The 71,296-nt window shown below is 39.5% G+C and overlaps 4 protein-coding genes and 1 non-coding gene across 8 annotated transcripts; 2 read left to right on the top strand and 3 right to left on the bottom strand.

Moving 5' to 3' along the window:
• Window positions 1–108: 108 nt before the first annotated feature.
• LOC122646942 lies at window positions 109–215 on the top strand. The gene has a single exon (XR_006330743.1). It is a non-coding gene; the product is annotated as a small nucleolar RNA R71 (small nucleolar RNA).
• Window positions 216–26,353: 26,138 nt separating this feature from the next.
• On the top strand, window positions 26,354–43,473 carry LOC122645923. The gene is made up of 2 exons (XM_043839335.1): window positions 26,354–26,632; window positions 43,008–43,473. Exons 1-2 carry the CDS (start codon window positions 26,408–26,410, stop codon window positions 43,239–43,241), a joined length of 459 nt encoding a protein of 152 aa, XP_043695270.1. The 5' UTR covers window positions 26,354–26,407; the 3' UTR covers window positions 43,242–43,473.
• LOC122645922 (late embryogenesis abundant protein 18-like) lies at window positions 38,132–48,792 on the bottom strand. 2 transcript variants are annotated; one of them, XM_043839333.1, is made up of 3 exons: window positions 48,510–48,792; window positions 48,119–48,412; window positions 38,132–38,288 (listed from the first exon to the last, which is right to left on the bottom strand). In XM_043839333.1, the coding sequence occupies exons 1-3, from the start codon at window positions 48,594–48,596 to the stop codon at window positions 38,169–38,171; spliced, it is 501 nt and encodes a 166-aa protein (XP_043695268.1). In that variant the 5' UTR covers window positions 48,597–48,792; the 3' UTR covers window positions 38,132–38,168. The 2 variants fall into 2 exon arrangements, with proteins under 2 accessions (XP_043695268.1, XP_043695269.1); XM_043839334.1 differs by lacking the exon at window positions 38,132–38,288 and having other exon boundaries at window positions 48,044–48,412.
• Window positions 48,793–51,445: 2,653 nt separating this feature from the next.
• Window positions 51,446–52,641, bottom strand: LOC122645924 (late embryogenesis abundant protein 6-like). The gene is made up of 2 exons (XM_043839336.1): window positions 52,495–52,641; window positions 51,446–51,862 (listed from the first exon to the last, which is right to left on the bottom strand). Exons 1-2 carry the CDS (start codon window positions 52,570–52,572, stop codon window positions 51,560–51,562), a joined length of 381 nt encoding a protein of 126 aa, XP_043695271.1. The 5' UTR covers window positions 52,573–52,641; the 3' UTR covers window positions 51,446–51,559.
• Window positions 52,642–57,218: 4,577 nt separating this feature from the next.
• LOC122645921 (mannose-1-phosphate guanylyltransferase 1-like) lies at window positions 57,219–60,372 on the bottom strand. 3 transcript variants are annotated; one of them, XM_043839331.1, is made up of 5 exons: window positions 60,301–60,372; window positions 58,770–58,897; window positions 58,540–58,602; window positions 58,227–58,463; window positions 57,219–58,050 (listed from the first exon to the last, which is right to left on the bottom strand). In XM_043839331.1, exons 2-5 carry the CDS (start codon window positions 58,878–58,880, stop codon window positions 57,379–57,381), a joined length of 1,083 nt encoding a protein of 360 aa, XP_043695266.1. In that variant the 5' UTR covers window positions 58,881–58,897; window positions 60,301–60,372; the 3' UTR covers window positions 57,219–57,378. The 3 variants fall into 3 exon arrangements, with proteins under 3 accessions (XP_043695266.1, XP_043695265.1, XP_043695267.1); XM_043839330.1 differs by lacking the exon at window positions 60,301–60,372 and adding an exon at window positions 58,971–59,082; XM_043839332.1 differs by lacking the exons at window positions 58,770–58,897; window positions 60,301–60,372 and having other exon boundaries at window positions 58,227–58,473.
• Between the last annotated feature and the right edge of the window lie 10,924 nt (window positions 60,373–71,296).

Below are 71,296 nucleotides of genomic sequence, written 5' to 3'. Positions count from 1 at the left end.
TTTTCCTCAGAAAAAGAAGTAAAGCCTGTAGGACACATGGACTCTACAAGTTGCTTAGTCTGAAAGTAAATACTCTCATAAATAATTTGACATAGCTGCCACAAGTCAAAACCATGGTGAGGGCATTCTAAGAGGATGTCCTTGAATCTTTCCATAAATTTAGAAAAGGACTCTTGTGGTTTTTGCCTAAACTGGAGTATGTCACTCTTGAGTTTATTGGTCTTGTAAAGAGGAAAAATTTTTCTCAAGAAGGCAAAGGTGAACTCATCCCATGTATTAATAAAATTTATTGGCAGTCTATAGAGCCACTTCTTGGCCTAGTCTTTCAGGGCAAATGGTATAAACCTAGGACTAACTACATCATCAATCAAATTCTGGACCTTAATTAGAACACAGACCTCTTCAAATTCCCTAAGAAAGAGATATGCATCTTCATTGGCTATCCCATGGAAGTGGGGTAGCATGCTAATGAAGTTGGTCTTGAGTTCATAATTATTTTCTGTAACAGGTGGTAAGTTGATGCAAGAAGACTGTGCAACCCTAGTAGGGTAAAACCTATCCTTAAGAGTCTTGGATTATTGGTCACCCATGGTCAAAGGTGGGATCAAGGATAGTAGAGAAGGTGGTATTCTAATAAGATGGTTACTTGAATCATGAGTCCACACCGAAGCCACCTAAATAGATATAAGGTCTCCTTTAGAAAATTAAAGAAAAATAAAAGACTTAGAAAGAATCACCAAAAACAAGAGGGAGTCCAAGGTGTTGGGTAACCTAGAGGGGGGTGAATAGGTTACCACTAGTGGATTTTGCCTCTTTTTCGATTGGTTGCACACTTATATTAAATATAAAAAGCAGAAGTAAATGAGGCACAAGATTTATAGTGGTTCGGCTAACTTAGCCTACATCCACTCCTCTCAACCTTGAGAGAATTCCACTAGTATTTCCCTTTCAATACAATAGGTGGGGAAATGACACATTTACAACTCTTTTTAACAGGATAAGAGGATCCTTACAATCTTAGTTCCAGGACAAGAGTATCCTTTCAATCTCTTAAGGATGAGAGGGTCCTTGTACTAATCTAAGTACAGTCTAGATTAATACAACAATGCTTTATCAAATCAAAAGCATAAACAAGTAAATACAATAGAAGTTTGGTATAAATACCTATCAAAGAGTAGTGACACTTTTACCCTTTGAGTGATGGTGCTCAATGATATGAATGAGAGTGATGCACCTTGAGTCTCCTAGATGACTCTCCTTGATGGCATGAGTTGGAGAGAGTGGAGAGTTAAGAGCTTGGTAATATCTTTTTGAAGAGCTTAAATTGAATAATTTAGCTCAATGATAAATTCTCACTTTTGTACTTTCTCAAATGTACTATGCACTTTTTCTATCAAAAGATGTATTTTGTTCCTTGTTTGGATGTGTTTTATAAAGCCAAAAGTTGGAGTTTGTTTGTTCTCCAACGGATATAAAACTGTCATATTTTTAGACTGTCGGTCGACCGATAGATCTGTCGGTTGCAACCGACAGGCTACTGGAAACAGGTCTGTATTTTTTATATTTTGTAGGTCGACCGACAGTTTTCTGTAGGTCGACCGACAGACAGTTATCCTAATTTTTGATTGTCTGTCAAGGGGATTTTTGGTCCAGCTTGCTTGGGGACTTCATAGGTTTTTGTCTAACACTTTAATGGCCATGTTTCTTGAGTCTAGGGCATGGGAATGAGTTCCTCCTAGGGTCTCTTACATGTGAATGCAATGTGTGTGTAATGTGATATGTACATGTAATGAAATGTGTTCTAATGCACTTGAATCTTCTTGGAGAGTCTTTGTCTTGTTAATTCTTGGCTTCCTTTAGAAGATGTTCCTCAATCTTCAAATTTCTTCTTTTCCTTAACTCTTCTGTTGTGAGCTCCGTTGATCAAGTCTTTCCTGGATGCTTGATGCTCCCAACGTCTGACTATGAAGTTTGCTTAAAGATTGGAATATTAGTATTAATCTTAATGTTTGTTATCATCAAAATTAGTTTATGGAGGAATGTGTTTTCCAACAATCTCCCCCTTTTTGATGATGACAAACATGTGATTCAAAATATGCATTACTCATGTATGTATGCAATTCAAGATAAATATGTATTATCATACATCATATGATTATTTGAATCATAATTCAAGGTAAAGATAAATATGCATTATCACATAATATGTAGATAAATATGCATTATCACATAATATGAATATTTGAATCATAATAACGTCTCCCCCTTTTGTCAACACAAAAAGGAGGTGTAGAGCATGAACAAGCACAAACAATCTTAGGGTGGCTCCCCCTAAGCCAGTGCTGGTAACCATGAACAAGCAAAAACAATCTTAGGGTGGCTCCCCCTAAGAAAATGACTTCCTGCATGGTTAGAAGAACAGAGAGAAAATAATATGAAGCCCAATAAAGTGTTAATTTTAAAAGCATCACATGCTTCAAAATAGAAGTTCCATGTTTTAAAAGTATGCCATAAAAGTACAGATCAAGAGTTCTAATATAAAGTCGAGTGATGTCAACTATCTCTCTTGGGGAGGAGGAGGAAAGAAATGCAGATTGAGACGTTGTAAGATCACTTGGTTCTCTGTTGGATGCGAAGAATCTCTTCTTGATCTTTGTGGAGAGAGGTGAAGTGATCATCAAATCCCTTCAGCGGGTGTCAAGTTGTTGGCGAAAACTTGAAAATTCTTCTCTGGTGACATAGTCCCCGAGGGTTCACCAACATAGTCTTCATCCTCACTGCCGTCCTCTTCTTGTGACTCGCTGTCGTCACGTGACATGTTGGGTAGCTCGCTTCCTTCGGGCTTGGTGTGAGGGAGGAGCCGCAACAAATCCCAGCTTCATCTTCTTGATGGTGGATGAGTCGATGTCAATCATCTTTGGGTCAATGAATTCCCCGAGAGATCCACTTCATGGAACTTAAGGATGGCGTTATGAGTCCGCCATATGGAAGGTTTCCCCTATAATGAGGTATGCACGAGTATTCCATGGTCTTCATAATCACATATGGAAGATTGATAGGATTGGCGGTGACAAGACACCAAGTAATGTAGGCTTGAAAGGGATTGACTTGGTCTCTATGGCCTCCTTTGGGCAAGATGTTGTAGCCGACAATGAAGTGATCATCCTGGGTAGTTCATGAAGTTTTATAGCTTTAACAGTTGGTTCAAACCCAACATAGTCTTTCATGATGGCACCATAAATTTCATCAACATTCATAAAGGTTTTGGCATCCCCTTTGGGAGGAAGATAGCTCATATCTCCTAATGTGGGAATTCCCATGATCTCTCCTAGATCTTCATAAGTGAACATGATGGGAACACCCTTTACTAGGGATGTGATGGCAAGCCTACCATCCACTATTTGGGTTCTCGGTTTACGATAAAAGTGTACGGCAAGGTCGGGATAGCAGGGATCAACATAAACTAAGGTATTTTCCCAACCCAAATATTTGAAATATTCTTCAATGTCATAGTCAAGAAATTGAGAAACTCTTACAGTTCTTTCCTTGTCAACCTTTCTCTTCTCAAATCTTCCCCAGAGAATGGAGGCTTCTTCTGAGATGAAGAGAGACTTGTCATATGCTGCGAGCTCTCTCCAACTTTGGCTTTCTTCTTTGGTTGCTTGCCCTTGCTTTGCTTTGGAGCCATTTGAAACCTAGGGCTTTAGAGAATAGAGAGAAATAGAGATTTTTGGGTTGGAAGTGGGTAGATTGTGTAGGAAGAGTGATTTGGGGCTTGGATTTGGTGAAATCTCAAGGGATTTTGCAGGGTTTTGCCTTGGAGTTCAGAGAAAAAAGGGTTTTGGAGAGGAGGGGTCTCGAACAAAAGAGGAGGGAAGTGAAAAAAATCCTCTTGGTTCTTGTTTAAAAACGAAATTTTTTCGTGTCGGTCGACCTACACGAGTCTGTGGTCGACCGACGGTCAAAACAGGATTAATGGGATTTTAGCCCGAATTCTCTAACAACCTGATTTTTGGGCTTTTTGAGGATTTCACTTTACTCAAAAGGGTTGCAAATCCGAGTTCTCTCCTCAAATAGCAGAATCTCTCTTCACTTAATGGCTTGGTGAGTATGTCCAAGTTGTTTTTCGGTTTCAATGTATTTTAGAACAATTTCCCCTTTTTGAACTGTGTCTCTAAGAAAGTGATCCCTAATATCAATATGTTTGGCTCTTGAATGGAGAATGGGATTTTTGCTTAAATTGATTGCACTTGTATTGTCGCAATTAATTGGAGATGAACTAAAATGTATCCCATAGTCCATGAGAGTTTGCCTCATCCAAAGGACTTGGGCACAACACCTACCGCCACAATGTACTCGGCTTGATGAGTGGAAAGAGCAACGAGTTTTGTTTCTTGCTAAATCATGAAACCAAGCAAGATCCTAAGAAGTGACATGTGCCACTTGTACTCTTGCGATCAAGATGGCACCCTGCAAAGTCGGCATCCGAAAAGCTTATTAAATCAAAATTTTGGTTCATTGGGTACCATAATCCTACATTTGTAGTACCTTTAAGATATTTAAAGATCCTTTTAACGGCACTAAAGTGGGATTGCATTGGGTTGGCTTGGAATCTAGCACAAGCACACACGCTAAACATGATGTCTGGCCTACTAGCGGTGAGATATAGAAGGCTGCCAATTATGCCTCTATAGCGTGTAGGGTCTATGGGAGTACCTTCCTCATCTTTAGATAGCTTTAGAGAGGTGCTCATGGGGGTGCTAGATGACTTTTGACCATCGAAATCAAATTTCTTGAGAAGTTCTTTAGTGTATTTAGTTTGACATATAAAGATTCCATTTTTGGTTTGCTTAATTTGAAGTCCTAAGAAAAAATTAAGTTCACCCATCAAACTCATTTCAAATTCATCACTCATGCATTTGCTAAATTCAACACAAAGATTTTCATTAGTGGATCCAAATATAATATCATCAACATATATTTGCACGATAATAGAGTCTTTTCCTTTATGTTTCACAAACAAGGTTGTATCAACCTTACCCATTTGAAATCCACTTTGGATTAGGAATTCACTCAATCTCTCATACCAAGCTCTAAGAGCTTGTTTGAGTCCATAGAGAGCTTTGTTAAGTTTGAAGACATGATCCGGATATTGTGTATCCTCAAATCCGGGAGGTTGTGCAACATATACTTCCTCCATGATAAAGCCATTTAAAAAAGCACTTTTGACATCCATTTGACATAGCTTAAAATTTTTATGACATGCAAAAGTAAGTAGCATTCTAATAGATTCCAGTCTTGCTACCGGTGCATAGGTTTCATCAAAATCTATCCCTTCTTGTTGATTATATCCTTTGGCAACTAATCTAGCCTTGTTTCTAATGATTGATCCATCTTCATCAAGTTTGTTTCTAAACACCCATTTGGCTCCTATAATAGAATGATTCTTGGATTTTGGGACAAGCTCCCAAACATTGTTTCTTTCAAATTGATGGAGCTCTTCTTGCATAGCTACTATCCAATCACTATCTTTCAATGCTTCTTTTATGTTTTTAGGTTCAATTTTGGATATGAAAGCAACATTGTTGCAAATGTCTTGAGTTTTAGATCTAGTTTGGATTCCTTTGTCTAAGTCTCCAATGACATGATCCAAGGGATGGTCTTTCCAAGGTCTAACCTCTTTGGGTAGATCCTTTGGTTGGTTTTCGGGTTCTCTTAGAGAGAGATTTTCTATGTTCTCCCTAATCTCAACAAGTGTATCATCATCATCAACCAATGGCTTGTTTCTATCTTTAGGAAGAGATTCATCAAATTTTATATTCATTGATTCTTCAATAATCAAGCTTTTCTTATTGAAGACTCTATAGGCTCGACTATTTGAAGAGTATCCAAGGAAAATGCCATCATCGACTTTAGCATCAAATTTTCCTAAGTTATCCTTAGTATTCAATATATAGCATATACACCCAAACACTTTAAAGTAATCAACTTTAGGTAGTTTATTATGATAGAGTTCATACGGTGTTTTGAGTAATATAGGTCTAATTAATACACGATTTAACACATAGCAAGCCGTATTGACCGCTTCGGCCCAAAAATATTTTGGAAGAGAGTATTCATTTATCATTGTTCTAGCGGTCTCTTGGAGTGATCTATTCTTTCTTTCAACCACCCCATTGGATTGAGGTGTTCTAGGAGCGGAGAAGTTGTGGGTTATGCCTTGTTTACTGCAATAACTCCCAAATTGATTGAGATTGTCAAATTCTCCTCCATGATCACTTCTAATGGTTGTTATGAGATATCCCTTTTGGTTTTGTATTATCTTACATAGAGATGCAAATTCATCAAAGGCTTCATCTTTATGTTTTAAAAATAGTGTCCATGTGAAGCGAGAGAAATCATCAACTATTACAAAAGTGTATCTTGAACCGCCTAGGCTAGGTGTAGTAATAGGTCCAAACAAGTCCAAGTGTAGTAGTTCTAAGGGTCTAGTGGTAGACACTTCATTTTTTTGATTTATGAGATACCTTGGTTTGTTTTCCTCTTTGACAAGCATCACATACATGGTCTTTTCCAAATTTGAGTTTGGGTAAGTTTCTAACTAAATTCTTAGATGCAATGGTCTTAATCACTTTTACATTAACATGTCCTAGTTTTCTATGCCATAGGTTGGGATCAACATCATTTGTCACAAGACATGTATTACTAGAATTTGCTTCATCCAATAAGCAGATATAGATATTATTTTTCCTAATTCCCTTCAAGATAGTCTTATCATTTGAATTTTTTACTAAGCAATGAGAGGTTTTGAAAATGACACTATATCCTATATTACATAGTTGACTCACACTAAGCAAATTATACTTTAAATTGTCAACTAGGCATACATTGGATATGATTGTACCTCCAATGGTGATTTCACCGATGCCAATGATTTTTCCTTTGCTATTGTCCCCAAATGTCACCATTCCTCCATTGTACTTGTTTAGCTTGGTGAATAGATTGGGGTTGGCCGTCATATGCTTGGAGCATCCACTATCAATATACCATTCAATTGCTTCATTGCTCTTCAAGCATACCTATAAAAGCAATCAATTATATGTTGGTCCCCATAATCTCATGGGTCCATTGAGGTTAGGATCGATCATACCCTTAGGTATCCAAGCTCTTCTAGAATTTTGACTTTGTATTGTAGGTGTGATAGATGTAGGTTTTCGATGTCCATATGATCTTTGGGTTCTTCTTGGCCCTTGAAATTCATAGTGTCTATATGGAACATAGTAATTTTGTGATGTGTAAGACTTATTGTTGATGTAAGCCCTTTGGTGATCATAGGGCCTAGTGTATGTGTTTGGTCTATAGTGATTTTGAGGTCTTTGGGGTGCATATGGCATATATGAAGCATTTTGCCTATATAGTTGAAATGGCTTAGGCTTTGGATATTGTCTTTGTGGCCGTTGGGGCACAAATTCTCTTTGAGGTTTGTTGGTCCTCTTTTGAGAAGTATAGTAGAATGCATGATGCTTCCTTTTTGTATCCGGTTCTTTATATATCACCTTACCATCAATATAAGCATCGATGCAAGTTTCATGTCCGGGTAAATGACATTTTTCACATACAATGGGATGTGAGGTTTGGCCTTGGTTTGATTTTCTCCATCTTGGAGTTCTCATCTTTCCCTTTCCTTTGGCTTGATGTGGTCTTTTACCATCATAGCCTAGACCTTCTTTATTTTGAGGTCCCTTTTGTGGATTTCCTAATAATGTATCTAAGGTCTTTTGACCCTTAGTAAAGGTGTGCAATGTGGAAGTTAGATTCTTATTTTCTTCTTCTAGGTTGTGTGCATGTGAAGTCAACTCATCAATTTTGTGTAGAAGATTGGCTACTTCTTTTTCTAAGGCTTTTTTAGAAGCTTCCTCTTGGAGACTTACATTATAAAGTTCTTCAAAGGCCTCTTGAAGTTCTTCATATTCTAAATCATCATTGCAAATTGACACTGAGCTATGATAGGGAGAGTTTACCTCGTCATCATCATTGTTGTGAGCCATTAGTGCCAAGTTGACGGTCTCTTCATCGGATTCATTATTTTCTTCTCCACTATCACTTGAATCCCATGATATCTCGGCGGTGCAAGCCTTTTTCTTTCTGCTTTTCTTTCCTTTTAGCTTGGGACACTCGGTTTTGAAGTGTCCGGGCTTTCTACATTCATAACACACAATGTCCTTGTTAGTATTGGAGGGTTTTTCCTTTATGTATGTTTTACCTTTGTTTTCTTTTGATGGTTGTCCTTTGTAGAATCTTCCTCCTCTCTTTCTTAGGAATTTTTGGAACTTCCTTGTGATTAGAGAGATTTCTTTCTCTATATCCTCTTCATCGCTTTCTTCTTCTTCGGATTCGCAAGAGGTCTTGAGTGCGATGGACTTTCTCCTTGGTTCTTTTACTTCTATGACTTTATCATCTTCAAGGAGTTCAACTTCATGGGTTTGTAGAGTACCCATCAATTCATCCATGTGTAGAACCTCTAGATCTTTTGCTTGTTTGATGGCGGTCACCATTGGTCTCCACTTGGAGGGTAGTGATCTCAAGATCTTCCTTACATTCTCCGCTTTGGTGTATTCCTTTCCTAAGCTTTTCAACTTATTAACAATGTTAGTAAACCTAGTAAACATGTTAGAAATACTTTCATCATCAAGCATTTTAAACAATTCATATTCATGAACAAGTTTGTCAATCTTGAGTTGTTTAACTTGTGATGTTCCTTCATAGGTAACCACAAGAGTATCAAACATCTCCTTAGCTGTGTTACACATATTAGTTCTATTGAATTCTTTTTCACTAAGAGCACATTGTAGGAATGCAATAGCTTTGTAGTTTTGTTGTATGTGTGTTTTATCCGATGGTGTCCATTCGGATTTCTCCTTAGGTACAATTCTTCCTCCAACTTCTTTTGTGATTTGGAAGGGACCTTCCTCAATCACAGTCCATACATCAATATCATGAGCACACACATAATTTTTGAACCTACACTTCCAGTAGGCAAATCCTTCACCATCAAAGTATGGTGGCCTAGAAGTGTTGAGCCCCTGTGTGTAGATGATGATGATGCCATGGATCGTTTTTAGCATAATATAAAGACAATATGGTCTTAGTTTTGAGCTCCCGCTCTGATACCAATTGTTGGGTAACCTAGAGGGGGGTGAATAGGTTACCACTAGTGGATTTTGCCTCTTTTTCAATTGGTTGCACACTTATATTAAATATAAAAAGCAGAAGTAAATGAGGCACAAGATTTATAGTGGTTCGGCTAACTTAGCCTACATCCACTCCTCTCAACCTTGAGAGAATTCCACTAGTATTTCCCTTTCAATACAATAGGTGGGGAAATGACACATTTACAACTCTTTTTAACAGGATAAGAGGATCCTTACAATCTTAGTTCCAGGACAAGAGTATCCTTTCAATCTCTTAAGGATGAGAGGGTCCTTGTACTAATCTAAGTACAGTCTAGATTAATACAACAATGCTTTATCAAATCAAAAGCATAAACAAGTAAATACAATAGAAATTTGGTATAAATACCTATCAAAGAGTAGTGACACTTTTACCCTTTGAGTGATGGTGCTCAATGATATGAATGAGAGTGATGCACTTTGAGTCTCCTAGATGACTCTCCTTGATGGCATGAGTTGGAGAGAGTGGAGAGTTAAGAGCTTGGTAATATCTTTTTGAAGAGCTTAAATTGAATAATTTAGCTCAATGACAAATTCTCACTTTTGTACTTTCTCAAATGTACTATGCACTTTTTCTATCAAAAGATGTATTTTGTTCCTTGTTTGGATGTGTTTTATAAAGCCAAAAGTTGGAGTTTGTTTGTTCTCCAACGGATATAAAACTGTCATATTTTTAGACTGTCGGTCGACTGATAGATCTGTCGGTTGCAACCGACAGGCTACTGGAAACAGGTCTGTATTTTTTATATTTTGTAGGTCGACCGACAGTTTTCTGTAGGTCGACCGACAGACAGTTATCCTAATTTTTGATTGTCTGTTAAGGGGATTTTTGGTCCAGCTTGCTTGGGGACTTCATAGGTTTTTGTCTAACACTTTAATGGCCATGTTTCTTGAGTCTAGGGCATGGGAATGAGTTCCTCCTAGGGTCTCTTACATGTGAATGCAATGTGTGTGTAATGTGATATGTACATGTAATGAAATGTGTTCTAATGCACTTGAATCTTCTTGGAGAGTCTTTGTCTTGTTAATTCTTGGCTTCCTTTAGAAGATGTTCCTCAATCTTCAAATTTCTTCTTTTCCTTAACTCTTCTGTTGTGAGCTCCGTTGATTAAGTCTTTCCTGGATGCTTGATGCTCCCAACGTCTGACTATGAAGTTTGCTTAAAGATTGGAATATTAGTATTAATCTTAATGTTTGTTATCATCAAAATTAGTTTATGGAGGAATGTGTTTTCCAACACAAGGTAGATAGTGCATCTATCCCTAAAAAAATGAAACAATGGTTCCAAAGCTGTAAGGATGCCATATAGGTTGACAACAAGGGAACCCGTATAGTCTTCTATAGCCACTTACGTGTGACTCCAAGTGGATTCTAATTAGGGTGGAGGACTACTATACGTTTTTGTCTCCAAACTCACTCATTATGTCGCTTTCCTGTTATCAAGAGTGGTCACCTCCAAAGATAAGTCACATGCCAATCTACCCAACCAAGTCAAGATGTAGCGTCATAGGTAATTTAATCCTATGAGGGACACCAAAAGATGGAGGGTTGGAGCATATGAAGGACTTTAGATTAGACGCACACTATTTGAAACAAAAGGGAAACAAGAAAAGGTTTTCAAAAACTGATTTTTTTTTTTTTAGAAGAAAAGGTAAAATAAAATAAAGCACTTCGAATTACTTAAAAATCAGAAAAATAAAGTGGACAATAATCTCACCAGCAACGGCGCCAAAAACTTGTTTGAGTTAAAATAATACCGCAAGCGTATGGGTCAATCGTAGCTACGGGTCGAACACGATGAGATATACGTCCCTTTATTTAACTAACTTAAAAGTAATGCAAACTGAACCAAATTAAAGTGTTAAATTAAACTAATTAAACTAATGAAAATTAATGCATCCTAACTCATAAGCATCTAACAAAACTAAGGGATTAATTGGCGTCCTAACACATGAGCATCTAACCTATCAAACTAACGCAAATTGAAAGGAATAAAAAATACAGCCACACATAATAACCACATAAAAAGGAATAAGGGAATAAAAGTGCATCCACAAACCACAACCATATATAAAAAAAAATAAAAGAAATAGAGGGAGAAGAAGAAGAAGATAGAGAGAGATAGAGGAGAAGGAGAATGAGATTAAAGGTTTAGAGAATGAGATACCTTGGTGTGCTTGAACCAAATTCAACTTGCTTGCATGAATACTTGAATAAACTTACCATGGTTTCCTCTTCTAAATCTCCAAGTCTTGTCATCAACATAGGAACTTAGACTAGGAAGCTTTAAACTAAAGCTATTACAACCATTAAACTAGACTTATGAAATCAAAACTAAGAACTTGAAAGAACTAATCTTATGAAATCAAAACTAAAAATTTGAAATAACTAATCTTATGAAATCAAAACTAAAAACTAGAAAGTCAAAAATCACAATTTAGAAGGAAAAGAAGAGAAGAAATTTCACTAAGTGAATGAGCAACATTACAAAGGAGAGGGTAGGGGTATTTATGGGGGGAAGAGAGGAGAAGAGAGAAGAGGGAAGTGTAGGAGAAATATTTTCTAAGAAAAGAGAATATTCTCTTCTCCTTTCTCCTTTACATTGCCTTGAATCTCAAGAAAAAAGAAAAAAAATAGAAAGAGGGAGAGAAAAGAATCCTAGATACATAAACCTTCTATTTATTAAAAAATAACTTTCTAATTTTAACTTGTGCTTCTTTTTCTTTGTAGATATCTTCTCCAAGCAATGAGATCAAGGCATCTTTGACCTTTCAACCTTCCATAGATGAGAGAATATCTTTCAAAAGAAAACTATCCCAAGTAGAATTCTAAAAGTGCCCTTTAAAAGTTGGAAGAGAGAGAGAGCAAGGGTGATGGCTAGTATTCCACTCACAATTAATGAAATGTCAAATCTGTCCTTCAAAAAACGTGGAGCATGAGATGCTTATATGGGCCTCACTGTTGTATTCCTTACGAAAAATCACCCAAAATAGACCCAATTTTCGTCCAATTTGGAATTCAGGAGCCCAAGATATCTCAAGTTGAAGTTGGACTGCTCCAGAGCCTTCCAAATGGAATCTTTCGGTTGACAGAAAGATAACTTCTGATAATTGTGTTAAGGTCCCTAGAATCTGAACTTCTGCTTTATTTTGTCCCTGGTCGATTATCAATAATTACAAATAAACTCCTATCCACGGAAACGGCCGTAACTTCTTCGTTTCAACTCAGAATCAAGTGTCGTTTGAACCGTTGAGAAGCTGAGTCGATGGGCTACGCATCCATACTATTAACACCTCAAAATTATGCTAAGGGCCCCACTATAATCATATTCAAATTTGATTGATTGGCGTGATTCTTTCAGTGCTCAATCCAAACTTGATTTTCTCGACTCCTGGGCGCTTCCGGCTATTCTTAGCAGCTTTTGCTCCATTTTCACAAGAATTCACCTAAAACCTAAAAAGCACAAGAAAGGACCGAAGTAACTCTGTCCAATGTGGTAAAATGTATGCTTTATGCCCTAAGATTTCACACATAAATGTGCTCATCAACGTACACCATTGAGATCTGTACCTGAGTCGGGATTATGCCGAACATCATTTCAACCAACCCCCCAAAGTCGATATCTGGTGAGTGGATGGGGCCACTGTTGTCCATATTGTCAACTCTTGGGTTGGCATCCGTCACTGTGCTTCCGAAGACTTTAGGGTCACTGTCCTCGGTCTTGTAGTCTGACACCTCTGGCTCCAGAGCTCCTTCTCCCCCTACGGCATAGTTTGGGTCTTTTGCCCCTGATGCCCTTTTGATCACCTGGCTCTGTTCCCCGGAGCTTATGCCCTTTTTGACCTGGACCTGGGGGAATCCCCTGGCATAGCCCTCATTGATTTGGGCCTGCTGGTGCCGTCTTTGGGCTGCCCTCTTCCTCTGTCGTCATCTTTTTTGTGCTCTGGACAGGCGAGCTGGATCAGGGCTGGCCGGGAACTTTGGATGCCTTGCAACCTTCCATTGTTCTCCATCTATCTTAGGAATAATCGTCCTCGGCCTGTGGCCCTCCTGGTGCTGAGCGGCCTCCCATCCAGAGTATTCTGAGTGCGAGTAGCCAAGCCCGCACTGTTCATACGTCAAACGCCTCCTTACTGAAGCCCTCCCAAGCCGGTCTTTGGCGGACGGCCTGGAAGTGTGTGATGCTTGATGAGGAATCGACTTCCTGTCTGCTAGATTAATCTCCTCTCGGACCCCAAGGGAAGGCCGTGTGCCCTGATCAGACGGCGCTTGGCCTGACCAAGCTGTGCTTCTGTTCCGTCATCCCTTGATTGGGCGACTACAACTAGGACAGACTTCCTGGTGGATCCTTGGTGCTTCACTCAGCCTGGGTGTGCCAGTCCCAAGTTCTTCTGGTCCCCTTGCTTCCCCTTGCAGACTAAACTCATAGCAGGGATTCACTGTGGGTCGTTTGCCCCTCCTTCGCCGTCTCTGGACCTTGACCTGCTCTTCAGACTAAGCTGGCACATTACTGGACTGGCCCATGACAGGTGCCCTGGGTAGCTTCGGTGGGGCCAGGCACCCCTGAGCCATTTTGCCCGTTGCATCCCCCTGATTGCTAGCTGCCCGACCATTATTGGCCTGGGTGCGGAAAGGAGTGGCCCATGGGCTCAAACGGGATCTTGGCGACCGTGCCGTTGAATTTGGCCTGTGTGGATGGCTCCCCTGCCCGATCCTCACAGTCGGTACTACACCCTCTCTTGGTCCGGCCATCCTTGAAAAGTCAACGCTGACCATGTTGACTGGGAAAGGGTCTTCATCGACCATCATGACCCCCTTTTCCTTTCCAGGGAACTGCAATCGTCCAGCTGTAATTGCTTTTTGCAAGGCATTACGTAAAACCACACAGTTAGTAGTAGCATGGGTGTGAGTGTTATGCCACTTACAGTATTTTTGGTCTTTTAGTTCATGACTGGGCGGTATCTGGTGCCATGGCGGCAACTTAATCTGCTTATCCTTAAGCAACTAGTCAAAGATCTATTCGGCCTTTGAAATGTCAAAGGATTATGTCACCTTCGAATCAAAGGTCCTCTGAGGATCGGCCTTGGATGGCTTGGTCTGCTTGGCTTGATCATTCGGCCTGGCCAGAGCCTTATATACATAGGGTTTTCCTTCTGCGATTTTTGTAGCGTCTACCTCAAACTCAACGTAGTCAACCTATTTTTGCTCACTGTTCCCTAACAGCGGGAAGGCGTGGCTAGCTGCATCTTTATAATATGTTCCAATAGAGGCCACTTTTCGCTGACCCTCCTCTTTTAAAAGCTGCTCATAGGGCGCGGCCTGCAACACCAGCTAACCGAGGTCAACAAAGTACTGACTAGCAAACCTTTTTCAGAGCTCAAAACTAAGTCCCCCCAAGGCCATCTTCACAAATTCAGCCTCGGGCAAAGTGGTTGGACATTTGTATTTGGTCATCTTGAACCGGGTAACGAACCTCTCGACAGCCTCACCCGGCTCCTGGGTCATTTTGGCCAGGTCCCCTATGATGATCTCTAGCTCAGTCTGGTAGAACTGAGTGTGAAAGAGGTCCTCCATTTCCTGCCAACTCTGGACTGAATTGAAGGGTAAATTGAAGTACCAAGTGAAGGCCGATCCTGTAAGGTAGTTGGGGAACAGCCTGAGCTTGGCCGGTTCCAGTCCATCCAAATTACCACACTGGACCGTAAAGTGGGCTATGTGTTCAATAGTTAACACCTTGTCCTCGCCGGAGAACTTGGTGAACTTTGGGATCTTAGGATTCCTCCCGAGGTCCACTGCATCAAAATACTCGGGGTAGGGCTTCCTATATGCAGGACGTGGGGTCATCCTATAGAAAGGGTTAATGCTGTCCTGGATGATCTTGGCCAGTTCTCCCCTGTCAACTATCAATGGTGCCCCTTGAGCGGCCGGATACCCTATCGCGTTTGGTGGCCATGGGTTATCAGAGTAGGCTAGGCCGGGCTGAGCGTTTGGGAACGCCTTCGGCCTTGGTTCAATTTTGGGCACACTTTCCCTAATGCTTGCCCCTATAGGTCTATACCCAGGCACTTCGGTGATCGCACTACCACGTTCTGGAGGGGGGTATCCCCCTAAGGGAACAACGTTTGGCCCTGTGGCGGCCGTGTTACTAGACCCAAGGATGGGCCTAGTGCCCCCTATTTGGGCAACACTTACAGCCGCTGGGCACTGCAGCACCATCGGAATAGCCACTATGGGCGCATGGCCTGCCCCTAAGGCTGTTGCCTGATTAGCGCCTCCTGGGACGCCTGTGGGAGGGCTGTTGAACGCATAGCTCCCAATCGGGTTAGGGATACTGGGTGAGGCGGCCTGATACAGGGGATTGATGAAAGTCGCCGCTGGCAGATTGACCCTAGGGCAGTCCCCAACGATGGGATTTTAGCTTGAACTGCCGCCATACGCTGCCTGAGCCGACAAGCCTAATCGGCCTACTTCGAGTCCTCTACCTTCGGCCCCTACTACAGTCCCATCAGGTGGCGTGACCATGGTGTTTGGTCTTGCCCCTGACGTGGTTTGCTGCCTCAAGGCAACAAGGGTTTCACGAAACTCCTCGAACTGACTTTGTTGATTGGCTACAGACTTATCAACCGCAGCCATCATGTGGTGTAAATCGTCGAAAATGGGTCTAAAGACGTCCACAAGCTACTGTATACTGCCAGCGAGGGGGTCTACCGCGTCATGCACCATAACCACTAGCTGATGTGTTGAGTCATGGCTAGCATTACTGCCATGTGAACCGCATGGTTAGTCCTCGGTTTGGTTTACGAATTCAGCTGCCGTGGGATTCTCCATTTCTTCATCCACCATATTTTCCTTTTGGATACGAGAGCATCCTGATCCTCTCTTTTGCTTGACCATAGCAGTCGTTGGCTTATGAGGGTCCCACTGGGCGTGCCAAAATGTGTTGGTGATAGAAATCCCAAACACTCGCATGCGGGGATACACAAGTGGTGCGAATAGTGTGGGCATGCCAGAACCTTTGCGTAGGTTCAAACGGGGTCGAGAACAGCCTAATCTGACTCCTTACCAAGCTAGTAGGTTTCCCTCCTGCCTGAGTAGCTTTAAGGTCTTTTGGGTTAAGCCAACAATTACGGACTACAGGCCAAACTGCTACTGCTCAAATAGAAAGGAAAGAACTTTGAGACACAAACAATAATAAACGGAAATAGTAAATGCATTGATCAATCATACCAAATACAAGTGTGAGCCTCGTGCGTACACCCCTGTTGCCTTTAGTATGTGACCGTACATTCCCTTCAGCCTCAAATGACAACAGGAAAAGTAATAAAGAATGCAGAACGAAACAAGTAAAGGCAAAACGTAAAGAGAATAAAACAAATGCTGGTTGTCAGGTATGTTTGTGTGTCCCCCAATGGATAAGCTTTCTCCCTTATATAAGATAGGCCTTGGTAGTTATCAGTCCGTGCAACTGCTCCCTCTAAGGCCAGCCTCTTCGGTCCATGTCTCCTAAACTCCAATCAGGCGTTGCCACGAAAGCCGTCAACCCTGCTCTTCCTCCAACTGTTGCAGCAATGGTGGAACCTACTAGCGTTGTCCTCATTCTCGTTCCTTGCGAGACGCGGCCCTGCGTTTGGTACTGCCTGTGCCTCTGACACATGGGGCAGCCCCTAACCATCAGGGTGCAACCACGTTCCAGTGTCCTCCTTCGACCTAGGCCCATCGACAAGTGTCCAGCCTTGATTCTCTCCTGGCCCAACCTGGCCAGAACCGGGTGGTTTAGGCTGTAAACAGGTTTATATTAAATTCAGTACATAATAAAGCTCTCCTAATTAGGCTAGGATGGAGACTGCTCACAATTCCCACTTCCTTATGGAGTAGGGTTTTAAAAGCAAAATATTTTTCTAGAGTTAATATTTTGGTTATAGATTTTAAATGCAAAAGGGGTTCGTGGGTTTATAATAGCATGAGCCACATCATTCCTACTTTAAGAACTCTTATCTGTTGGAAGTAGGGCTGCAATAGGTTTGGGTTGGGACGGGCTTTATAGAACCCTAGTCTAACCCTAAGTCCCCTTAGCTGGGCCCAGGCCCAGGCCCGACCCAACCCTGACTCAGGGCTAGAAAAATCCAACCCTGACCGCCCTCAGGGTCGGGCCGGGTTGACCCTGATTGGCTCTGATCATGGGGAGGGGGAAAGAAATGCATGGGCTACAATGGGCTGGGGAGAACATTATCAATTTTACATAAAATAAAAATATGGGAGGAAGTTCTCTATGCAGTAGTGCAGGCTGCGCCCAAACACATGGGCTGCCCATTCAGGGGGGCAGGATGGTCATTTTGCCTACCCTCATGTGTCTGGGTACAGCCTGCGCTGCTGCACAGAGAACATTTGGCCTAAAATTATAATAAAATGTATTATATCACTTATTGTCTTCATATATAATATATTATATAAAAAAATGTGGGTAACGTTTAAAGTTTATAATGTGTATATTATATCAATATATATTTTTTAGTATAACTTAAATCAGGGTCAGGCCGGGCCAGGCCAAGCTTAGCCCGAGGCCTGAACCCTAATCCAACCCGACCCTGACTCAGGGCCAGAAATTTCCAGCCCTAACCCACCCTCAGGGCCAAATATCTCAGCCCAGGCCCTGTTCGGGCTCAGGATAGGCCAGGGTGGGTTCGGAGTAATAGGGCCAAACTTGCACCCCTAGTTAGAAGGTGGAATCAGGCAATTCAATCAATATTTGAAAGGATGCATGGTTACCGACCTGGCCACAAATCTATATTGGATTTGGGGATCCAATCAGTCTCCCTATGTTAGTAGGGTAGGACTTAGGAGTTGGAAAGTCCCTTATTAAACTCTCTTCTCAATATCTATTGTGTCAAAAATCTTGACCGTTCTTATGGTGGGCCCAAACCAATGTATCAAATCTAAGTGTTCTCCCAATGCAACGAGTATTATGGAAAAGATTAGCAATTGGGTGAATAATAAAAAGTCTCCATTACCCCCTTCTAAGCATCATGAGTAATTCTTATCCTTATCTTGCATTATAATTTGTGATTGAGAGCTTTTCAGAGTGCACCGGGGAAGTAGGTTGGGTCTCAATGGGTTATTTCATAGAGGCCCATGACCATACCCCCCCTCCCCCCTATTTTTGCTAGGCTGGATCCTCTAGCTCACGCCACGGTTGGAGGAAACCCAGGTCCCTCTATGATTGTGTTTGACAAGAGGTTTATGTCAAGAATATAATGGTGGAAAGCAATCTGCCTTAGCTTGATTGATATTATTCAATGATATCAATATAAATATAGTCCTACAACGAATGAAGAATGCACAATATATGGAGAGAAATATACAAGGAAAGAATATGGGAATATGGGGGGAGAATAATGGAATGTACAACCAAGCGGGCCTTATACCTCTCGACAGTCCAATCAGACTTGCACTTGATCTTATAAACCCATTTCGATCCAATGGCCTTCTTGCCTTGTGGGAGAGGTACAAGAGACCAAGTGTAATTTTGAGTAAGGGCTTGTCTTTCTGCCTGCATCACATCACGCCATTCCCTGTGTTTCATCGCCTCGGTAAAGGTGGTAGGTTCTTGAATACTAGACAAGGAGGTTAGAAATGCCAAATGGGGAGAATTGAAATGAGAATAATTCAAAAAATTGGTCAAGGAATGAGGATTACCTGAACCCATCGAGGGAGAAAACTGCAACAAGTTAAGCGAGCATTCATAGTCCTTCAGGTGACCTGGAGGGCGGCGCGTTCGTTGGGGACGGTTGGGTGGTGGTGGTGGTGGGCTTGGTTCAGCCGGCAGCGTGGTTGGCTCGGCCATGGGTAATGTTGAAGAGATGTCGAGTGTAGGGATTGGAGGGGTGTCGATGATCGGCATTGCAGAGGGATCGAGGGTGGTGCGGTCTATTATAGGTAAGGGTAACACAGGTGATCCTGGCAAAATGGTGGGTGGAGAAATTGAAAATGGGAAGATGTGTTCGTGAAAAACCACATCTTGTGTCACATATATGCGTTTAGTGAGAAGATCAAAGAGCATGTACCCCTTCTGGCCATGGGGGTACCCAACAAAAATTCCCGGGGATGCACGCTTATCAAACTTGTGGTGAATTTGATTATTTCTACCAAAGCACAGGCAACCAAAAACACGGAGATGGGATAAATTGGGGACGTTTCCATGGAGAATTTCAAAAGGGGTTTTCCCATTGTGCAGGGAAGCGGGTAATCGGTTTATTAAATATGCAGTGGGAGGACGCATTCGCCCCAAAATTCAATTGGTAAATTGGATTGAAAGCGAAGGGCACGTGCAATATTCAATAAATGTCTATGCTTGCGTTCTACAACCCCATTTTGTTGAGGGGTGGGGACGCAGCTAGATTGGTGAAGTATCCCTTTGCTTTGAAAAAAAGTCATGGTGGAGTCATTAAAAAATTCATTGCCATTGTCCGAACGAATACACTGAATAGTAGAGTGAAATTGTGTGTGAACCATGACATAAAAGTGCACAATAAATTGGCAAACATCACTTTTAGAGGACATTAAATATAGCCAGGTACTACGAGAAAAATCATCCACCACAGTTAAGAAATAAAGTGCACCCGATAAAGAGTTGGTCCGATAGGGACCCCAAACATCCAAATGTAATAATTGAAAATAAGAAGTAGTACTAATTGTGCTTGTAGGAAAAAGTAAACGAGACTGTTTTGCTAAAGGAGTAAAGGACAAACTGTGCAAGAGCACTTATTTGAAAAGGAAATGCCAGAATTTAAAAGATGAAAAATGGGAAGAGGAAATATGACTAGGATGGCCCAGTCTCCAATGCCAGAGATAAGTGAGCACCAGGGGAGGCCGTAGAGACAAAAGGAGTAGGGTTGCCGACCTCCAGGTAATAAAGTCCACCATGACGCCTACCCGTCGCAATAATCTTCTTTGATTACGGGTCCTAGAATACACAAGAATGGGAATTAAAAATAATTAAAAGATTAGTAGACGATGTCAATTTGCTAATGGAAATGAGATTGAAACGAAGTGATGGAGCACATAAAACATTGTCAAGAATTAATTCAGGGAATAATGAGATACGACCTTTTTGGGTGACTGGTATTTGGGAACCATCAGGCAATGTGATAGGGAGGGAAGGAGGGTTTGGATCCATATCAAAAAGGAGTCAAAGGTGATATGATCGGTAGCGCCGAAATCTAAAATCCAGGCGTTACCGATAGAGAAACAGAGTGGATTACCTGCCAAATTTACCAAGGGATGATCACTACTGGGTACCAGTGTGAGAAGATACTGTATCTGGGCAGTAGTATGAGAGGGAACCGATGATGGTTCAGTGGTGACAGCAGCAGCAAGGGGGCGTGGGCCCGAAGACCAAGAACCAGAGGCCAAAGGAGGGTTGCGTTGTGAACCAGTACGGCCAACCCACCAATCGAGGTAACCATTTTTTTTGAAACACCTGGACTCGGAGTGTCCATCCTTATGACAAAAATCACAGTGATATAAGGGCTTATTGGATGTAGAACCAGAATGAGGCGGGCGGGAATTATGCACAGCAGCCATGGCCGCCTGTTCGGAATGGTCTGACAGGAATCACACAAAGATCTTTGGCGTTCTTCCTACAACAAGAGGGAATAAGCCTTATTGACTGAAGGGAGGGGATCCATTAGTAAGATCAGGCTGCGAACAGCAGCATACGAGTCATTAAGGCCTTACAAAAAATTGAGTAGTGCATCGGTGTCAAGAAACTGTTGGAGAGTGGAATTGGTTCCACAAGAACACTGTGGTAGGACGCGATACGAAAGAAGTTCGTCACTGTCATGCCCCTATCCCAAGCTTATACCATAAGCACAGTCAAGAGGGTGATTAGGATGACACACATCACCCCAATACCTACTAGGATCAATGACACAGTATCCGAGTGCATAGTCACCACCCAAGGGCCCACCCAAATAGTTACATTTGAGCAAAGAAATAAATATTTGCATTAATTGTTAGAGTTATCAGAAGCAGAAACAATATTTACATAAGCAGTTACAATATATTTAGCTGTTTAGGTGATAATATAATAGTTAGTGGTTATCATCAGTTGTCCATGGCATAACTACTCAAAATAATAGTAAGTTATTATAGAAAGTGTTTATAACGGGCGCAACGCCCCAAAAGAATCAAAAGATAGGGGAAATCCCCAAGTAACATCAGTGCCCATAAGCACAATCATCACAGGGGCAACCTTCGCTGTGTTGCTCTGACACGTACCCGGGCTCCTCTGTACCAATGCCATCATACTCTGCCGACTGTACATCTAGGCCGACCAAATATCCATCACCTGCATCAAAATCTAAAAGTTGTGTACACAGGGGGATTAGCTCCACTGAGCCAGTGAGGGGAAAAGGGAGTGCACATACACACAATCACATATAGTCCATGATACATGAAATGTTAAATATATATTTTCCACCTAACAAACAGTCTAAGTCATGGTATATGCTACTGTGATAACTCGGGAGACACTGAGGGTCACTTATCCTATCACCCCAATGAAACCTCAATTATCACAAGGGACCTACGCTGGTAGAAGCTATAGGCCACCTAGTGGCAAACCCCATATAGCCATTACTACCCCTGACCTGGCCTCTCCCACCTCCACAGACATCAGGTGCTCCGACTATCCACACGTAAATCCCTGTTGGCAAGGATCGTAGCATAAGGGAGTATAAATCATAACCACAGATATACTACATGCAGTTCTATCGTCTCGAGAGGTATTCCGGGTGCATCAACGTCCCATTCCATCTAACACCTAGGTACCAACACGGCACGATGCATTCAGACCAGGATGGCAAGCAATGAATATAATAATAAGAACTTCGGGGTTCCGGTACCATAACTCGATATAATAATGTAAAGCATCATATCAACATCCCATCAAATCATATCCAGCATAGTTTTATATATAAAATGCAACATGGCAAGAGTGAATGCAAGCACATAAACCATTCTATATTCCATATGATTGTATCTATATATGTCAAGCCTAAACATCACCCAAAACCCACTCACAGTTCATTTGTTTATCGTTCGGTGAGGTTTTCTCTAGTGTACGCACTCCCATACAGATTTTAAAGTCTGAGAATGCGTGGAAGTAGTGTTAGAAGTGTATAGGTGGATCCCACAAAGGGTCCCAATAATTCAAATAAAGTTTGGGCCAAGATAACAGTGGCGGATGATGGAACGGAGTTAGCTAGGTGAGTCCGGTCGTGGATCCGTCCAGGCTATACCCAGAAAATATATGTAACAGACTCACGGGCCGACGTGAAACATGGATCTGCTGGTGCATCCGTCCAAACCCTGAGACACACCCGAGAGCAACCTGAGCTAGGTTAGGGGTAGTGGGTCGCCCCAATTAAACAGCCAGGTTAGGTTGAACGGACTAACGGGCGGATACACGACTGTGAGTCCGGTCTTTCGTCCATTGCCATTACTTTAAAAGCTATGAAGATTATCACCTCTAGCCCTTCATTCATGGATCCACAGAGGTCCTAGGGTTGAGGAGGTGAACTCAAACCTTCGTTGGAGGTCCAATACACATGGTCCTTTAAGGAGGTAAGGGGATTTAAGGGATTTGGATCCATCTCCAAGGTTTTTCCCAAACCTAAGCTAGGTTTCAAATGCCTGAACAACATTTGGGTCATCCAAGCCATGAATTCATTAAGGAAAGGGAATGTGAGTCTCAAAGGAGCATTCAATAGGGATTATTGGGTTTCCAAGGGAAACCCTAAGCTTGAAATCGATCCCAAGGGGATCCCCCAAACCAAAAATGGAAAAGAGAGGGAGGAAGGTGAAGATGCCTACCTCAAGGATGGATTATTTAATGCTTTCCACCTCCACAACCTCTCCAAATCCTTCTTCTCCAAGTCTTCAATGCTCCCACAGCTCCAACGTTTTGGGTAGGTGAATGAAGTAAATGAGACTTGAGGGCTAAGTCTTGGTTTTTAAGACTAATCTCCCACTTAGGGTCTGTTTGGCTTGGACATAATGAGTCAAAACTCATCACGAGGTCTATCGAGCTAATGGGTCCACCAAAATGGTAAACCCACAAGTCAAGGAGATCAAGGATGAGGCCAACCTCGTCTAAAAGACTAAAATAGGGTGCCCGAGGCACGAGGTGTGGGTCCCACATAAGGAAATCACACAGAGTCCTAAAACAGCATGGGCGGACTAACTGGTGGATCCAGTCTTGGTGAGTCCGTTGTTGCTGTAAGGGCAAAAACTTAGGGAAATTGATCGGGCTTTGGCCCACACTTCAAGGTCAACTAGGGGAGGGTACAATAACATTCACAAGGTCAGTATCTTACCTTTCGACCATTAAGATGTGTCCTTCGTGATCCCGAATAGTTTCCCAATTGCGATACTAAGCTCATCACCAAAGGAGGTGTCTAGCTGTGGGGACACATGGAACGCCTTCCGGTACTCCTCTTTTCATGGATTCGTGCTAAGAGGATGATCGACGAAGTCATCATCGATAAATCTTCCCCACTGTCCGTTAAGGAACCTCTCCTCCACAGGCAGGCCCATGAACTGGTCAATGATCTTGTGGCTAGGTTTGACCACAAGTGAAAACAACTCACCAGCATACACGGCAACAGAATCTACACGTCACAGGAGTGAGAAATTATAATTAATAGTAAATCCGGGCGCGGATGTAACAGTCGTGGTATCCCTTAATGATTGTATAATATGTAGAGATCGAATCAGTCCCTTGAACATGCGTGGAAAGGGCACGACAAATCTCTAAGATTTGTGGTGCATTCTTTGGGGAGAACCGTTCACGTAAATCCTCCCAAACGGCATGAGCACTGTCCAGCCAAAGAATACTGTGAGAAATGGAAGCCACCGTGGAGTGCACCAGCCATGACCGGACCATACTGTTGCAGCGTATCCATGCAGCAAAGTCCGGAGAAGACGGATCCGACTTAGGTAAAGAGCCATCGACGAAGCCAAGTTTGTTCTTGGCCTCAAGGGCCATGAGGACAACATGATGCCACGTTGGGTAGTTGTCTCCGTCGAGGGGAGGTGTGACAAGAGAGCTGCCCGGTTGATCACTTGAATGAAGGAAATATGGAGAGCCCACAGAAATCGTGGTGGAGGAAATGGCCTCCATCGAACCGGTAGAGGATGAAGCCGAAGTCATGACTGAGAAACCCAAGGATTGTTGGAGGATGATACCATGTCAAGAATATAATGGTGGAAAGCAATCTGCCTTAGCTTGATTGATATTATTCAATGATATCAATATAAATACAGTCCTACAACGAATGAGGAATGCACAATATATGGAGAGAAATATACAAGAAAAGAATATGGGAATATGGAATGTACAAGTCATGCATGCGTGGAAGAGATAATAGTTTATGATTGTAACTTTGAAATTTGGTTACATAGGGACTGCTTAGGAATCAAAGGTAAGGGGAGTGTTTGAAGGATTTCAAAAAGCCAAGCAATTAGGGATCACCCCCGTAACTGTTTGGACTAACTACCAGATTATAGTGGATCTACTGCACCAAGGCATGGAATAGTGGCCAAGGGAGCTTTTTACTTGCCTTCTTGATATTATGTACGTAATTTTTGTGTTTGATTCTGTAAATGTTTTGAAGAAAGACAAGTGTTGTGTATTAGTGGCCCATCAGTTAGCTAAAAAGGCTTGTTTTGAAAAACTTTGTAGCCATGTAAATGATGATGTTCTCTCCTTTTTTGTTTTTTTTTTTTTGGTAAAAAACTTTATTATCGATGGAACATTGTTCCAGCATAGTCAAAATACAAAAGAAGATTCACATAGGAGAGGGGTATGGAGCCAAACATAATGATCGTGAACAGAAGCCCCTAGGGAAGCTAAACAGTCTACGACAACACTGCTTTCTCTTAATGTATGTTTAAATTGGATGTCTTCAAAGAGTCTCTCATTTTTTTTGTGTTAATGCTATTTTGTTGTTGTTGTGGTCAAATAAAGTATATCCTCTCACTGTGTAGTATATACTTTCCCTTTTTTGGAAAAAAAAAACACAACAACAACAAAATAGCATTAGCTCTCTTTTTTTTGTTAATGCATTTTGTTGTTGTTGTTGTTGTGTTTTTATTTTTTCATAAAAGGGCAAATTCTACACTACACTGTGAGAGAGCATACTTCATTTCACCACTCACCTCCCCCACCTCCAAATAAAAGAAAAAAAAAGGACCCCGGGAGGGCCATTAATCATTATCCTTTCATCTATATAATGTCTTTTTTACTTTATGTAATTAATTGACCCAATCAACTAAATAATTAATGGAAAAGCGTTCTCTTTGGGGTTGTACTTGTGCTGGGGTCACGCACATGCGACAGCCAATGAGTGTGTGCGTTGATATTTCGGGGGTAGAATTTTCGTCTTTCATGGGGGTGGGGCAGTCATTTCGCCTCCATTGTCTAGGTGTGGCCTGCGCCCACATAGAGAACCTTTTCCCATAATTTATCAATGGGAAAAAGAACTCTTTGGGAGTGTACGCTTGGTGCCTAAACACATTGAGGGACAAAATGACCACTCCACCCCAATAAAATGTTTAAATGACCCCCCAGTTGATGCCGTCACGCTCTCCCATTAGCCCGCACATAGGAGCCTGATTTTTATCCTTTCAAGTGTGATACACCTTTGAATTGAATCGGATGATAGCCATCATACTTGAAATATAAAAATCTAATGTACAAGTGAGATGCATCATTCGATGCATGGATGATACATCACACTTGAGAAGATAAAAAGTTTGAGGAACCACGCACCCGGATAGAGAACACCTCCCCTTTAAATCAATTTATCTCTCCTCCAATTTTCAAGCTTTTCCATTTTCTTATTCGCAAAAGCATCAAAATTTTGCTCACATTAAGGAAGTTTTTGTTTTGAAACTCACAAGTCACAAGCAACAACACAAGCACAATCCCAATCACAAACGTTTCCTTACCTGAAGAACTACAGCTCTCCCTCCGATCCCTTCCTCTCTCTGTTTTTGGCTCTCAATCCTGCTCGACGACCGCCTCGAAATCAGGCACCAGGTCTTACCCATTAAAGCTCTCACACAGCCACAACTCTTCAACTCTCTCTGTTTTTGTGTTTTCAGTTACGTTCGAAATGAGATTTTTTAGAAGGATAGCGGGAATACTTGGGTTTCTAAAAGACGATGCTCACGATGTGAACGATGAAGACGCAGATGTAGATAAGCATCATAATCGTGAAGGTAAGGCAGAAACTCGTCGACCCACCAAAGGTTTTAGTGTTCAGGCTTCAGTTGCCGTCGATAGAGCTTACTTGGGTCCTGTTCTTACCCCCTGTGATCTCAGCGATGGCGGAGTTCAGGTTTTCATTCCCTCTAATCCCTCTTTCTATTTGTCATAGAATTCTTCATTTCTTCTTCGAATTTGTTGGTAATTTTAGTGGTTGCAGTTAATTTTTATGTTTCGTAAGTTGGGGAGAAACGGGTAAGGGGCTAAGGGTATGCTAGTCTCTCTTTCATGTGTGTTTTCGAAGCTCTAATTATTGACTGAATTGAATAACTGGGTGAGTTTTGAAAGTCTAACTATCGATTACTTTGATTTGGAGTCGTTTGATGACTAACCTCTAAAAATTACTACTGCAAGACAAACTAACCTTTGTTGACTTCATACGGGAATCAACTTTAATTTGTTCTGATTCGTCCAAGCTTCCTGTTACTGAAGCATCTCTAATGGTCAAATCAATGGACGCTCATTTTTTTACTACAGCTAAAGAGGAAGAATTATAAAAGATGAAAATGATTCGCAACTGTTTGGATCGGCAATAATAGCTTGGATTCCTCGCTCCAATTAGTAAACTTAGCAGATGTAATTATTATCTTGGACAATTATTCTACCATTGAAGTGCGTATTTTGGGTAGATACGCTAGAAAATGGGAAATAACTTGATTTCAGGTGATGGGGTTTATAATCTCCGATAAGATTTTGATTATTATTGATTTCAGGATTGCAGGAGTAAGGACAAGAACCAGAATTATGGAAATTTTACTTACTTGACCAGAACAGTTCCGATGGGCCTGAAACTGTAAACGAAGGGCCACTCCAGCAGGTAGAGTGTTGGCAGGGACGATCCTGAATCAAATTTTTGCAACCATAAATCATTCCTTTCATGCATTAGGGCTTTTGAAATAAAACAAAACGCGTAACAAAAAAAAAAACTAGGGTTTAGTATTATTACTTCCCAGTACCACAAGTGCAGTCCCAAGGTTTAGTGTTACCTCTTAATACCCTAAGTACAGTACCTCCAAAGGAATCCAACACTTGATCACGTGTCTCCTCTCAGTCGAAAGGGTTCCTTCGATCAATGCTTGAATGAGAGCTCAAGCTGAGGTTCAAAATCCTAATTTCCTAGAGAAAAAGATAATGTAGGAGAAAAATTATTATTGTTAGCTAATATTATTGAGGCCATATTAGGAGTTGTCAATTCCAGTGCTGTTTTTGGTCTGATTTCTTTGTTATTTCAGAGTCCAAACACAAAAAATTAGAGATACCTTGATTTCTTTGTGACATTGTGCACTGCAAAGAAAACCATGATCATTCCTTTGTAAATAAGCTTTAAATACATGGTCACCCTTAATTTGTAATGGGGATCATAATTGTATTACCAAAAGCATGAGATACCCTTAATGCCTTAAAAGTTGGTTTGTTCTTCTTGGATAACAGTTCCAGGAGTTCATTCGGGTTAGGAAGATTTCAGTTGTGTAACATTGTCTTCTTGGATAACAGCTCCAGGAGTTCATTCGGGTTAGGAATATTTCAGTTGTGTAACATTGTCGAGATTCCATGCTTGATTAAACCTTTTTGCAGGTAAAGAATGAACAAGAAGACCCAGTTCTCCATATGATGCTATATCTTTGGTTGGGTAGGAATCACCATCCTTGATGTCATGGAGCCTTGTAAGAAAAGAAAGAAAAGGGTCGGCATCATTTTTAGTTCCAGCTATTTAGAGGATCCTTGGTGGTTTTTTTTCTTCTGATTCTCTATGATTACTACAAATTTCCCGTAGTAACATACTAACATGTGTGTCTTGAACATCACCATTTTTATTCGTTTCTAATTTCGTTTGTTATAGAATCTGGAGGTAGTTTAGCACCCGCAAAGTGAAGGCTGTGCTATGGTTGCTATTAAAGATTATTCTTCAGGAATTTTACCTTAATATATGGTGTTGGTTCTTCTAAACCAAAATTTGGTGTCCGTTCCAGCCATGATGGAACTATTTCCATTTTCTCTTCTTTTGGCTGATTTATATATATATATTATTAATACTACTCTGGTTTTTCCTAGTATATGCTTCTACTAGTATCGGAGCGAGCTTTTTCCTCTTGTGAAATGGTTGATCTGATTAATGTGATCGTAACACCTTACTAGAGTGCATAGTTATCAAGGTGGCAAGGCGACCAAGGCGTTGGAGAGGATCCAAATTCCAGGTGGACCAAGGTGTCCAAGGCGCCCGCCTAGGCGCCCATGGCGACCAAAGAGCCTGGACGCTTGGGCAACGCCTTGATAACTATGCTAGATTATTTTTTCCCATATCCCGATCAGATATTTGTGCATTAGGATCTTCAACAGGGGTTTCTCCATTTAATCCCTGACCTTTTTGCTGCGAGTTTGCTTCCCTCTATTTTTTTTTTCATTATAGGAGACCCCTTAACATTTTCTGGCCATGAGCTTAATTCTTCTTACATGCCCAATTCTTCTTGTGCTTCCTTTTCTTGTCTTTTCTTAATAAAAGATTTCTCATTATGCATCAGAAGAAAAATGTTTCACTAGGGTAGCAATTCAATTGATGAACTTTGCAATGGATTAGTGGAAATCGATGATTGAAAATACAGGGATGGATTGGTTTCCCAGTTCTAACAAGTAATGGTGGCTGTATCCTGGTTCGAAACTCATCTCGACCAGGTTGAGATTCCCGAGATCTCGGGAGACAATGCATTTTTTTTTGGGTTTCGGAATGATGTTTCAGTGGGCAGTTGGCCATAGTTGGGTTCGAAACTTTAAGGGAAGCTTGTTTTAGGCTTAATAAACATATTTAAATCTTCAAATTGAAAAAAAAAAACCCAATTTGGTGTTTTGGATTTGCACCTGTGGTTAGCAGTAAAGGCCGAACCCTTAATGTAATAGTGCCTATTCTACACATTGTTTGAATGATATGAGATATAATTGGCAAGTAAAACAAGTAAATTATGCAATAATGGATGAAGACACATAATATTGAATAATTATTTAAGAAATAGTTAAAAAGACTTAAAGTTTCTTCTACAAACCACAAGAAACAGTGAAGTGTTCACAATGCATATTACATAGACACCCAACCCAAGTACAATACATAAGTCATAGACACCTTACTACCCTAGTCTTCCACTTCTCAACTCCCAAGTCCCAACAATACAATACTATGAGTACTAAGGAGGTCGAATTCTCAACATATTTGAGATTTCTCCGAGATTCTCAAAATATTCAAAACTTCGGTCGAGTTATTCGAAACTGTGTATATTTTGTGTCTCGTATGTCATCTCATCTCGAGAAGCTCGAGATTCTCAAGATATTAGAGATCTCGCGGAGTTTTTGAACTATGGGCTGTATACATGTGGACTTTAGAAGAAAATCAGGTCAATGATCTTTAAATTGGTATACTGCAGTGCATGCCATCGTTGTCAAGGCGACTAGGTGACTTAGGCATGCATTATATGTATTATAGAAATGATATAATTATGTTTATATGCCACATCAAGAATCGACATAGAAGCCACATCAATGCAATATGAAGTAATTATACTAGTAATAACATAATATGAGAAAACCAACATATAATAAACAAAGCATAAGATATAATTTAAGGATATTCATCAAAAAACCAAAAGAGGGTTAGAATTAAAATCAATTTCATATAATATAAATATAAAAAGTAGATAATATACTAAGGCATCCGCCCAGGTCATGAGGTGTGTCAATTTGTCCAAGACGACATCTAGGCGACGCCCAGGTGACCAAGGGGACACCTTTCCTGCAACCAATAAGACATGTTATTGCCTTGGAACCCTCAATTTTGCCTGGACGCTTAGGCGACACGTTAACAACAATGGTGCATCCAATACGTGGTTAGACTGAGGATGGTTGTCACGGCGTCTAGGGCACCCAAGTTGTTAGAGGGGGGGCTGGACGTCAAGGAGACACCAACTAGGTGCCCTTTTCCCTTCCAGCAAAGGACGCCTAGACGCCTAGGTTATGCCTTGACAACTATACTGAGGAGGGTCATGATATACCCTGTAACAGCACTAGAACCTTAGAGAACCAAGAGAATGAGTGAGAGGAATAGATAGAATGAGAGAGAATCAATGGGAGAAAGAAAGAGCTGTGTGATAGATTGATTATACAGATCTATCGACCACCAGTTTATTTATAACAAGTCTGAACATTGCAATAATCAAAATAGGACTCTAAAGTCTACTTAACTCAGCTGTGCCTGACAACCTAGTTATAATAGGAAAGTAAAGAAACAACTAAAACCAACTACTTAATAAACAAAATCCCACGGTATGGAAGTCTATGGACACCCATGGACCCCCAACCGAGATCTACATGCAAACACTCCCCCTCAAGCTGGTGTATATATGTCATCCATACCCAGCTTGGAACAAGAATCAAGAAATGCTGGTCAAAACAGTGCCTTTGTGAACATATCACCAAGTTGACTGCTAGAGTTGACAAACGGAGTGGAAATCAGTTTTTGCATAACATTTCTCAGAAAATGACAATCTACCTTAATATGCTTAGTCCTCTCATGAAAAACTGGATTGCTAGCAATATAAATGGTGGCTTGATTGTCACAATACATCTTCATTGGTTTGGGAGTTGAGAATCCCAATTCTTGTAGGAGAGATTTCAACCACATCAATTCTGTTGCAGTATGAATATAGCTCTATACTCAGTCTCTACAATCGATCGAGCCACGGTAGTTTGCTTCTTACTCCAAGATACAAAGTTACCTCCAATAAAGGTACAATATCCAGTAGTCGATCGACGGTCGTTGGCAGCTCCAGCCCAATCAGCATCAGAATAACCCACAATATTAGTGTGATCATAACGACGATAAATAAGACCTTTACTAGGTGCACCCTTAAGATACCTCTGAATACGACAAGCAACATCCCATTGAGCAAGTTTAGGGCTCTCCATAAATTGACTGATGACTCCAACAACAAAGGAAATATGTAGACAAGTGACAGTCAAATAAATAAGCTTCCCAATTAGCCTTCTGTACTGATGTTTATCGTCAAAATCTTCACCATCACTCACCTCAAGCTTCAGATCGGATCCATAGGGGTATCGACAGGCTTATAGCCGAGCATGGCAGTCTCAGATAGAAGATTAAGAACGTATTTCCTTTGAGTAAGCTAACACCTTTCTTGTAGCGAACAACTTCAATCCCCAAATAGTACTGAGAACATGGAGATATGTCTTGACCTCTTGAATACCCGAACAGTCATTTCCTGAGATGAGCAGTAAAGCCCCAGAAAACTGGGTTGATGTACTGGTTAGATCAGAATCAAATACAGAAGTCGATCTCAATAAAAAACCCCCAAAACAGAGTATCACAGGTATTGTTTAGGGTTTTTAAGTGGCACCGCAGGCAGTGGTTCAAAACTCCCAAACTAGAAGTTGAGTGTACCTTCAAGAGGGTTAAACAAACGCCCAAAACTTCAGATAAAGCTGCTGGTTAGATATGAAACAATAGCCAATCTTCATATCCCTCAGAACAGAGCCTGCCCCCGTCAGTAGTATCAGTTGCAATAGATCGACTCCAGTAGATTTAAACTTCATGTAATCAATAATGATGGCAGTAGAAACCTTAGTTTATCTTGTAATAGATCGACTCCAGTAGATTTAAACTTCATGTAATCAGTAATGATGGCAGTAGAAACCTTAGTTTATCATATTATTTCCATAACTGTGGTCTAGAACAAGATATCAAGCAGCTTAGGTTGCTGCAACCCTCAATCTAGATCTACAGGGAACTTCAAACCAGAATCTTGCGATGAAACTAGGTTTCAGAAGTGCTTCGATACCATGTAACAGCACTAGAACCTTAGAGAGAGAGAGAGAGAGAGAGAGAGAGAGAGAGAGAGAGAGATTAAACAGATCTATCGCCCATCAGTTTATTTATAAAGAGTCTGAACATTACAATAATCAAAATAGGACTCTAAAATATAAGCATAAAAGGATAAAGGAAACTACTTAGCTGTTCCTAAGAACCTAGTTACAATAGGAAAGTAAAGAAACAACTAAAACCAACTACTTTGTAAACAAAGTCCCATGGTATGGTAGTCTATAGACACCTATGGACCCCCAACTGAGGTCTACATTCTAACATTTCCAACATGGAAAATCTCAAGAAACGAACAGTTATCACAAACATCTATTATGAAGGGGAAGTTTGCATGCGATTATTGGTAGTAGCAGTAGCTTCAACATTAAAAAAAGGGCGTACCCAGTGCACGATGCTCCAGCCACTGTGGGATTTGGGAAGGGTCATAATGTACGCAGCCTTGCTCCCACTTCATGGAGAGGCTATTTCCAAAGACTTGAACCCGTGACCACTTGGTCACAATGGAGCAACCTTACCGTTGCACCAAGGTCCACCCTCTAGTAGTTTCAACATTATATCAATGGAAATGGCTTCTCTCTGGACTTATCTTAAAATGGTGGATTCTTGGATTGCTAGATAAATTAAAGTACAATATTCTACTGTAGGAGTTCTAGACAGAATTTGTATGGACTGCACCTAGATGATTGGGTGGACTTTAGTTCAGCTGGTCTTAAGTCTTGGTTGGGTATTTTCACAAGATAAACTTTTGGCTTAGTGCTCCCACTCCCTTGGATATTAAATATGATAACAAGAAACACCTGTTGAGAATGTGCTTGTGTGGTTCGCGCACAATGTGGACATATATGTTCTTTTGTGAATAAACTGAAGTGGCTGCACCATCCTCAAACCTCAACATGTTTCAGTGCAAAAAACAAACTGATGATGTGGATTCCATGCACAAAATTGTGTGCGGGACTGCACTTGTGACCAATTGTATACATTTATACAGGGTATGGGTATAGAAGCACATAAAAAAAGTGGTGAGAGAGCATTTAACATAATTTAGCCTTTCTCCCGTCAGATAACAAAAAGAACTTGTGCCCTGTAGAGAACATTTATGATGGGTAATATAGCACAGTAGTATACAAAAACAAAAAAAGAGAATCAAGGGCGTACCCAGTGCACGAGGCTCCTGCCACTACGGGGTCTGGGTTGGGTCATAATGTGCGGAGCCTTACACCCGCTTTGCAAAGGGGCTGTTTCCCGATTTGAACCCACGACCACTAGGTGCAATGGAGCAACCTTACCATTGTGCTGAGGTCCACCCAAAACAATAAAAGAGAATATTACATACATATTCTTGACTTTCGCTTAGGCGAGCACCTTTTTGGTCCTCTACCTTGGTTTCAAATTCATAGTTTTCTATTGGTGGTGGCTCTATTACTTGTTGGTTTGGAACTAAACCACATAAATGTAACAACTGTCAGTTCAACATCCCCCCTTTTCCTTTCATCCCTTCCCCTGTCCATTCTATTTACGTAATTCAATTCATTAATTTCATTACAATCTGAATTTTCCTTTGACAATTAACAAAGTTTTATTGAAGAGATGGCAAGAAAGTATGACAACAACAACAACATTAGATGGTCAAATAGACCAGTTGATACAAAATTCAATAAGTAAATAATTATTATAAGAACCCAAATACAGGTTCTATCTATATACTGCAGATCTCATCATTTCATCTTCTATGCTATTAGCAGACCTGATGCAGGTGCACTACCTTGGACCAACCCAAACCCGTTTGGGTATCCAGATTCCAGATGGAGATGAACTGGGTCCAGTTTGAGTTTTTGGATCTAGTAGGATTTTAGGAATTTATGTTATTTGGGGAAATAGTGTCTTTTAGTTTATTTTATTTTGGTTATTTTAGAAGTTAGCTTGGTAGGATATTTGGTTTCCCAATTGTTCTTAGTTTCCTTATTTGAATAAGTTTCCTAGTTAGAGAGTTAGTCTTTATTTTTAGGAGTCTTTTATTTCTCTTTATATATGATGTAATTCCCCATCGTTGAATAGATTGAAAAGATGAATTGAGTTAGTGTTTGTGAGTGCCTGCGCAACCAAAGTGATTGTGCGATCTTCTCCCCCCCCCCCCCTTCTGATGCAATTTCTCCTCTCCTGCAAATATTCCCTTCTTCCCTACCGGCCCTCCACCAATTTGGTATCAGAGCCGAAGGATCTATTATCCTTCCTCATCAATCTCTCTCATTCCCTTCCCTATCAATGTCTCTCTCCTCATTCTTCTTCTTTCCCGTTACTGTTCTGCCATACGACCAGTAACAGAGAAAAAAAAAAAATCCCAATTTTCCCGCCCTCTTTCCCCCACACTGTGAAACCCTAACCCATCTCCCTTCCTGTTGTAACCTTCCCGATATCTCTGTACTCTGTTTTCCGCAGACAACTCCTTTAGGTTCTGCTCAAATTAAAAAAAAAAAAAAAAGCAGAGAAGATAAGAGCGAGAGATGGCCAAGAAAAGAAAAACTCATACCTGTTTCAGAACTCTTGCCGGATTCAACTCCCCATGTTGGCGCCTCCTTCGAAGTCGCCTCATCGAAGTAGGAGTTTGTCACTGAGGAAACCGAGCCCAACACGTCTCTCACTCCCTTCCTCTGTCGAGCTGAGATCAACTTCGTGAAGAACTCTGCAAACTCAAAACCCTGCTGGTTTTCCAAGTTGACTACGGTACCCACGCACCCACTCACGACTTCAGTTTAATTCTGATTTTGTTTTCTTTAGTTTCCCAAAATATCCCTGACTTCCTCTCTTATCTCTTTTATCCTATATTTTTTTTTTATTGTTCCAAGTAGTTCCCTAGCTATTAATTCTTATTACCCAGCATATCCTCTCTTTGGTCTCCTAAATAATCCTTTAAGATTCCTTTAAATTACACTTCTGCCATCCTCTTATAAATCCCAATTTATTTACTGTTTTGCTACTAACTCCTTCATTTGAGAATTCTCGTATTTTTGTGGGCCAATAATGATCCCGAATACAATCTTGGTCATGGACTCCTTTGTGTTCAAGTTTAGAGTGCGCTTGCCCAATGGAAAGCTTGCTGTCTATTGATGAACGGCAAAGTGACAATTCCGTATCTCGATCTGTGGTGGATATGTTATCAAAGACCGACCGGATCATTATTAAGTCTGAAGATTATGTATTCGTCGAATTCTCCGTTTCTCAGTATTGTGACGGTGCATATTGTGAAGTATTTGATTCTCCTCAGCTTATTATTAAATTGGGTTGCGAATGGTTGGAAGAACGAAAAGGCATTGTTGATCGTGATGGAAACTTGTGCTGCCTACGTCCTTTTAACATGCGCCAAACATTCATTCTTTATGGTTTAGTTGATGACATTTGTTCCAAGCTATCCTAAAAATCAGAAGTAACCTACAAATATACCCTTCCATGCAAAGAACTTAACAGGCTGAAGATAAGCCTCATTAAATCTTGCCAAATTTGTCTTCAACTGGGCCCACAAGGCCCCATGCTCTCCTCTCTCCCCCTTTTTTAGCCAACCATTATGTGATAATTCCTTAAAACGGCTCCAACGGTTATGACAGATCCTAATAGATAGGATCTGTGTAACTTCCATATCATCAAGCCATATCTTCTCCATTTTGGCCCCACAGGGACAGATTTTAAGTAACTCTAATTCCTCCATACGTGGGATATGAATATGGTAATTTCAGTTTCCTAAAATATAAAACTTTTAGCCGGAGGTAAAATTCCTGAACAATAAGCCGTAAGATACCAACTGGCCTAAGAATCCTTATTTCAGGAATCCCAAAATCTCCACACACAGCGGGTCAGTTTGAGTCAAAGAAATGGTTCAATAATGAATCAAGCCCACCCATATTAAATCAACCAAGTCGTAGGAAATCTGCATCACTAGGCTTCTAGCATTTCTGATCAGGTGCAAGTACCTCCAAGTACCTCCAGAATTAGACACTAACACTTGATAACCAAGCCTGCATTACACTCATTTTTAATTCAGAATTGGACACTAACTACTTGTTACTCACATTATATTAATCATTCTTCAGCTTTAGGACAAATAAATAAAGAATATGTTCGCTACCGTTTCACTTAAAAGCTCGAACTGTTAGGGAAGGGCAGTGTTAATGTATACATCAATACTCTCCCGCATTTGAGCAATAGTGGTCTGGATTTGTCTTTGCTCGAGTTGTAGATTATGGATGTGCACAAAAGATTACTCAGGTCATCTCACTCTTGTAGATAAAATATGCATTAGTTTTTGAGGAATTGGAGCTGATGCATAATCCAATTACTGCCCTATGTACAAACCAACGATCTAGGGTATATTTTCTGATGTGAGTGTGGGGAGTGAAAAACTCTGCCAGCATTTGCTGCTGCATCCCAAGCCTAGATAAAGGAGGATTGTTGTGTTAGGTCGGCAGCCGGCATCGGAAAAAAACCCCTAGTCAAACCCGTTTAACATGGATTTTAGAACCTTATATTATCAAAGTTATGCCAGGGCTGGCGGGGACACACTACACTATGACCCGGGTGTATTGAAAAGTAAACAAGGGTTAGCTACGACGTCCCTTGTAAGCGGCACACCGCGTCGGTGCCCGGATGCGGTGACATCTAGGCAAGGGTTCTCACACCATGGACGAGTGCGGGTAAAGAAGCTAGTCCAAAAGCGTAGGATTAGATTAGCATCTTGGAACATTGGATCTTTAATGAGTAAGAGTCTAGAATTTATAGATGTTATGAGGAGAAGGATTAACATAGACTGTATTCAAGAGACAAGATAGAAGGGTGAAAATGCTAAGGAGTTGGATGAATTTAAACTTTGGTATACGGGGGATAAAAGTAATAGAAGTGGAGTGGGCATAATAGTGGATAAAGATTTAAAGAAAGATGTGGTGGACAGTTGTTCTTTAGGCAATCCAGGAAGAGCAGGCTTTGGAGGAGTATTCAGAAATAACTTGGGACAGGTTATTGCAGCTTTCAATGAGTTCATGGGAAACTCTACAAACTTCAAAGCAGAATTTTCAGGTCTTATAAAAGGCATAATTAAAGCAAAGGAATTAAATATTGATAGATTATGGATTGAATGTAATTCTGCTTCTGTCATTGTCTCCTTTCAAACAGGTTCACTACCATGGTTTGTTCAGCAGGATTGGCACTTCATTCAATCATACCTAAGAACCATTACTTGGAAGATTACTCACTGCTATAGAGAAGCTAACATAGTAGCTAAATTTCTAGTAAAAGAGGCAGCAAAGCATTAGACTTTGTCATCCAATATAGTTTTTCCTTCACACATAAAGGAAGAACTTTTTTCTGATGCTACGAATGGACCAAGATTTCGATTTTGTTAGTTTTCAGTTGGATTTAAGAAGAGTCTGTTGATGGCATTGCCGAAAGTGAACTCTTCTTAATCTTTTGTTCTTGTAATCAGTCAGGGTATGCTCTCCTTTCCTCCTTGTACTTATTTTTCTTTTTAATACAAATTGACCTTTAGCGAAAAAAAAAATGTGGTGGATTTTAAAAGATTTGGAGATAGGATTATATCCAACAATCTACGTTGGAGAAAGAGGTTGTCAATATAATTAGCGTTTACACACCCCAAGTAGGTTGGGTGAAAATGTGAAAATGGTAAGTCACAATTTTTGGAAACACATGGATGGATTTGTGCAAGCTTTTAATCAAGGAGAAAAGACTATTATAAGGGTTGATTTGAATGGACATGTTGGGAGAGATTGCTGAGGCTATGAAGTTGTACATGGAGGATATGACTTTGGAGAGAGGAATGAGGGGATCTCAGTATTAGATTTTGTTGTGGCTTATGATTTATCTATTGTAAACATTTACTTTGAAAGGAAAGAGGAGCATTTAGTTACCTTCAAAAGTGGGCATCATAGTAGCCAAATAGATTTCTTCCTAACTAGAAGCTCCGATAGATTGTTATGTAAGGACTGTAAGGTTACACCAGGGGAGAGCCTAATCATACAACGTAGATTAGTGGTCATGGATATGTCTCATTACGTAGAATCGTAAGAAAGGTGAGCTTATTTGCCCTGGGATAAGGTGGTGGAGATTAAAAGGAGATACTTTGAAATCATTTCCTGATAAAATGGTCAAACAAAGAAAGTGGGACTTTGAGGGAGACACTAATACTATGTGGAACGAGATTACTACTTGTATTAAGAAGGTTGCTAAAGGTATCCTAGGAGAATCGAAAGGAAAACGTCATTCCTCTAGGGAGACTTGGTGGTGGGATGATGAGGTTCAAGTAGCCATTAAGGCTAAGAAAGCTAGTTTTAAGACATGACAAAGGACTAAGGATGTAGATGATCTAAAAAGGTATACATTATCCAAAAGTGAAGCTAAGAAGATTGTGGGAAAAACAAGGGCGAAGAAATATGAAGATCTTTATAACAATCTGAGTGCAAAGGAAGGGGAAAAAATTATCTATAAGATATAGCTAAAATGAGGGAAAGGAAGAGTAGAGTTCTCGACCATGTTAGATGGTATTAAAAGTGAAGATGGTAAAGTACTAATAAGGGGATGAGGACATTAAGGGTAGATGGAAACATTATTTCTACAACCTACTAAATGAAGACAATTCAAGTAATAGTGTCCTAGAAGACTGTATTACCCATCGAGACACCACTTGTCATAGATATATACGAAAAATTAGGGTATTTGAAGTAAAAGAAGCTTTAAGGAGGATGAAAACAGGTAAGACAACCAGATGAGGTCCCAATGTTAGTTTGGAAGAGCTTAGGAACCTGTGGTTTATCTTGGCTAACCAAGCTGTTTAATAAAGTTATGAGCACAAGAAAAATGCCAAATGAATGGAGGAGAAGCATTGTGGTTCCAATTTACAAAAATAAAGGTGATATTTAGAGCTGCAATAACTATAGAGGCATAAAACAAATGAGTTAAATATGAATAGGAGAGGGTTATTGAAATCCACCTGAGACATGAAACTACTGTTATGGTGAGCCAATTTGGTTTTATGCCAGGAAGATCCATGACATAAGCTATTTACTTCGGAGGCTCATGGAAAGGTTTAGAAATTGCAAGAAGGATCTCCATCTGGTGTTTATTAATCTAGAAAAAGCTTATGACAGAGTCCCTAGAGAGTTAATCTGGCAATGCTAGAAGAGAAGTGTTTCAAGTAAATATGTGGGCATATAATTAAAGATATGTATGATGGTGTAGTGACTAGTGTAAGAACTGTGGGGGGTTAAGTTAGTGAATTCCCAATTACAATTGGGCTACATCAAGGATCAGCTTTAAGCTCTTATTTGTTTGTGCTTATCATGGATGATTTAAGCAGTGATATTCAAGATCAGGTTCCTTAGTATATGCTTTTTGCTAATAATATTGTTTCAATGGATGAGACAAAAGCAGGGATTAACGCCAAGTTGGAGTTATGGAGATCAACCTTGAAATCAAAAAGGTTTTAAGATAAGTAGAATGAAGACGGAGTATATGGCGCGTAATTTTAGTTATACTAGGACGGATAATGAGGTGGTGAAAATTGTTGAGACAGAGATTTCGCAAAGTGATTATTTTAGGTATCTAGGCTCAATTATAAATAAAGAAGGCGATATAGAGGATGATGTTTCACGGAGAATTAAAATAGGATGGATGAAATAGAGAGGTGTGTCCGGAGTGTTGTTTGATCGACATATTCCTTTAAAACTTGAAGGAAAATTTTATAGGACAATCATATGACCAGATATGATGTATGGTACGGAATGTTGGGAAGTTAAGAAGTATCATGTAGATAAACCCAATGTAGCGGAGATGAGGCTGTTGAGATGGATGTGTGACAAAACCAGGAAGGATAAAGTAAGGAATGATCATATTAGGGCTATTTGGGAGTAGCTCTGATGCATGATAAGCTACGCGAAAGTTGTTTGAGGTGACTTGGCTATGTTCAACACCTAAAGATCTAAAGACCGTAACATGTAAATGGGTTGACAAGGTGTTGAAAGGGTCAGACAGGCAGCCTAACGGCCGCCCTTAGTTGGCGCCTTTGGTGGAAGCTAAAGCTAAATAGTGTAAATTCGCCTTAAAGTTATAAATAATTTAATGCAGGAGCTTATTCAATTAGGGAAAGAACCGAAATAGTAAATATAGTAACGGGAACAAACCAACTCAATAGGGAAAGAACCGATTCGACGGAGCATACAATTGGTTTAGTTTAGCTCTTCTTGGGGGCCGCTATCCTTGTTGTGCACTTGTGAAAGCTAGTCTGAGTTGAAAGCAAGGCTCTAACCCTTGCTTGCCACATTGGAAGGGCGATCCTCCCGGTGAATTGACCCTACCCCAAACCGGCACAGGTGAACAAGTAGAGTATATTAGGGTGCTTGAGAGAACCATGTCGAAGGAACTCAGCAAAATGACCCCATAACTTCGGGAGAAGGGGTGCTCTCCTATCTTTTGATTAGGAAAGCGGCACATACCAGGGGGTAACGACTGTTTATTAAAAACACATGACTCTGCTAAGTGGTAACACGATGTATAGAGTCTGACACCTGCCCGGTGCTGGAAGGTCAGAAGGAGAAGTGTTATAAGCTTTGAATGGAAGCCCATAGAGGCCTTTGGATGTTTTAGTATGGAGAAGTGATTTGATTCAGATTGAAGGAACTAAAAGAGCCAGGGGAAGTCCTAAAATGACCCTGGGAGAAGTGGTGAGGAAAGATATGCATAGTTTAGGCCTTTTATCAAGTATGACACTATGACCACAAATAGAGTTTATTGGAGGACAAGGATCCATGTAGCAGACCCCAGTTAGTTGGAAACTTGGAATAAGGCTGGGTTTTGCTGTTTTTATAGTTAGGAGTGCAACTTTAGGAAAAATTGGAATGGAAATGAAGGATTGGTGGATTAATGAACCATTGATAATATGGGGTTTTTTCCTCTTATAGTCGAGAATTTTCTTGATGGAAAGAAGAGTGGCCCTTTAAACAATGCAGGTCCAAAAGGCAAGTAGTAAAAAAAAAGTTGTTCAATCTTTAGTTAGGAGTATAACACAGTGGTGGAAATTAATGATCCATATATGACCGATAAGGATCTTTTTGTTGACATTCTTTTTGGGAGTAGGGAAAATTTTATTCAATAGTAGTATAAGAATTGAATTGATGTCTATCAAACTAGAACTGGGTGCATGAAGTGCAGAAGTGCTTTTGGTGTATTCGCTTTTGGTATATTCTGTGTTATTCTTTCTACCCTATGAGGTGAGCTAGGATCTGAGATTTTAGATGTGGATGTTGTAAGGATGATCATCTGGATGAGGAATTATAGAAGCAGATGTGAATGCATTCAAAAGAATTTAGGAGTATTTGTACATAACATTATAGCAAAGATGGAAGAAATTAAATGGAAGTGAATGTGGTGCAAATTGGAGGTGGTAGCAAAACTGAGGGTACGGGCAACTTGGATTGAAGTGCTGATGTAAGCCTTTATCCCCTACAAAATGACAGAAGATGGGTTGTTGGACCCAGTTTCTCTAAATCCATAGTGAAGCGAGAATCTATTCATCCATGTGATCTGACCCTCTGATTGGACTGGAGAAGAGCATTTCAGGCCTTCAATAATAGGCGGCGGGAGTTAATGAAGACATCCACTCTACCCAGAGTCCAATCATAGCGTCAAATCACCATGGCTGAAGAGTTTCTCTCTTCACCTACAACGAAGAAAAACTAAATCCCAAGTAATGTGTATAAGGCTTAGATGAGTAGGGTTAAATTCTCTTCATTGTATTTGTGATTGTTGTCTGCTGAAATGTGTCCTGGTGAAGATACTGTATTATGATTCACTGACTTCAAAAAATCGGGGACATGGAATAAGAGGGTCAATGAATGACTCACCATACATTTGGGAAAGTAAACCACTAGTAGCCTTTGTATATGGACTTCAGTAATAGCCTATGGTATCCACATGCATAAGTACGTAACATGATTCATTGCACTGCGTCTCTGTTCTGTTCTCTTCAATTGATTGATTAACTGATACTTGTCAGAAAAAGGAAAAACATGAATGGAAAAAACGAAGCACAGCGTGAGTGAAGATTGGAGAAGGCAAGTTGGCCTCCCCTGATTTCCTAATGGCATGCTATGTGGCTCAATCAAAACCCTTAAATGGAAGGGTACACCTTGTAATGTTCACACCCTGTATTATATGCATGTGTTGCACATTTCCTGTTGTTTTATTCATGGTCCAAAAAATTTTCTAAAAGTAAATTTTAACAATGGTGATGTGCATTCAACTTCCAATAAATTATTAACGAAAGGGATTATTTATTACCAAACATTGTAAACATTCATCAGGGGGTTCACGGGTCGGTGGAACACTCCAGACTAATGCTGATAAATATTAAGCTGAATTGGTTGCTTAATAGAACACTATTTCCAGGTTCCCTAATTATGTCTCTTGCTTTGTCAACTCTAGCAATTTATTTATTTCTTTTAGCCAGAAAGATGCATAAACTGTATTGTACAACAATTCTTGTTGCAAGTAGCCTTCACATTGCCATTTTGGTCAGGGCATGGGATGGTTTGCAAAACGGCTGAGGATAGATGAAGATGGGGATGTTGCTGATGAGTTCCTTAACGAGGTCTTACCGGAAGTGCCATCTGGTGAACATAAGCCATTACCATTACCAAAGTTTGAGGTGAAATACAGCACAAGGCCGGCTAAGGTGAGGAATCAGGTCATGGCCATTGATGGGAGAATCAATCAGAGTGTGGAGTTCCAGGGCAGATTGCTTTTGGTGTAGAGATTTTCAGCAAAGCAATCGGCCTGAAATATGGCGCACCAAGGGTACAATTTCGTTTTCCTTTGCAATTTCTAATTTTTTTTAAAGTGTTTATTTCGATTAATTATGTTTCTTGAGGACTTGTGGTTTGTACTATATCAAGTAATTGATACAAAGAATCAAGAATGGTTTCCAGCTGCACATCAGCCCTTGATAGAGTTTCTCAATGAGAAATGTATACACCAAAAAAATTGAACAAAATTCAAAAAATGACAGGGTTACTCTTAAACTGGTTTTCAATCCAACAGTATTTCAACATTTTGAATGAATGTCTTTTTTTTTATAATGGAAATAGGAAACTAAAATAAAAAATAGATACAGAAATATTCCTCTATTCTATGACCTAAAAGCAGTGTAAGCTATAGATAAGATACTAGAGGTACTCAATCTATGTCCATAATAGCAATATTTACAGACAAACTTAGTCATGGTTTGCAAAATATCCAAAATTAGGGAAACCAACTTCCATGGCCAACACTCACTCCGACCTGAATCGATCCATCGCATCACCTCTTTCGAATTGATCCAAAGCTCTAAAGTTGTGAACCCCATCTGCAGCACCCTTTGCAATCGTTGAAGTATCTCCTCTGATTTTTGCCTCTTGGGAACACTTGTATAACCGAAATTCATATACCCCTAAGTAAAGTTATGTTGAAACAAAATAACAGCAATCCATCCGAACTGAGTAGTAGAACTATGAAAATACCATAAGAGATTAAAATTGGGTGATCCGAGTACGGTAGATACTCATCCCTTCTGAATCCCTCTAGTTGGTCCTTAAAATCAAAACAACTAACTTAAATCTTAATAGAGTATGTACAAGAAAATATCAGATAACGAATCATATATCATTTGGTGCTAAACCCTAAAAACTTAAAGATACCTCTCAGATAGTTCTATTCAAGCCGATCATAGGGTTTAGACATCTAATTTTGAAGCTACCCAGTCCTTCAATTCTACCATTATATTTTTGTTGAGAAAATGAGAAATCTCATGGGCAATGATTACGTTATCAACAATTTGGTGACCTTTAATGAAGGTAGCTTGAAAGGGAGATTAAGTTTATTTAATAAAATCAGAAGGGACTCATGTCCTCTCTATCCTTTTGGAATACTCATTTGTTTGGTTTTCTCCCTAATAGACTCAAGGAGGTGACTTCTCATATTGAGACTCTTGAAATCCCCCCCTTCTGATTTGATCTTGTTTTGATACGATCATTGAATACTGATATAGAATGGATGTTGAAAGCTGAAGAAGTCTTTTGGTTTTAAAAATCTCGTCACCTTTGTCTCTTATGGAGATCGAAACACTTTATTCTATCATTCTATTGCCAAAGTCAATTCCAAAACTTGTTTGATTAATTGTGTTAAATCTCCTGGAGGAAACTTGGTTTTTGACCCTCTTGAAATTGCAAATGTTTTGCTTCTTATTTTTCATCTCTCTTTGCTACATCTAATCCAGTTAATCCATCATCTATGGAGTGTTTGTTTTCTAAATCTCTGAGTGAGGAAATGATTTTAGCGTTGAATGCTCTCCCTTCAGAAGAGGAGATTAAGGAGTCCACCTTTAGCATTAGAGCTTTTAAAGCCCTAGGACATGATTGTATCACCAGCAATTTCTTACCACAGATGTAGGGAATTTGTGAAAGAGGATGTAATTTCCTTTGTTCTTGATTTCTTAGAAACTTAAGACTTTGCCTACGGGAATCCACCATTCCCTTTTGACTCGTATCCTTAAGAAAGAGAAAACCACTATACTTGAAGATTTTCATCCTAACAGCCTTTGTATGGTGGCTTATAAAAATTCAATCTACGCTGCTCACCAAGAGACTTCGACAAGTTCTAACTCGCTTCATTTTATTCTAGTTTGTTTTTTTTTAAAAGGAGACAAATTATTGATGACATTATTGTAGCCCATGAGATTATTCATTTCATAGAAAAGAGTAAAAGAAGAAAAAGGTAAGTAATTATCAAACTTGATATGTCCAAGGCTTATGATAAAATTGAGTGGGTTTTGTGAGAGCCATTTTTCAATTTTTGGATTTTTTTTGAATTATGGTGTGATATGATGGTCCCCGGTTTATATCGAGGGATAGATTCTTTAACCTACCCAATATTCTCGCATTCACGCTCATTTATATGCCATATACCATTATTAACAAACTGAAGGATGGACCATCCTTATCTCCTTTGTTTCATATTCGTTTCAAATCCATGGTTCTAGCTTCAATTTTTTTTGAAGCTTCCAGGGGTTTCTGTCAAGGTTGTCCCCTAAGCTTGTATATATATATATATATTTTTTTTTTTATTTTATCTTTTATATGGAAGGATTATCCAAGATTTCTTGGTTTTATAGGGATCAAAAAATTTTCAAGAGAATTAGAGTGTCTAGATCAGCCCCTGAAATTATTCATCTCTTCTTTGCTGATGACACCTATTTATTTTGTCAAGCAACAAAGAGTGATGTTCTCACCATCAAGCATATTCTGAACATTTACAGAATTTGGCTGGATAGAAAATCAATTTTGAAAAAAGTGATGTCTTTTTCAGTAAGAGACTAATTCTGGATTAAAACTAAGATCTACTCTTTGTTGGAGTTAAGGAAGTGCCTCTTAGCTCTTTGTATCTTGGTGCTCCTTTGCTGAAACTAAGTCTAGAACTTCTTGCCAATCCAGATTATTAAGAGAGTTTAAAGTTAGTTTGTGTCTTACAAGATTCCTGCGCCATCTTTAGTAGGACGTGCGACCCCTCATCAAGTTAGTACTGAGCTCAATACCTACCTACTTAATGTCTTGTTGTCTCTTTTCAAAAGTTTTTGTGAAAAACTAGATAATGCCAATGCAAAATTTTGGAGAGGGGAATCTTCAGAAGGAAAGAAACTCTTGTTAATATCGTTGGAATAGGACTGTAGACCGGAGATTGTGTGAGTAGGTTAGGTTTTCGGAAAAATCTTGACCACAACCAAGCCCTTCTCCTTTGTTGGGGATGGAGATTGATCTCTAAGACTCTAACCCCTCTTCTCTCTGGGCTTGTATTTTCAAAGCAAAATATTTCCCCACTTCTCATATCCTACAATCTGAATATAAACCTAAAATAAAAAAGGCTCTTTGGCATGGAATGACATTGTGTATATCCTACCATCTCTCAAACTGATGGTTTGTTGGAGAATAGGCCATGGCAGACAAATCAATATATGGAAAGACCCTTGGTTATCAAGATGATAAAATATTTATCTTAATTTTAAGGACAGTGTTAACCCTACACTTTTTAACTCTGTTTCTAAGCTTATTCAAATAGGCAATAGAATGTCCCTTTATTGAATTCTCTCTAACCGTTAGTTTAAAAATTTGTCCCTATCTCTATCTAGATTAGGGTATAAGGATTCCCTAACTTACACTCTCTGTCTAGATTAGGGTATAAGGATTCCCTAACTTACACTTTCTCTAAGGAAGGTTCCCTGACCATAAAAATTGTAGCCAACCTTATCAAATCCCAAAATTCTATTCTCTCATTGTTCTAGTTCGTTCTTTGTTGTGGTCTATTCTGTGGAAATCCAAATCTCATCCTAAATTCAAATATTTTCTTTGAAAAATTATTAAAGAAAGGTATCTATACCAGGGCAAACCACCTCACCCATTTCTTTTCACTTGAAGATGAATGTCCTTTATGTCATCAAGATCGAGAAACTGATTGACACTTGTTCCTCTCTTGCCAATTATCAAAATGAATATGGGCAGCAGGGGTTCTTGGTTTAAGAATCAAGTACCTTCCCAAGGGGATTCAAGTGTGGGATGAATGTCCTTTATATCGTCAAGATCGAGAAACTGATTGGCACTTGTTCCTCTTTTGCCAATTATCAAAATGAATATGGGCAGCAGGGGTTCTTGGTTTAAGAATCAAGTACCTTCCCAAGGGGATTCAATTGTGGGGTTGCTTTTATCTTTAATATAATTTATCAAACTCAGATTTCTCTTTCTTCATATCAATGTTTGGTATCACTTGCTGGATTTAAACTTGATAAAGTCAACATATAGTAATACTCCTTTTTCATGACGTAAGGACCTCTTTTGTTGGCCGAGTTGTCATAGGCTCTTACTCAGGGATGACTGTATTATTATTTGTAATGGCAATTTCAATGATGCTTATCCCCAAGGTGGTTGGACGGATGTTATATTTGTGTACAAGAACTAGAAATCCAAGGAAATAGATCTTCTACGGTGTGCTGCCCCATCCTGTCTGTACTGCACAAACATAGGATCACGTGTAATGACTGCCTTACTCTTGCTCGAGCATCTTGTCCGACTGAGATTAAAGCGATTAGTGCGCATGACCTTGTGTCTGCACAGCACAGGCTGAATAGGCAGCTGTGCCATAGAAGATCTGGATCCGAAATCCAAGGAATGGTCTAAGGAATTACCGGCACGGCGAATAGGGATCGATGCCACCACCATTTGGACCAACTTGAAAGCGCAGAAAGATTCACCTAAGATCCTTTTTCTTTACCCTTTATTGGCTGTTCCCAAGATTCGTTATTACCATTACATCATTTTAAAACAAAATCGGATTTTAAGTCTGGTGTCTCTTATTAGGTCTTATGAGTCTATAACCTCCTTAATTGACCCCTTTCGATTCTGTCCAATTAGTTAAGAAAGCAAACTAGGGAAAACTAGAGTTACGACTTTTAAAGTCAAAAGGCCAGTCATCATTTTACAAACCATATTATTATTAAAAGAGAAAGCATAGACACAGTCACACAAGAAGTATGTAAAATTACAATATCGCAAACAAGAGTTGCGGTTTTATAGAGAAAAGCTTGCCAGTCTACACTAGTTTGTTTACAGGAGGATATCCTCCAACGGGGTAAGTAGGACCCGTGGTACTGGTCGTCGGAGCCGCTCCTGTAATGGTGGCACCGCCCATGGGATACTGCCCACCGGCTGTCGGGTATTGGCCGTGTTGATGGTGGTGGTGATGCTGACCGTAGGGGTGAGAGTGTTGCTTCGCATCCAGTCGCTCGGCTTTGTGCTCAGCTTTGTCTTGGTGAAGCTCCATCTTGGCTTGGGCTTCCTTCACCTTCCTTCTTTCATGGGCTATCTCCTTCTCCTCTGACGTCCTCGCTGCTGCCTTCTCCGCCTGTAATTAAATCATATTTATCTTCAAAACCAATCACAGAGAGAGAGAGAGAGAGAGAGAGAGAGAGAGAGAGAGAGAGAGAGAGAGAGAGAGAGACCTTCTCTTCGGCCTTGGCACGAGCAATGTTAACGTGCTCCTTAGCAGCACTGGCCATGTTACTCACCTTCTCCTTCGCTGCATTCATTTTAGGGTTTTCTTTCTCTACCAACAACTCAAGGTCAAGTCAAAACGGATTCAAACAAGAGGTCTTACCAATAGTTTCAAAGAAGAGAGTACAAGAAGATCAAAATCTGATCCAGAACAAGCATATCCCTCCCTCTCTCTCTCACTCACTCTTTATAGCCAATATGGGCTGCAGCTTTGCTCTCTTGACTTGATACCACGTGGTAGTTGACGCGTCTCCCATGCAACGATATCGGTTTCTACTGGTACCACGTGTAAAGTAAATTATAAACTTGTTATTCCGACGAATCAAAGAGAATCTTTATATAAAAAAATTTGGTCGGATCCGATTTCCAAGACTCTGCTTGTGCCAAGTACTTTCATTGCTTCATGTGAATAGTGATTTATGAGAGGATGTGTAATTTCATTTTTGGACTAGTACACATTTTTTTTCATAATATAATTTTACAATTATGATAAATATATACACAATTATATTTTTACAATTATAAAAAATGTATATAATAATAAATAAATTTTTTTTTTTGGGATAAACATAATAATAAATAATTCAATTTAATATTAAATTTGCATCAACTTCAATAAAACATTAAAAGGAAAAGAAGCCGTTTAAAACTTTGAATACAAAATTATAAAAAACCTAATAAAATAAAAAAATTCTACTTGGTCGTATGTGGCATGTGGTTACTGCATCTAGATACATGGTCACATGAAATGACTGTTGCGTTCCCATAAAAAAGTGGAAATCCCTGAGGGTGGGGCAGTCATTTTGTATAATCTTGTGTTTTGGCGTAGGAGACACGCACATGTGACCAATTAACGTTTTCTAACCCAACAACTTATTAAACTGAAATGTTGAGTAAATATTTCAAAATTTGGTTTTTTAAACCATTTAATTAAATGTTTTGGTTCATGTTGAACCGAATTGAAACAGACTGTTTAACACCCGTAAGGCAATTCAGTCCAATTTTAGTGGATTTTTTTTTTAGTTTTTGTTTTCATATCAGGTTAGATCGAAATAGAACTGATAAGATATCGGTCTACAAAAACTAAACTAAAAACTGATTAAGAAATTGGTCTACAAAAACTATATCAAAACAAATAGTTGTGAGATTTCTTCCGTGTTAGTATGCCTAGTGATGTATCACGTTTTAGTACTATTTGCTACGTAGCAGTACATGGGGTTAGTCCATGTGAAAAAGGATTAGGCAAGAATCTCATTGGTACAAGTTCAGCTTAAAATGAATAGAAATAGTTAAAATTACAAAAAGATGTCATTTTTGTATTTTATATTCATCTCTAGTTGATGGGATTTTGATAATTTTACTAAAACTTGAATAGATCAAGAGTTTGAGTAACTTTCCTTGTTTACTTTGGGCTAAAATTTTATCATGAGATATTTGCTGAGTCTTCTATCAGATGGACTAACTCATGTACTACCAAGTGACAAATAGTTATATTTTACTAGGCATTGTGATGTTTACTGAACTTTACAATTAGCGAGCAAATTTGTAAACAAATATTGCATTTTATTGAATTTTTTTTAAATTTATCAAAAAAAATTTTCCCGGTTTGAGTACAATTAGTTTTGATCGGTCTTCTAGCAGTTTCGAAAAACCAAATCCAATGTTGACCCGATTAGCAGTTTCAATCAGTCAGTATTAGTTTGATTCAATTGGTTTAAGTCGGTTCAATCGGGCTGGTCTGGTTTTTGCCACACTCAATAGTGTTAAAGATTCTATCCCGAAATACGGAAACAAACAAGTCGCATAAAATCTGATTTAAAATTTTAATAAATTTATAAAAATACCTTTTATCCTTTTTTGCTAGAAAAAACTTATAAAAATATTACAATGTGAAAATTTGAGGGAAAAAGATCCCTGCTTGGTGGTGCCCTTACACCCTCGCACAGGACACCGTGAAATGATGCCCCTGCTCCCTGGGTGGATACTTAAGCATCCTCTTCCATTGGTCTAGATGCTAGTGTAGAGACCATGCGACCAAGCATTGATCTCATGCCCATATATTGATTATTGACAAATGACAAACTTAGATTGGGTTGAAAATTAATTAGTGAGAAAATGCTATAGCCAATCTTCTCAAACAACAAAGAGCCTCAGATTAGATGAGAGTAAGAGTGATCATGAAATTTTAAGTTGAGGATTAAGAGAAAATTGAATAAATAAAAAGGAAGAAGGATGTTGTTTAGTCATTTTCCCTATGCCCAGACATAGGGATGGTGAAATGACGTCCACACCCCCATGTTGGATGCTTGGGCACATATTTTCATTGGCTCCGTGTTGGTGTAAGAGCCACGTGATCAAACAACGTTTTCTCTCATAAAAAAAAAAAATACTTGTGTGACAAAATAATTATAAACAAGGGAATGTTTGAATGACACTTCTATAGGTGTCTTTAGAACTTGATATATATTTTTTTATTATTCTTTGTCTTATTTTCATAAGTTCTTTAGTTAAGACTTAGGAGTATAAAAGGGTTTTCAAAAATAATTTGAAAGTAAAATATCATTATGAAATATCAAAAGGTATCATTGTTATGCACATATTTCAAGTATACATATGAAGTAACAATATTTACCCTTCTTGGAAAAAAGAAATAAGCAAAATGTTTTCCTCCAATCATAAAGGAGGTTCACTCACCATCCTAGGGTTCACAAGCCCCTCCTAAGGTTTTTGTATGTTCCAAAATACCCTCCCGATACCCATTCCCATCCTCTACCGCTCCACGGTGAATGGAATTTTCACCGTTGGTGTAGGGAAACTTGGTCCGAAAGATAAAAATTACAAATTATTTGACACCTTGAGGATGTTAATAAGAAAATTCCCATTCAACAATAACAAGAAAGAATTCAACATGCAAAAATGGTGGTGCTTCCTCCAACACAACATAACTTGCTCCAAACCTTCTCCAATAAGAAGATCTGAGAGCTTATCAAGAATTAATCTAAAATAATTTAGGGTTGCGATCAGCCCCAGCCGAGTTAGTCATATTGTTAGTGTTAATGTTAGTGGTGCCCATAGTTCCCAGATTGGGATTTCCACCAGAACTCATTGGAAGGTTGTCTTGGCGATCGTCTGTGATTCCAACAATTGGTTCATCAGTTCCAAGCTCATGGTGCTTTGCAATCTCCTTGTCAGCCTTCTCTACTGCTTTATTAACATGCAAATCCATCTCGGCCTCTGCTTCTCTTGCCTTCCTTACCTCATGAGCAACATCCAATCTAGCCTTTGCAAGTTCTTTCTCAGCCTGCATACATATTTCACATCACATCCAATGCTAATTCAGTCAAATTCGGTACTAATCAGAAATTAATTATTCAACATCAGTAGTTTAAGAGTAAGGAATCCAAAGGCTGAAGTAATAATCCCACATCAGATGTGATTAACCCAATGTAAGGATACTTGGGCACCATCTCCTTAAAGGTTAGCTTTTAAGAATGATTTCCACTCAAGCCCCTAACAAGTGGTTTCAGAGTCAAGATACTGGCAAATCCAGGGTGTGCAACCCAGTATGTTCCAAGGATGAAATTAGAAAAGATTTTAGCTCCCACATGGAGGGAGGGGGGGGGGAGATTGTTGGGTTCCACGAAAATGAAAATAGTAATACCACGTCGGATATGAATAGCCCAATATGGAGATATTTGGGCACCCAGACTCAGATCCTCTCCAGCATGCCAGCCCCTCTAGCATGCATCTAACGGCTAGGAGCATCCGAGCATACACTCGAGTTCCTCCAGCCATTGGATGCAAACTGGAGGGGCTGGTGTGCTGGAGAGGATTTCTTTCCTGGACTCTCCTTAAATGCTAGCTTTTAAGGATGAGTTCTACCCTCTAACAATCCAGCTCATGCGGGAACAACTAGAGATAACAGATAAGTACCTGTTCTTCGGCCTTAGCTTCAGCTTTAGCCTCGCGCATCTCTCTCATGTCTTGAAACTTCTCCTTAATGGTTTGCATCTTTTTTGTTTTTTCTTCTTTCTTAGATTTCTAAGCAAAAATTATAAAACTCAACAACACAAGATGATAGAACCCGCAGTATATCTATGCTCTTTTATAACCAAACATAGAAGATCCCAAAGACTTGTTCATTCCCTCATTGTCCACATCTTTACTACTGCATTTACATTTTCCTTTTTTTTTTTTTTTGTAGTTCTCAGTTTTTGATCCACAAGATAACCCTATTTGAAAGGGTTAGCCCGTGATTTACTCACAACTGATAAGGTTGTGGTCTCTTTCTCACACTCTCCCACTGCATGTGTATTGTATATGATTCATCCGATTGAGGGTCGGAGAAGAAATGCTATTTGGTCACGTGCACGTCAAGCATCCAATATGGGGGCAAGGTGATCATTTTGCCACCCATGTGTCTGGGTGTAACCGGCGCAACTAAACAGCCTTCTTTTTCCCAATAGATAATTCTCAGCCATTGGAGAACGCAAGTTTTCAATCTTAATAAATGGAGTTGGGATCAGCTAGACAGCTACCCAAATGGGAGCAATGGGGGCAGATCCCAACACTCCATGGGCTGTGAGACCCACACCTCATGGAGGGTTGAGATCTGCCCCCACCGTCCCCAAGTGGGGAGCAGATCAGGACTCTAAAAAATGTGGGCCATATTGTTGTAATGGGACCCCAAATATTTGACTTTATGGTTAATCGATCAATCCTAGCTAGAACTCATCCAATGGTTGGTTTGTCAAGTTGATCCTTTTTATTAACCTTTATTTTTCATGGGCTTGAGTTTTTTTTCTTTCTTTTTTTTTTTTGATGAGAAAAATAAGAAAAGAAAAAGATATACATTAACAAGTTATAAGTTACCAGAGTGTACATATGTAGCATTCTTATCGTCCTTAACAAAATTCACATCCTGTGTGTGGTCAGATATATATAAAAAGTCTGTAAATAAGGTCCACGATCATAAGCATTTGGTAGGAGATGGAAGAGTATCAGCAACAAACTAGTTGTCACTCCAAACTTCTTTAATCTTCAACCCAATGCAGGCAGCGTTGTTGATGCCTCTACGAATCACAAAAAGGAGCATTGTTAATTCGTCCACGAGATGCAGAGTTCCTGTATCAAAAAACTTAATTCTGCCATCTATCAAAAAGAAATAAGACCATCCTGCGAGGTTTAGTCCTGGAAGACAGTATCCTGCACATATCAAAACAGGGAAGTTGAGCATAGGTAATTTAAAACTGTAGGTACTAAGGTAGATAGGTTCAATATCATTCATTACAACTGGGGAAGAAAATGAGGTGGGGAGTAAACTCTGATCACCGATCCATTTTTGGGTGCACTGGATCACCCAAAAAGGATCAACCATGTGTGCACCGTAAACCCTTCTGTTTCTTGCTGTCCAAATAAAATAACAAGTTATTATAACCACACCAAATACCCAAGAGACCAATTGTTTATCCAACCTGAGAAGAGAGTTAAAAAACAAAGAGAAAACCTTAATATTATCAAACGCCAATGAATCAATTCTTAATCCCAAGGGTCCTACCGCCCAGATGCGTTTGAAAGCTATATACTTTAGGACCCGTGATCTTTTAGACCCTGTTGTACTATGTTTTAGGGGTGGTTCGTGGGTCTAGAATGGTATTAGGAAAGTCTTACCAAATTTGAGAAAGTTGGCTTATTGGCTAGTGGGGAATGGTTTTGTTTTCTCTATCTGGAATGACCATTGAATTCTATACACTCATGGCTTTTGTGTCCCCTCTAACAGTTTACCTGGATACTTATTTTTTAAAAGGGAGAATGTTCTCTGTGCCGCAACGTAGGCTGCATCCAGGCACATGGGCCTGCCACTCAGGGGGCAGGGTGGTCATTGTTAGGGGTGTCAATGGATCGGGTTGGGCCGGGCCTGCCCTAAACCCTAACCCAACCCTAGATGCCTTAACCTAAACCCTGACCCGATCCGACCTTGACAGGGTCAAGAAACCCTCAACCCAGTCCTGACCCTGCCAGGGTTTTTCCTGACCCAGCCCAGCCCTGATTGACCCTGTCTTGACCCTGACCCTGACCCTGACCCTGACCCTGACCCTGACCCTTTTTGTTTGTAATCCCATGTGCCTTTGGGGCTTTTTTTGTCTTTTGCTTTTTAATTTTTTTATTAGGCTATATATATAAATAAATATTAGACCAAAATATATATATATATGGGTGTCAATAAAGCCCTATATACTTATAATTGATACAGGGTCGGGTTGGGCTGGGCCGAGCTAAGCCCGGGATCTAAACCCTGACCTGACCCGACCCTGCCAGGGCCAGACTATAACTAAACCCAAACCCGCCCTAAGGGTTGAAAAATCAGGGTCGGCTCCGGGCCGGGCTCAGGGCGGATTCGGGCTAGCCGGGCTTTATTGACACCCCTAGTCATTGTGCCCACCCCCATGTGCCTGGGCGCAGCCTGCGCTGCGGCATAGAAAACACCACCCCTTTTTAAGATAACAGAGTTAATTATAAAATACAATCTCCACCGTGTAATAGGGCACCTGCGTGTCTTCATCAATATTGTTTTTCAATCGAAAGACCGAGAGTTAATTATCGAGACTTTGGGTTATCTGGACATATACTTCGTGAAATGGTTTATGCATATTTGTTGCCGGGGACAACAAGATCAAATTGGATGGGATCAAAATATCCCTTCATTTTCTATTGATCTCTATGATCATCGATTTCCTGCCAATGTGGCAAGGGACATATTGAAGATTAACCTAGCCAGATACCCATTTTAAGATTTCTGAATTTGTCTTTGGTCTACATCTGGTGCTTTTAGTACTTAGATTGCTGCTAATTTTTTAATCACTCATAACACATAATCTATTGGTCCACAATCAATGGCATACAATCTACACGACTCCCGCTAGATAGCCACCCCTTTCTCTGTTTTTACAGCCTTGTGGACGGACGAAAGAAGGGAAGTTGCAGGACGGGGCAATGAATGCTCGCGAAGAATGGGAAGCTTCCGATTCATCCCAAATTTAAAATTTTTCTTGGAAACTCTTTATTGAAGGGATCAAAACAAGGAGGGGGTTCACCATATTTTGGAAACTGATCCTCATTGCGTTTTCTACCACAAGGAGATATGAAATCTGATTGACATTTATTTTTGTCTTGTCCTTTTTTTTAAACGCTTTTGGGCCGCAAGATCTATGCGACCCTTTCTATTGTTGCTATTTTTAAATTTTTTTTTTTTGTGGCTGATCCAGAATAAAAAATGCTCTTCTCAGTATTCCACTAAACCCAATAGTTATTTGACCAAATATTGGTAAAACGGTAGCTGAGTTACATGTTCTCCCTTCTCTTAATTCCAGCCCAAAGCAAGATAGACTTTTAGTGTCAGTGGCTCACAATTGGCTCGTAAAGCCCGAGCATCGAAGCTTAAGGATAAGCTAACTGTGAACTTACAGAGTACACATTTTCAATAATGAGTGTATCTTGTTGTCACCAAGGTGGTCAAGTTAGAAATTTTAATTTTCTTTTGATTGCCCTTTGTTTTATCCCCATAAGTCATTTAAATTCGGGTAAAAAGGTATTTTCAAAATAAGTTGAATGACTTATCATTATATTTTCAATAATTGTCATTGTCTATGTGAAATGACATGATTTACCCAATTAAAAAAAAGAGAAGCGTGTTATATTAAAAGGGCCGAAAGTAATATTACAATCTTATTGTAACCAATCTTACTGACAACAAAATTTTCCTTTCAATAATATTTTCAAATTTTATTTTCATTTATTAGAGTAATTACGATCCCAGATCAATATACTTTTCTTTCACCCATGGTGGACGAAAACTTTCTCCTAAAAATTATGCAGCCAATGGAACTTTAATATTTGAAAATTTTGATGTTTTTCAAGCCTATGTAGAAAAGAATTCTAAACGTATTGACGATATGTTCTTAAACTTGAGAAGCTACCTTGAAGCTTACCCAAATGCACTTAGTAATGGATAATAGATTTTCAAAATAGGGTATATTCTGATGCCCTAGGTTATATTTTTCATACACACCAAAGTATTGAGAGCAGGGGAATTTGTGGCACAATGAACCCAGGATGATGGATGATAGGTTGTCAATTTACTTTTTATGCCTCACACCCACCTATTCTAGTTGGACATTAAATTGAATGATATTGAGAATTTGAAGGAAGAAGGTTAGTTTGATAAATTAATGGGTTACTTATTCATCATTCACAGAAGTAAAAGGAGGGTTATTTCCAGTCCTATAAATATTAGTTCTAGGGTTTAGGATTCTATTTCAGTAGATTCATAGTTATCCAAACACTGTCCTCCCCAAAAGAAAAGGTTTTCCAAACAGAATCATGTTCCATAACTGAGACCAATAGTTGGAACAGGAAACAGTCCATTTTAGTGGAGACAACATGAACTGTAATGTTAGGCAAACCAAAGGATACTGTATCATGTCATGTTCCAACCTAGCACTGCCTAAATTAATCACTTCCAGAATAAGCTGAAATGGTAATAATGATTAACAATTACTCAGTTTTAACTCTCATCTCCAAACTCATTGTTTACAATGCAAAATCCTACAAATTTATCTACATTACCAAACAGTGCAGGGTCATATAATCAACTTGGAAATGAAGAAGGTACAATCAAGGTAGGTGTTTGTGAAGCTACAAGAAGAAATTTTTTTTTTATCAAGACCCTAATCATCTGGAAATGAAAAGATACAAAAACCTGGCACAGAGTTTATGACATGTGAATCACTTCATCTTGGTCGTACATTGCATTTTCACTCACATTATGATTTCTGGCTTAACAAAATGTGATTTTATCTCCTTGTGTGGGAGAACCACTACGCCATTCAGGTACATTGTGTCACTAACATGGACATCCTCCCCAAGAACCGCCATATTGCCGATCAGAACTGACTCTCCGATAGTTGAATACCATCCAATGATGCTGCCAGACACATGAGCAGAGCTTTTCACTCTGACTCCCTTCATCAGTGTGCACGACGAGAGTCTCACTCTGGATTCTATCACACAATCAGGGCCAACAACTACATCAGGTCCAATGATGCAGTCTTCTCCAACTTTGGCACTGCTGTCAATGAGAACATTTCCAATGATATTGGATCCTCTAGAGAGGTCTTGGGATGAATTCCTTCTTTCATGTTCCAAGTACAATCTCAAGCCCTTAAGATAATCCTTGGGCTGTCCAATATCCATCCAGAACCCAGATAAGACCATGGCAAAGAGGTGTCCTTCATTTGCAATGACAGGGAAGACTTCTCGCTCTATTGATGTAGGCCTTAGCTGAATTCTGTTAAGAACACAGGTGTTCAGGATGTAGATTCCAGCATTTATCTTGTTACCAACAAAGATCTTTGGTTTCTCCACGAAGTTCCTCACCCTTCCTGTTTCCTCATCAAGAACGACAACACCATATTTTGAAGGTTCATCCACCTATCAACAGTCAGTAGTTTTGTTTTTTTATACTGCTTCTCTCTAATCTTTCTTTCCTTTTTTTTTTTTTGTTGGTGGAGGGGAAGGAATCACTTTTATCGCATATAATCAATAGTTTTCTAGGAAGTAAATGTTGGAACAGGCAAGGAATCAAACAGAGAGCTAGTGAAATTCACCTTAGTGACCAAAATTGATGCTTCTCCTCCATGAGCTTTGTGGAATTCAATCATTTCTTTCAATGGATACCTGCAGGTAACATCACTATTGAGGACGAAGAATGGCTCATCAGACTCGCACAGCTTTTCTCTCACAAGGGCCAGTGGCCCTGCTGTACCCAGAGGCTCTGTCTCCTGTGAGCAAGTGATCTTGATCCCAACCTTCATCTCAAATTCCTCTAAGACACTCCGCATGACCTATGATAACCTAACCAATATGAAGTTAAAAAAAATACTATGAGCTATGGTTTAGCGGTTACTGCATCATCCATACCTGTGGTTGGTAATTGATAGCCAAGATGACTTCAGTAACTCCCACATCTTTAAGGGCCTCAATCTAATAAAAAACAATGGTTTCAACAACAGTTACAGCATTGTATTCATAGGCTTAAAGAACTAAAATAATTTCCCAATAACAGGAAAGGGGAGCTTGTCTAATCAAACTGGCATCTGCGTCAAGTAATTTCTAAGGGAATACTAATTGTTCAAAGATTCAAAGCTAACCTGATGTAAAATAATTGGCTTATTTGCAAACTCAACAAGTGGCTTTGGCTTAGTGAGTGTCAAGGGCCTCAAGCGGGTACCAAATCCACCAACAAGGATAACTGCTTTCATTGTGATATCCTTCCTTTCTGTTAATGGTGATGGCATTTAGAACAACTCCTCCATGAAAAATCAGATCCAGAAAAAGAAAATTTGCTTTACCTGTTGTATTGAGATGGTCCTGAGTTTTTCTAGATTGAACGAATCCCAAAGTTCACCATAAAAGGATCCTCAACATTGAATTCAACGGATATAGATTTACTAGATTTTCTTAGTCCGAAATATCTTAGAGCAATTACATGCAATTTGACTGGTTGCACATTCAGATTGATGTCCTTCTAAGCAGATTTCCTTGCAGAAAAAACAAAGGTAAAGATAAATCCTTAACTTTGTTTTTCTTGGATTGGCAACAGAAAGAATTTTAAAGTGTCAACAGTTCAATGATTCAATTTAAGCTTTACATTAAATCACTGAGTTTGAATTAGCAATTGGTAATTGCTACAGAAGGATAATGAGAACTGAAATCTCAAAACAGAGAATGGGATGCACAGCTTAAGAGATTTTTGGAGTCATGAACCCTTCACACAAGATTACATGAATGATTTTGCACAATGAATAATGTCATCCATTTTTGACTACTAAATTCTGAGTCTGAACAACAAGGCAAAATGGCAATCCAATTTCTCAGAACAGATAATTGATCCAGACGAATTGAACTCCAATGCTTTTTAACCAAAACAAAACAAAAATGAAAACTACCACATCTTATACGTTGGTTAATATGAACTAACCACAATGACAGTTACTAACAGTTGTATTAAGTGGGCTAATTATTTCTAAAGAAAAAAATAAAGAACTATGGAGAACATTTCATCAAGACAAAAAATGGCATTACAAGAGCTAAACCTAAGTCTTCTTTTGATTTGATTCAAGAAAGAATCCATTCAGATTCTTAAGAACACAGCTGTAGAAGGGTTTTAACATAAGATGGAGATGTAAGTTCCATCAGAAGATAGGTTAATAAACCAAGCTCACCAGATCCAAAAGTTAGGACATTTATCATCAAGATCACAAGATGATCATTACAGTCTCAGCAATCATGAAAAAGTAATAATCAAGTCCGCACATATTACCACCCCATCACCAAACCCATTATTTTGTTCTCCAACACTCCCCTTCTTTTAAGAAAGACATTCATTCCAAAACTCCACTTAGTAGAAATGAAGATATCAAAATAACCTAAAAAGACAGAATCATCCATATCTTAAACCCTAAAGCAGAACAATATTAAACAGGGCTGACCCCTTCATCAGATCATTTAGGAAGATGCTTCGTTCTCAAGTCTCAACAAAGTTCATCAAGTGTTGTAATAATAACAGATATGATAACTCCCAGATATCAACATATACAAAGAAAATAACACCCTTGAGGAAATTAACCAGAGAAGTTCAAATGGCAGAAAGAGAGAGAGAGGGTTTTGGGGATTCAATACCTTCTATTGAAATTCCTGAAAGAAATGAAGAATTCACTGTCGGTGGTAAGTGGTAACAGACCGACCTGCAAAGCCTCAAAGGGGAGACAGGGAGAGAGAAGAAGACTGAGAAGAGAAGACTGACAACGGCTCCAGGGAAGAAGGAATAAACAAACTCGTAGAGAAAACGCAACAATGCTAAGGGATTATTTCCCGCCGAATCGTTCACTTTCCAGTTTCGGATTGTAACTGGATAAACAAAAATCAAAATTCGATCCGCATCCATATCCGGACATCTATATTCGTTTTGAGATATTCCGAAAATAAAAAATAAAAAATTTTGGTAAATAAAAAACAAAATCTGAATACTCAGATAACAACCGTCTGGAAAAAAATTCAAATATTTAATATTAAAAAATTAAATAAATAATGATCTTGAGGGTTTTTAAAGATTCAATAAGTTCTAAAATATGAGGAAAACAACCGTCTGAAAAAAAATTCAAATATTTAATATTAAAAAATTAAATAAATAATGATCTTGAGGGTTTTTTAAGATTCAATGAGTTCTAAAATATGAGGAAAAGAAAATCATAATCTAAGAGATATGGATTGATAATGAATTGTATCCGTTAGGGGGAGGAAGGTCCGGGTTACACAAGACAGAGATGTAAATGGATGGCGAAAATCCGAATTCGATCCGCATCCAAATCCATTTAGAGGTATCCATATTCGGCCTGGAAATATCCGGAATTGATCAAATCCGCCAAATTTGATCCATTCACAGGCCAAGTTTCCACCATTGTGGGCTCTTCAATAAAATCAAAGTCCCACATCTATTTCTCTCTTGGTATTTTTTTAGAATACCTAGATTACCTCTCTATGAAAGCTACATTGATATTTGTACCAATTTAGATGTAGAATTTTTAGCGCTCTTTTATAGGTTACAATTGGCTAAGAAGGAGGGTTTCAAAGCTTATGGATTGAATGTGACTCTGAGGTTCGTCAGATTTCTTCATGATTGATCTTTTTCTTCTTTGGTTTACATTAAAAAATGACTCTATTTTAATTTTATTTTTCTTTAATCTTCCATGACTTTGAAGATAACCTATTGTTATAGAGAAGCAAATTAAGTAGCGCACTCTCTTGCAAAAAAAATGGCTTATTAAGATTTAAAAAAGCATTTGGTAGATCTCCACTTTTTGTGAAAGAGAACGAGAAAGAATCCATGCATAGACAATGTGCGTTCTAAAATCGTTTCACACCTCGCGGTGCTTACACCTCCTAACTATCGAGTTTTGTTAAAAAACCTCGTATGAGAACTTGTATAGAGCATCTCTCACCTTAACTGTCTTTATGTCACATTTTTAGAAAAATATTCATTTTTCATGGTTAAATTGTGTTTCATTGCTAATAATTATGTAATTACATCTCCCATGTTAGTATAAGTGAATTTTCTCATTATGATTAGACCAGCTTCATGTATTAGAAACGGAAATATAAAATCTATAAGAAAATGTTATTACATGTGGGCATGTAGGATTTTCCGGATGTGATTCCTCTACTTCAGACCTGCCCCTACTTCCGTGCGCCCCACACACAGTAGGGTGGAAAAGACCACCTTACCCCTGTTTGGGCAAGGCGCTCGGGCAAGGGTAAGGTGGTCTTTTTGTCGCCTTGTTGTGTCTAGAGTGCACAGCGAAGTACGGGCAGCTTGCAGTAGAGGGATCCGACCTGGATTTTCCACATATTTTGCATCCCAATTTGATTGCATCAAGTTGTCTTGGGCCAAAGCCCAAGACATCCAAGGCCAGGGTCCGTTCATAACAAATGGCCACAAGAACCGTGATTAGAGGCTTTAGAGCTAAATGGGATAAATAAATGATGGGATCTCTGCAAGCCTTCCAGTTACCAGCTCACTCATGAATCATGATAGAACAAAATAGGACAGAAGGAAGACCAGTCTCTGAACCGGCCAGTCCTGGGTGCCTAATGGAGTTATTAACCAGAGAAAGGAGTAAATTTTAGGATACATTAGGTGAATTAACCTTGGATTTACCACCAACTGAAGTCTAATTAATTTTGGGCTTCTTTTATAGGTCCTATGCCTAAATCCAAGTGACAACCCCTGATTTCAGCCCTTAAGACCATAGGCCCAATTCAAATTCCATAGATAACCTACTTTTTAAATTCCATATTCCATCCCTTCTTCTATGTGCTTAGGTTGAAAAAGGTCAATAAAATACAAATTTTTAGATTCCCTTGTAAACAAAAATCTTCTTTTAGATTTTTTCGTATTGAATTCTAAACTCAAATTCAATCAAATACCCTCTCATGTATGTTGTCTTGTCATCTTTACGTGATCTTGGATGGTCAAAGCTTTATTTTTCAACTTGGTGAACTTCAAGAAGCTCAAATTTGATAGGTGGGTAAGAGATCTTGGGATCTACTAGTCAAGAATTTTTTCACGTCCAAAATGTTACATAGTAAATTTTCAGCCAATCAGATATACTTTACCTCACAATGACTAGCTAGGACCGACAAAGCTTGAGTTGATGGCTAGAGAGAAACAATACTAATGAGACATTAGCTGTTGTAATATCAGACAATGTTCCTATCTTTCTTTTTAGTTAATGATATTTTCTTTTAACACAAAAAAAAAAAAAAACCCTAAAAGAGTTTGATAGTTTGTCAAATTGTTCTCTTTTTTTTTTATGACCTTATGTAAGTATTCCATTTTGAAAATCAATTAAGATTCTTATTTTTCAACATGTCATTCATTACTCTCCTTATTTTCTTGATTCCAAGGTGCCAAACTTGTCGATCCAGGGCTTGCCCTGGTGGTTCACTACTCCCTTAGGAGATCTACGTCAGGAGCTTGATCGATGGTTCAAGTCTCCTTAGCGACACCTAGTCCACATTTATTTGCTTTCCAAGAAGTGGAGCCTGTGGGTACCATATTTGACCCCTTGTGGATCCTGTCCTTGCCTACTTGTGGGGCCCTTGATGGAGTTGATGGCCGATCGGCCCTTGAAGTGCACCAAAAAAAAAAAAGGGTGCTAAACTTCTTACGTTGTATTATTTAAATCCATTATAGGTAAGGTAATAAACTTATGGGAAAAAGATCTCTGTTCGAGAGTGTGGCCTACGCTAGCACTCCCATGAGTCTATCTCTCTCCTTCCCATGTGAAAAGACACCTCTGGTCCCTTGTTTTAAGGAAGAGAGAGATAGACACATGGGAGCTAGTGCTGGTGTAGGCCACACTCTTGACAGAAAACTGCTTCCCTAAACTTATATATGTAAAAGTCTTGGTGGAAAAGAGATTAAAAGTATCTAATCTCATTAAGCCCACAAAGAGAGTCATCTTTGGTCGCTAGGGCCTGCATGATAACACTTCTGTTTCTCTATTTCTCTGTTTATTTTTGTTCATGGGAATAAAAAAAAATAAGAGAAATGGATCTGTTTGTTGATACATGTTCATTTTTTTGTTCCTGATAATGAACCTGGGAAAAAAAGTTGTTAAGAAATAGAAAAAAGAAGTTCCAATTTGAAGTTTATGTGTCCCAGAAATAAGGGGGTCCCACCTTTTGGCAATGCCATCAACAGGAGGAACTGACCAGCAAACAAAAGCAAAAAATTAAGAAGCACGAAAACGAGCCCTTCCTTGAGCATCCATCTGCAGGTCATGCATAATTGATCTGGGAAAATCAATCATCGTGGAGGACAGCTCATATTTAGCAGCTAACTTTGCCAGGAAGTCCGCTATAGGGTTTGCTTCCCTATAACAATATGAAATCCGTCATTCCATAGAGCATAGGAAAGATTGCAATGAAAGCCACTCCTGATGCACGAACCAAGGCACCAATCGTTTGGAGAGAAGAATAAAAACAACATTTGAGTCATACTTAATCCAAATCTTAGGGAGACTAAGGTCTCTAGCCCTAGGAGGCCCTTGATTAGTGCAAAAAATTATCAACATTCAGCTTGATCCAAGTAGAGAAGAGAGGACACCAAAAGACTTCTAAAAGTTTACGGGTCTTAATGGGATGACCGGAATCCTTAAAAGCTTAGCACATCTCTCTTTCTATCTTGTGTATGGACTAAGCGTACCTGGGCCTGCTGTCCCCTCAGACTCAGAACCGAGCACCTAAGCAGCTCTAATTTGGCACAGCATTGTACTTCCCTCTTTCATTCAAAAGCCATGGACAAACAAATACCTTTTGGTTTTTTTCTTTTGTTATTATAACATGTTATTTTATTTGGCTTGTAAGAAACAAAGTAATTCGTGGTCAAGCCAAGGCAGACCCCACCACTATCCTTTTAAATGTTTCTAGATGGATTATAGACCTTAATCTAGCACCACCACTTTTAAATAATCAACTGCTAGATTCCTTATCTTGCACGCACAATATGTTTGACCAAAATTCTAACACTAATCATGAAATAAACTTACCTGTCTTATGCTGCGCAGGTCTTTCTGAACCATCCATAGGCCTCATAGGATGGGCTTATTGCTTTTTGCTTGATGGCCAGAGTGTTTTAACATCTACTGGATTTGCTGCTTCAATCGATGGAACGGAGCTTGTAAGAAACAAAGTAAGTCGTGGTCAAGCCAAGGCAGACCCCACCCCTATCCTTTTAAATGTTTCTAGATGGATTATAGACCTTAATCTAGCACCACCACTTTTAAATAATCAACTGCTAGATTCCCAATCTTGCACGCACAATATGTTTGACCAAAATTCTAACACTAATCATGAAATAAACTTACCTGTCTTATGCTGCGCAGGTCTTTCTGAACCATCCATAGGCCTCATAGGATGGGCTTATTGCTTTTTGCTTGATGGCCAGAGTGTTTTAACATCTGCTGGATTTGCTGCTTCAATCGATGGAACGGAGGTTGAGCTACTTGGAATTTTACAGGGGTGGAAACACGCTATGACTGATAAAATCCAACTCAAAGAAGTATGGATCAATAACCAGAATCTACACAAGCTTTTGGTATCCAAGCAGGATAACAGTATTCCTGTTCATATCATCCCCCCCTTTTTTGAACTAGCTGAACTAACTTCCAACTTCTCTAATGTACAGTTTAAGTACAAAAACAATATGTGGTCCCGTATCCTACAATCTTTAGCTACTTTCTCACTTACTAATAGAACGGTTATCTCACCTTTTCTTTATGATGTACAAACCTTTTGCTCACTATAAGTAAATAAAATTTTTCTTGTTTCATCAAAAAAAAAAAAAATTTATTCTTCCCATCAATGTGTCTAAGATTCCTTTCTGACCAGATCAAGTAAGGAATCAGAATAAGACCAGATAGCCACACATCCTTGAGGTTAACAACTCTTGACTTGCATTTCCACCATTGGTTCAATTCAAGAAAGAGATGGGAGGGTGCCATGCAACACTGAAAAAGTTCAAGAAAAATTTCCAAATCGTGACCAAAAATTCATACTCCAAGAACAAGTGAGGAAAGAACTCTACCTCCTTGAAACACATGTTACACCTCGATGAAAGTGGCACACCCTTATGCTGCACTTGTCATCAGTAGATAGTTTCCCATGATGCAATTTCCAATAAAAAATAGAATGGCAAGGTAGCAAAATTTTATTCCAGACCACGTACAGACCACCATGGAGACATAATACCCTACTCATTATGTCTCATTATGTTCCATTTAGGATTAGGAATAGGCATAGTCAGACCTACTTTTTATGTATCTTTCATTATTTGTATATCCCTCAAGAGTTTAATTTATAAGGTATTGGTGCCATCATAAAATAGAGAAGCAACAGATCAACTGCCTTTTGATATTCAGTCTATGTTTGCTTTGCATTGTGATGGTTCTCTATCCAAAGAAAAGACAACTTATGGAGGTCGTGATGCTATGGGTTGGGTCTCCCCATTATTGCTTTTGCAGGTGTGGGTGTAGATAGATCAGTCCTTTCTATGAAGTTGTACGCTATCTTTCGGGGTATGACTTTACGTATTGAAAAAGGCTTCTATGACGTGTCCATTCGGTCAAATTTCAAATTGGCTGTGGACTTGCTAAACGAAAAGATTAAAGGTCCTTGGGTATTACACTGATTGATGAGCAAAATCCACCATTTGAGTGCCTCTCTTTCTTCGGTGGAATATAAGCATGTGTGGAGGGAAGTGAATCAACCAGCAGATTACATTGCCTCCTTACCTATGGGTGATGTGGAGACTATTCTCCAACCGGTTGACTTCCCGGAGGAACTTTGTAAATTGGTTAAGGGGGATGCTGATTTCTGTATCTACTATCGGTTGTAACTTCCTTGTTTTTGGCACTTTGGTTGATACGGGGCCTGTCCCATTTTAGTTAGGGGCCTCCCATTTCCCTCTTTAAGTATATTTTAAAGAGGTTCTGGGTGGCTTCCTGTTTTTTCGAATATTTCTTTTTTTCTTTTTTCTTTTTTTTTTTTAATATAATTTACTTATCCAAAAAAAACTGCCTTTTGATACTCACCGGTTCCACCTGGGAGGTTTACCGTCAAATTCACCAAATTCCGAGCGTTCCTTCCCGCAGTCTCTCGCAAGGAGACTTGAGATGGAACGCTCAGAACTTGCAGTGTTCGAGGCTTGAGATGGAAACGGAACCACATGACTCATGGTTCCACTTGGCAAGGAGATTCAGATAGCAGTCTATTGGAGCTTCTTCGTTGGAGATTCAATGCCTTCTGTTGGTGCTCTTGGCAGTGTTGTCATTGTTGGCAACAAGGATTTGGCAGTGGTGTGGTTGTGAAGACAGTATTCAGTTGGTCAGCAGGGTGTATCCCTGCCGTAGGCATGGGGGTCCAAGGGAAATTTTTGGACTTGCGTTTTCTCACTTCTTTCTTATTGGTCCGAAGGGTATCGATTGGAATAATATATATATTCACTTGGGAGGACCAAAAACGCATCTCTGGAGCCTTAGAGAAGAAGGAAATCGAGGAGAAGTCGTCTTCTAGCATTCAGGCATGGTTCGAGAGCAGAGGCGCGACGAAAATTGACTGAAAACTTCGGTTTGGTTGTTGGCGATGGATTTGAGTGCTTGATTCATTCTATTGAAGATCTCATAGTATTCGTTTGGAGTTTGGAGTTTGTCTTTGAGAAGGTAAACATGATCACAAAGCATTGCTTCTTTGTTCTAGGTTTATTTCTTTATTTTTGAATGTATTGGGTAGAACCTAGAGTGCAATCTGTTATGGGTTGGGTTTATGATTGAATCTAATTATTATATTGATTGATTGTAAGGCTGAGGCCATTCTTGTATTGGGATTGAGGTCCTTGCCCTCACTGAGGTGAGAGGTTGAAGCAGGATAAGGGGTATACTGGCTATAGGGGCGGCTAATTGTATGGGAGTTGAGTATTGGGCATATACGAAACCCCGAGGGGTATTGCTTGGTGGACGTAACCTTCACACACTGTGAGGTGAACCACGTATATCTTGTCTTGTTGTCTATTGTTATTTGTTGGAGACTAATCCCTGTTTTGCCTTGGTAGGCCTGGCTACATTCTGGTGGTGCGAGGTGAGACTGTTAGTGACTGTGTTGTTTGTAGAAAATGTCAAAACTTAAGGGAACTGATTCACCCCACCTCTCAGTTCCATCCGGTATTCACACCTTCGTCGGACATGGAAGGGTTGGGGGTTTTGCAAAGAAGGGTAAAACGGTAAGTTTGCCCTTCTCAAGGGTAATTTAGCCATTTAATAAACTCTAATCCATTGACGTCATCACTTAACAAGGATCACGGAGTGGATCACTTTATTATAAATTTGTAAAAGTGGGGGAAGTGTGTGTAATTTTTTTTCAAAAGTACGGGTTACGTGAGTTTTGACAAGTTCTAGGGGAGGTACTAGTAATTTACTCTTGATGAAATATTCATTAGAAGCTTAAATTTTTTTTTTTTTTGGGTAAACATCAGAAGCTTAAATAACTCCCACGGTCATCCTTCTTGTTGATCTTGTGTTAACCAACGTACCAAGTCTACGTCCTCCACCCACCCTTCTTCCACTCTTCGAAATCCTTTGGCCAACATTTGTTGCATATGTTGCAAGATGCTTTGGACTTTCGGTATCGGTATGTGGTATATTTGCAATGTATTGTATCGAAACCGTATTGGTATCATAAAACTGAATCGATCGATATCCTTAGTTCTAGTAATCGGTCTATATTGGTTTGGATCGATATCCTTAGTTTTGTATCTTTGTTCCATACCAATCTACCGATATAGATCGGTAAAAAATCAGAATCGATCTCCACCGATACAGATACGAATCAACGAAAAATGTGAAATTAAAAAGAAAAACTGATGTCCATCCAATAGTTGAAGTAATAGAATGAAAGAAACCATTAGAAATCAGAACTGGCTGATCCCCAAAAGATAGGTACTTAATTAGTCACAGACGTGTGTTTTGTGCCCTATTTTAGTATAAAGAGAGGGCCAGCAAAATTGGCTCTAAAACGCCTTAAGACTTAGAAAAGAGGACCAAAATGAGGTTTGCCGGTTTGCTTGGACCTGGCTAAACTATTGGTCATGATTCTTATGTTAAGGTTTGGATATGACCAGTTTTGGCTTAAAGAAAGAACAAACGGTTATACCCGGTCAATAGGGGAATTATAACCATTATTGATAAGATAGGACATCAGCCGGTTATGAAACTGCCTGCCTTTAAATAGAAGAAGAAATAAGAGGAAAGTATATTTCGTCAAATCAACAAATCTATACTTCTATCTTTCTTAGGAGTTGGAGTAATTTAGATTAGTTTAGTTTTTATTATGAACATTTCCTCCATAGAATCTTCTTAATGTATTTTCATATATTGTTCGAAAAGACGATCAAAATCAATTTCATTCATCTTCAATCAATTGTTTCATGTTCCTTTTAAGTTTTCCTAGTCAGAATATTGAAAGTCTTTGAAATGACTAAGGCAGAAGTGTAATCCATTTTCGCTTGGAAGAAATCAGATTGACATCCACATCACGCTTGCGCTGCGCTTCTCAACCTACGGTCCCAATACCCAAAAAAGTGGGATTTGGATCCTCTATCGAGCTGCCCAAACACGGTGCTATGTACAATGTCTACCTTACCCCTGTTCAAATGCCTTGCCCGATTGGGGGTAAAGTGGTCTTTGCGCGCAACACCGTCTCTGGGCATCACGGTCCTACCGGGCAGCTAGGCAGTAGAGGATCCAGATCCAACATGTTTCTTCCCAACCATTATTTTTTTTTTTTTGAATGAATGTTCCCAACCATTATTGATTGGGATGTTTCATTGTAATTGCATATATACATAAATATATGACTAGTCCAACATTGAGACTCCCCTAGATAAACTCAAATCAATACAATATATTTCAACATATTAAGAGTGGTTGAGTCAAGTCAAAAAATCAACTTCTATCAATAATTATTATAAGAGTAATTAATAAATAATGCGGTCAATTGTATCAACTTTGAAAAGAAAATATTTTTCCTTTAAAATAACTATCATACTCATCAGTAGCCCACCTTGTTAATGAAATAAAATGAGATAGCACAGAATCTTCGGACCTGACCATCTTTTAAGTTGATCTCGTAGAGGAGGAAACCAATAATATCAAAAATTTCAGCTCCTTCTAACTAGACATCATCATAAGCCTTCTTTTGAGAGATCAACATATGGGCTTCAGCAATTCAAGAGTGAGTAATACTCTTCCTTCTTCTCTTCCATGTTTTTACTTGTTTCTATTAATATTACCATATTGCTTAGCAATAGACACCATTAGTTCAAGTCAATCAATTACAGATGGAGAAACCTTAGTATCAGCTCAAGGAATTTTTGAATTAGGTTTCTTTAGTCCTGGGAATTCAACAAACAGATATGTGGGGATTTGGTACAAGAAGACCTCATACACACATGTTGTATGGGTCTTAAACAACATGAAACCCATTACAGATTCCTCAGCTGGAACTTTGGCCATCAACAGTCAGGGGAATAATCTTGTTCTTTTAGATGAAAAACAAAATGTCATTTGGTACACAAATGTTTCCACTTCTTCCAATAATACATTTGCAATCCTTGATGACTTGGGAAACTTTGCCCTAAAGGATCCAAATGGGTTGGTCCTTTGGCAAAGTTTTGATCATCCCTCCAATACTGTCATACCAAACATGAAGCTTGGCGGCAACGACAAACTCGGAAGATATCTTACATTAACATCTTGGAGAAGTGAAAATGATCTGGCTCCCGGAAATTTTTTCTTGAACCGAGATCGAAATTCACTACAGCAAATTTTCATCATAAGTGGATCGGTTGCAACTGTATTGAATTGGACAGAAGAAGTGAAGCACTGGAGATCCGGTCAGTGGAACGGTCGGAGCTTTGTCGGAATACCGACTATGTCTCAAGACTACATTAATGGTATCACCTTCACAGATGATGGATATGGAGGTCAGTATTACACTTATTCCAATTCAAATAGTTCCAATATTTTGATTGAAGTTCTTGATTCATATGGAAATATAAAGGAAAAAGAATGGGATGAACAAAAGAAGGAATGGGTTGATGTATGGGTTGCAATTAATAGCCAATGTGATGTTTATGGTACATGTGGGCCTTTTGGGATTTGTAATAAGATGGAATCAAGCATCTGTAGCTGCATGAGAGGGTTCAAACCTAAGTTTCCTGAGAAATGGGGAAATGGAAATTGGAGTGATGGGTGTGTGAGAATTAGTAAATTACAGTGTGGTTCTGATCAAGAAGGGTTTCTGAAATTGCAAGGAATGAAGTTACCAGATCTTGCAGAGTATTTGCAAGTTCAGGACGTGAATGCATGCCAGGATAGATGCTTCAACAATTGTTCTTGTGTGGCTTATGCATATATTAGTGGACCTGGGTGTTTGATTTGGAGCAAGGACTTGATTGATGTTCAGCAGTTCTCTTTTGGTGGCCAAGACCTTTTTCTTCGTCTTCCATCTTCAGAACTAAGTACTCTTTCATGTTCAGAACATGGTTCTCTCTCTCTCTCTC

This window comes from Telopea speciosissima, chromosome 11 (assembly GCF_018873765.1).
Source record: "Telopea speciosissima isolate NSW1024214 ecotype Mountain lineage chromosome 11, Tspe_v1, whole genome shotgun sequence".
Lineage (NCBI taxonomy): Eukaryota > Viridiplantae > Streptophyta > Magnoliopsida > Proteales > Proteaceae > Telopea > Telopea speciosissima.
Note: the sequence above shows the minus strand (reverse complement) of the source record. Positions and strands in the feature narration are given on the sequence as shown.

What these genes read in the sequence shown, in the direction of transcription:
- LOC122645923 (XM_043839335.1), top strand. Translation starts at nt 26,408, where the DNA reads ATGAGATTTTTTAGAAGGATAGCGGGAATACTTGGGTTTCTAAAAGAC. An exon ending in TCAGCGATGGCGGAGTTCAG is followed by an intron (nt 26,633 to 43,007) that starts GTTTTCATTCCC and finishes CATTTTGGTCAG; the next exon opens with GGCATGGGATGGTTTGCAAA.
- LOC122645922 (XM_043839333.1), bottom strand. Translation starts at nt 48,596, where the DNA reads ATGAATGCAGCGAAGGAGAAGGTGAGTAACATGGCCAGTGCTGCTAAG. An exon ending in GTGCCAAGGCCGAAGAGAAG is followed by an intron (nt 48,413 to 48,509) that starts GTCTCTCTCTCT and finishes ATTTAATTACAG; the next exon opens with GCGGAGAAGGCAGCAGCGAG. An exon ending in CCGTTGGAGGATATCCTCCT is followed by an intron (nt 38,289 to 48,118) that starts GTAAACAAACTA and finishes ATAAATCATAAG; the next exon opens with CCACAACAAAATCTAATACT.
- LOC122645924 (XM_043839336.1), bottom strand. Translation starts at nt 52,572, where the DNA reads ATGCAAACCATTAAGGAGAAGTTTCAAGACATGAGAGAGATGCGCGAG. An exon ending in AAGCTAAGGCCGAAGAACAG is followed by an intron (nt 51,863 to 52,494) that starts GTACTTATCTGT and finishes ATATGTATGCAG; the next exon opens with GCTGAGAAAGAACTTGCAAA.
- LOC122645921 (XM_043839331.1), bottom strand. Translation starts at nt 58,880, where the DNA reads ATGAAAGCAGTTATCCTTGTTGGTGGATTTGGTACCCGCTTGAGGCCC. An exon ending in CTATCAATTACCAACCACAG is followed by an intron (nt 58,464 to 58,539) that starts GTATGGATGATG and finishes AGGTTATCATAG; the next exon opens with GTCATGCGGAGTGTCTTAGA. An exon ending in CATCAATTTTGGTCACTAAG is followed by an intron (nt 58,051 to 58,226) that starts GTGAATTTCACT and finishes GACTGTTGATAG; the next exon opens with GTGGATGAACCTTCAAAATA.